This window comes from Jaculus jaculus, chromosome 1 (assembly GCF_020740685.1).
Source record: "Jaculus jaculus isolate mJacJac1 chromosome 1, mJacJac1.mat.Y.cur, whole genome shotgun sequence".
Taxonomy (NCBI): Eukaryota; Metazoa; Chordata; class Mammalia; order Rodentia; family Dipodidae; genus Jaculus; species Jaculus jaculus.
In genome coordinates this window covers 168,414,050-168,486,138 of record NC_059102.1, presented here as the reverse complement: position 1 = coordinate 168,486,138, position 72,089 = coordinate 168,414,050, and the positions used below count along the sequence as shown (strand labels likewise).

The following is a 72,089-nucleotide window of genomic DNA, read 5'->3' as shown; positions in this document are numbered from 1 at the left end:
ACACCTCACCAGGGCTCCAGCTGAAACCATATTGTAATTGGGGAAATGAGCAAGAGTGCTGCTGTCTTGGTGATCCTGGTACCAGTCCAAGGGTGAAGGAGATAGACACAGAGAACACTCAACTTCTACCAAACCAGAGATCCAGAGACATAGAGGCTCCCAAGACCCTATCACTGAAGTAGACCTAAAATGAACCCAACATGGCTCAGGGAAATTCACAGAAAAGGGGGCGGAAAGAGTGTTGGAGCCAAAGTTGGGACAGTATGCACAGAGACATTGCCCCTTCCCCATAACTGATGGCTTCCCCACAATGCATGACCCGCATTCCCAATGATGAGGGTCCCTTCAGAGAGGGGAGGACAGAAAGGAGGCTAACAATGGTACCCACGTGGCTGTTCACACACTGAGTATGTACATAACTAATAAAGAGAAAACTAAATTAAATTAAATTAAAATCCTTTACCCAGAATGTCTTGAAAAATATAGGGCTAAATGTGTCTTTTCTCATTAAATTTTTTTTTTTTTTGCTCACTTCCCTTTATAGTCTGTATGTGGCTAGGTTATTTTGGGTTTTCTGGGTTGTTGTTTGCTGTTCCTGTTGTTGTGATTTTGTTGAGATAGGGTCTCACTCTAGCCCAGGCTGACCTGGAATTACTCAGTAGTCCCAGGCTAGCCTTAAAGTCATGGTGATCCTCCTACTTCTGCCTCCCCAGTGCTGGGATTAAAGGTGTGCACCACCATGGCAGGCTTTTGGCCAGGGTTATTTGTTTTGGCAATATTTCATCTTTTCTCAGTTCCAGTTCCACACTTACAAAACACAAAAAATTATCTCCCAAAAGCCCTGTGAACAGTTATACCAGAGAGAATTATGTTTGCAGGTCCTGCAGTTAATCTGAATACACGCACTGTTTCTAAACACTATTGCAGTAACGTGGGGTGTATATGAGGGAAGGGAAAAAACAAGACTTGTTTCTCATTTTTAAGGGTGTCAGATTCCAGATTTCCAGAATCAATTTGTGTTGAAATCCATTTGGGTTGAATTTTGGGCACCTTTTAATGCTCTCAGCGGTGGGGTGGAAAAATTTGCCTTTAAAAAAAAAAAAATGAATGTGGATCTTGAGACAAGTTCCTTTTTGTAGAAATTTGGTGATCACCACATTTTTCCAAGCCATTCTTGAGTCATCTCTGTCCCATTCAGCTTAGTTGAAATGTCTTAGTGTCCTGCTCATGTATGTTACATGTCAGGGACAAGTGTACTTTGCCCCAGCAGCTATCGCCATTTTCTCTTACTACAGCACCCCAGAGGCCTATAAAGCCAGCCTCCCAGGCACAATGTTTCCTTGCTTTCACTGTGACTACAGAAGGAGCCCTCTGAGAAGACTGCAGAACCAAAGCTGTGTGCACTGATTCATATAAACTCAATCCCTCCTTCCAACCTGCAAGCATGTTCTCCTGCCCTTGCTCCCTGAGCAAGAGTGAGGGAAGGAGTGAAAAGTTTCTCCATGACTGCCTCTGCCACGGCAGCTGTGAGGCTGGAAATGAAGGAGGCTCTCTGCTAACCTTGGTTCCTGGGGAAAGTGGGGAAGGCTGAGTTATAGTGGTCTGCAGCACCTCATTTCTGAAAGAACAGGGTAAACCTTCATTAGTACTGAGAATAATAATATACCTTGAAATTGTAAGGAAATTATGTATATGTTGCACTTTTTTCTAGACTAATCTCTTTGCTTCGAAAGTTTTGAAATTAAAATACAAATATTAAAATTAGTATTAAACATCTATCATGCCACTTCTATAAATTTTTCAAATATTTTATTCATTTATTTTATTTGCAAACTGACAGAGAAAGAGGGAGAGAGAGAGAGAAATGGGTGTACTATGGCCTCTAGCCACTGAAAACAAACTCCAGATACATGCATCACTTTGTGCATCTGGCTCTATGTGGGTACTGGGGAATCACATCCGTGTTGCAAATGCCTTAAGCACTGAGCGATCTGTCCAGCCTGATTCTGTAAATTTTATAACAATATGTTCTTTCTTATAGCTCTGTAGCCTGTTAACGTCTCTTACAGTACACAGATATGTGTGTGTTTCTTCTTGTTTGACCCTCTGTTCTCATCTTTTGTCTATGATCCATTTTCTCTGTGATCCAGTCTATCCCCTGGAAAGACAATGAGTGATCTTTTCCAGAGCAAATTTCATGCCCATAAATTATGAATCTCAGGGCACTGCATACTCCAGAACAGCAGGGAGGGCAGCTTTCAGTCAGAGAAATACTTTATATTAGCCAAGCATTAGATGTCTCCATCTCAAACATTTTGAAAGCAGTTGAAGACAAACTTCCTGAAAATACATTGTTTGTATTTTCCAATAGTTTAACTATGTTTCCTTTTCTCTCCTACCCCCACGTTTGGGCAGCATGAATGCTGAAATGCCAAGACCTAGGACATGTGCACTGAGTGACCAGTAGATGTCGTTCTACAGTACCTTCAGGGTGAGTGCTGCTGGCAGAGCTGCAGCTGGCTTGGGAGAGTTAATCTTATCGTTAAGGGCAGCAATAACATAAGCCCCCATATCCACCCACTGAAATTCCTTGACACATCTTGGAACTCAGGGTCAGTGTGGACTCAAAGTGGGCACATATGACCAATTTTGAAGACCACATACATGCACAAACACCTTCCTCTATAAACCTCTATACCCACTTCATATGTACAAAGCACAAAGACTGATCTTGGACAGCATCCTAAACTGCTCAGTGTCTTCCGCTGTGTCTGCATGATGCAGACAGCTTAATGCAGAGCAGCACTCTCATGTGCAAAATGGATGAGTGAGAAATGTGCACCAAACTCTAAAGACAGCGCTGGCACAGCATAAGGAAACGTTTCTACCTTATATAGTTTACCCTCTTTCCCAGTTCATACAAAACTTGAGATTGGCCCTCAAGATCAATCAAATGACTTTCTGATATCAATCGTGCTAAATAAAGCAATAAGAAAAGGAATGTATTATACAAAATTCACATCTATGCTCTGTATCTCTATAATATTCTATATTATGTATATAAATTCACATATATATAGAATGCTAAATGATGTGCCATCTTTCTGTTTTATGTACACACACACACACACACACACACACACACACACACACGGTGCCACCATGTGTGACTGCAAGGGCACTGTCCATCTGGATAGAGTGAGACATAGGCAGGATATACTACTCAGTTTCATCTGAGGTTCAAGGACAATAGATAATGACAGTCATGACAAGGGCAGGATGAGACATGGGGGAAGAGTCTGCCCCTGAGATGCAGCGTGAATTAGAATTGAGAACTTTTTTTTTTTTCCTGAGAGGAATATGTTATTTTCAGTATTGTTTAGAATTGTCTACATGTGCATGTTAAAAGGCAGGTGACTAGCTTTAAAGTTTTGACGGACAATGCTTCTCCTTACTACCTGCATCTTGAGGGACTATTCCTATCAGCTGTTCTTGGCAGGCTGAGGAGATGACAATAGTTCCCAATTTGCAAGAATGAAACACCACCAAATGAAACAGAAATTACAAAAAGAAATAGCCAAAATATGATTTTCCACCTGCCTATAAAATAAATTTAAGAGACCATGGGATTAAGACTGAAGTAAGAGGACTTTGTTCAAAACAGAATGTCAAAAACTCTATTGGAGAATTCACCAGAAGAAAATTGATTCTATGTAGGACTTTCACCTCTTCCCACCATAGGGGAAACCCCACTCTGAGAGACCACCATGGGAGCATGTGTGGAGACTGATATGGATCATTCACAGTTTGTGGAAAATAGTGGCATTCTAAGATACTCTGAGGAAGAAAATGAAACTATGACCAGGGCTTTCTACCCTATGGCCCATGTAATTCTCCATTGCTTCACAACAAGTGGCCATAACTGGAGGGGTTTAAAGCAACATAGACAAGAGGTATGGGAGGCACTAGAGTCAGACACAACTAAGCAAGAGACTTGTGTTAGATGAGCTATACATCTACATGGGAGCTGAGTGAAAGGTGCTTTATCTGAATGAACTTAGAACTTGCTCTCAAAGAATACCAGGGTGTAGAAAAGGAGGCTGGAGATTTCTCTGATATACACCAGAGTCAGGGCATATTGAGAAGCCTGTACAACCAGTTGTAAGAATTATGGAACAGACGGGAACCTAGCCAAACTAGCACTGTGATGGACCCACAAAGGCCCTCAGTACTCACAAGCTTGGATAATAGTGACATCCACCTGGGAAAGAACCAATTAGGGAAGGCATTTTTGCCCACACCCCTACTACCCGCCTTTGATTCTAAGGATCAGACATCTGTCTTCTTATCAAGCTGAAGAGGAGCACTTGAGAAAATAAAATAGCTTTCTCCCCTATAAGGTTCTCATGTCCAGCAAGCTGAAGCAGGTACAATCCATTAGCTGATAGTAACTTGCCTTAGGTTTCAAATAGGAGTGAGGGAAAACTGCCCCACTGAGGTTATCTAGAAAGGACAGTTATGGAAGACAGTAAGGTTTTCTTTACGATTTGTGAGCCCACCTTACTCAAGCACCAGTAACAAAGATTCTGAAATCCCACATGAGACATAGTAACTCAGCTTTCAAAGTTTATGCTTTACCTACAGGTCTAATGATCCTTATTTTGCTTTTTGATGCAAGCATCAAATCTTATAATAGAACTGGATTAAAATCCTATGCAACTTCTGACTTGATACACATATGATATAATATTATTAACATTGGTTAAAAATTTTTAAAGTCTCTTTGTTATTGTTGCTGTTTTGCTTTTTGAGACAAGGCCTTGCAACTCACTGTAATGTAGCCAAGACTGATGTGAGCTCAAAATCCTCCCATCTCAGCTTCCTGAGGGCTGGAAGGACACCTATGAGTCCCATTCCTGACCAAAAAGTCACTTTACTGATATGAAATGTTATCTTTGTGTTTAAATGGTATTCACACAAAATTCCTTCATCCACCAAATTATAATCATATTAAATCTTGTCATTAACTATGTGGTTAAATATTGTAACAGTTATTTCACATTTATTTTCTTAAAATGTAAATTTAATGACTAAAATTCAGACTACATTTGTTTGTAAAATTTCCAGATCTTACAAAAGAGACAGACATCTATATACCAGAGACCTACAGAAAACCAGAGACAGGACTACAAAAATAATTCCCCATATCACATTAAAGTCAAAACACTAGACACGCAAAACAAATAAAGAGTATTAAAATCTGAAAGAAAGAAGGAGCTTGTCACTTATAAAGGAAAGTTCATCAGAATTGCTTCTGATTTTTAAATGGAAACTCTAAAAGCCAGATTATCCACTTGCCCAAGGTCACAGATGTTCCTGGAAGTAGACATGGAATTCCTGAGTAGCACCCAATGCTTCAAATAGAGCCACAGACTTAGTATGAGACTTCCATCACAGTGCCCTTTCCCATCCCCACCCCCAAGTAAGTTTCTAGTGATGAGCTGCTGAGCTGGTAAACCACAGACAGCTTGTTACTTAAAACTACCAATGCTAGGAAATAAGAATAGGAAAGATGAGAAAATTAATGTGGTATACAGAAAATTATCCCAAGATCTTGAGCCAAATAGACCCAGTTCCAGCACCAACCACTTTTGCAAATATGGGGTAATAATTATATTTGCAACCATTTATTAAATATATAATATATTCCAAGCCAAGTGCCTTTTGTTACTATTTCATTCAGTAAAAACCACTTGAACTTATTAGTCCTGAGTTTCAAATATATAAAATGGAATAACATCTAGGTTGCAGGATGTTTACAAAGATTAGAGTTATAATGATCTAGAACCTAGAATTCAGCATAGGGTAACTAAATGTTTATATTGATAATTACTAAACTAATATAAGCTCTCTATAATAAAGGAAAACAGAATAGTATTTGTCCAATATTCTAATAATAAAAAATGAAGATAATAAAGGCATGAGAGGTTTAGCTACAGTCTTGGGAGGTGTGGTATAGGCATGAAGCTTCAGGAAGGAGAGCGATGTGAATGCTTTTAGGACCATGAAGCAAATCCTATCTGAATGATTCATGTCTCAATTGTGTGCCTTCCAAAAATGTTTGCAACGTTTTCCCATCTGCATGCATGTTGTTCACCATGGATGCTTTGTGCCATGTATGCTAGCTTTTCATTGCTTCTTCTGAACCCCACATCTGGTTTTGCTCCTAAATGACAAGGCATGATCTATGGCTATACCACCCTGCATGGTACTGATCTCATGTAAAGCACAACATACCATTAGTCATACACTTCATTGTTTTTCACTCTTGGGTTGCCTAATCAAATTAAAACAGATAATGGCCCCTGCTTCATAAACAAGGCCTTTATCGGTTTTCTCCAGACCTGGAAAATCTCACATTCCACAGACATCCCATACAACCCCCAGGGCCTGGCTATTGTTAAATCAAACTCTCAAGTCTCAATTACAAAACAAAAGGGGGAATCCTTACCCTCACATGACCAACTAAAAAAGGCATTATTTACCCTAAATATTTTAAATTTTTCTAACAACTTATAATGTGTGATGGTTAAAAACCTATTGGGCTCCGGGGGTGGAATGTGGTAATTTAAATAAATGGCCCCCAATATATTCAATTGTTTATTTGCTTGTAGTCTACATTCTACAACCACCTGGCTGGAGTCAGTGTCATTGTGTGGATCTTAAGGTGTGATGGTGGGTTTCAGATTTCAATCTAAAGATATGCAAAGTGGGCCTAGCAGGAGTTCCTGAAGTGTGCTGTGGCTTTTGGCTTTAGGCTTGTACTTTTAATGTCTAACTGTCCTTACCCTAGATACAGTTTCATCTGTTAGGCGCTCTATATACTAGCATTCAAAGTTAGAACTTGTTTGGAGTGTCATGTAGATTTTCAATGGATTTGTGTTACTTCTAAAAAATATAATGATAGTCAACAGCATTGGGAAAGTGCATTTAAGAGATATTTGACATAATGATAATATTTCCTTGGATTTGATTCAGTTGTATTCAGAGATTTTGTCTTTGCAAAATAATCATCTTACTTTTCATGCAGCTAAAGCGGCTGATGACTTAATATCTGCTTTTAAGTCTGCCTTTCCTGGATGGAATTCTCTCACTTCTTGGATAGAAAGTTTTGCTGCTACAGGTGTTTGTTTGTCTTTTGCTCACTTCATGTCTGCTGCCCATACTCGTTAAATGCCTTTTGAGATCCATTATAGATATCTACGCAAAAGTACATGGGATACAGCTACAGACCCGACTTGAGTCATTAGCTTAAAGCCCCTACAGAGGCTGGTAGTCAAAGACAGGTAAGATTCCTTCAAGTTAGGTCAACCTAAGACATACATGCGTACCCATGTATGTACAGATACATGTTTCTTTGTGTGGATATGTGTGCACATGTTCAAGTGTGTGCCAGTACACATACATGTGTGTTTGCATGCACACAGAGGCAAGGCTACAACCTTGAGTGTTCCACCTTTTTAAATTTTTTATTGCCAGGCATGGTGGCATACACTTTCAATCCCAGCACTCAGGAGGAAGAGGTAGGAGGATCATCATGAGTTAGAGGCCACCCTGAGAATACATAGTGAATTCCAGGTTAGCCTGGGCTAGTGCAGGATCTTACCTTGATAACAAAACAATAAATATTTTGTTTATTTAAGAGAGAGAGAGAAAGAGGATGGTAAAGAGAGAGAGAGAGAGAGAGAGAGAGAGAGAGAGAGAGAGAGAACATGGGCACACCAGGGCCTCTAGCCACTGCAAATAAACTCCAGACACATGTGCTACCTTGTGAATCTGCCCTACATGGGTACTAGAAATTGAACCTAAGTTTTTAGGCTTCACAGGAAAGCATCTTAACTGCTAAATTAACTCCCCAGCCCACCATCTACCTTTTTGAGTAAGGGTCTGTCATTAGCCTGGAAATCACCAAGTAGGCTAGGGCATATGGGCAGTGAGCCACAGGGATCCACCTGCCTCTGCCTCCCCAGCTCTGAGGTCACAAGCACCAACTGTCACCTCTTTTGTAATGTGGATTCTGAGGATCACACTCAGGTCCTCATGCTTACAGAGAAAACATTTACTGACTTAGTCCCCTCTCCAGCCCTGGAAAAATCACAATTACTCCTAAAATGCAATAATAAATATAAGTTGTGCTATAAATGTTTTTCTCTGTTTGATATAAGTTGAAATTGGTCCCCACTTGATAAGTTTCTATTGCAAATTTGCCTAACTAGACTGTTGTCCATATTACTTTTCCCCAGGTACTTTTCAAAGAAACAAGTCATATGTCAAAATGTTTTATTTATTTATATGGTCATATTTATATGGTCATGCCAAGTTTTCTAGTCTACTTATCCTTCAAGGAAATAAAAGAGATAAATTGTAGAGTACTTTTTCTTAGAGTAGATCTACTGGCTCCTCATAGGTTTTGTTCCTATTTAATATAGAAAATGATAGCATATTTTATACTATTTACAATTCAATATGTATATCCAAATAATCTCTTTTGTGTATTTAAAACATGTTCTAGAATTGTCCCTCACGTTTGTTTTGACAATCCAAATCCTGTGTGGCCTGATGATTTCAAGTTTGGGGGCCATTTTGCTTTTGGCTTCTGACTCCTCCCATTTTGACTGAGGAGCTTCCACCACCACTTTGAAGACTTGGTACCCACTTGGAGGAGACCTGTGTGTGATTAGAGTGGGGTCTCAAAGAGGGGGAGGAGCATGCTGTATATATGCTTACTTGGAGCTTAGTTATAGAGCCACTCTGTCTTCAAGAGGAAAGCAAGCAAGAGAAGCACTCAACTTTCCCTTTTGTCATCCCATATCCTGTCCCTGTCATTCAAGAGTAACAGTGGAGTGTCTACCTTGTTCTGTGTGTGAAGGGATTGGTTGCAGCAGGAGGCAAGAGCATAAGGCGATACAGTGGGTATATCTGCACAGTTCTTGTCTGGCATTACAGCACACATTGTAAAGAAGCATGGAGAGATAGATTAGCAAGGAGAGCACTGCATTAATTCACATGATGTGATATTAACTTGAAAAAGGATGTTGACAGTAGAAGCAATAAGAAGTAATTGGGTTCGACATGTACTATGAAAATGTGAAAGCTTTTTTTTTTTTTACTTTCCTTTTGGGGGCTTTGAAGAAGACATTGTATTTTTTTTTATTTTAAGAATAATCCATTTGTCAGGCAGTGAGTGAGAAGACCAATTTCAAATGATATGGGACCATGAGTAGATGCCACAGATTTTTAGACATTTTGATTTGTGGCTTCTTGACATCTAATGGCTCATGAACAAGGACCCTAGTGGTTACTTTGCTTGGAGTTTCTAGGCCAGACCTAAACTTTCCACAGATGATGTGTTCTTACAAAGGAAGAGTGGGGCACTTTCATGGAAGATGAATTTTGCTGAGGAATCACTTCTGTATGGACATGGCCCATGCATGGACACAAATTGCGTCAACCTACAGGAAGACCCTACTCTTTACTGTTTTTGCCTTGCCCCATTAGCTTCTTTCCTGGATGCTTGTGTTGGATGCCATCATTCTATCCCTTTATTTGTTAAGTCATTGGTCTGCCTCAACCTCCTCTCTCTCAACACCACAATTTAGTAATACTCACCTCCTCCCTCCCTGTGTGCATCTTTTCTCTAGGCCTATAGTTGCTACAGTAAAATAATCCAACACTTCTGAGCCTCTGTCCATTCTTCAAAGTCAGTGTAACTCTCTTGGGTGGACAGAAGGCTTATATAGGAATATGGATACATGGCACCCCTGCATCATTAAGTCTCAAAAATGTCCCAACAGCATTTTTTATTGAGTGGTTGGACACAATATAGTAGCCACATTTTCACTGGACAACAGAACTGACCATTTCTTTCTGTTTTGAACAGTTTGCCTTCGCTGGATCCCTCTCAATTATCCGTGGCAAAATATCAACAAAACCCTTTGTAAGTACAAATACCATCAAACTGAAGCTGACTAGAATGGTCAGAACCTCAAAGTTAATCCTTCTAATTCAAAAATCTCCATTTATACTGGATGAAAATGAAGCTCAGAATGGGTTATGGAGCCCATGCTTTTTTGACTGCCCATTGTCAAGACCAACAGTGTTTTCTTTCTGTACCTGGGTCACTTGATAAGCCACTTATGTGATCAATGCATTCATATTCCACATTTAATAAGAGGAACACTGAAGCCCAGAGGAGAAAGGAGCTTTCTTGTTGAAATACACACATGGGTCAGTCCACGCTGCCTGTTACCAAGTCCAGAACTCTGACTCCCATCTAATGCTGTGGACTCTTCAAAACCGTGTCCCCAGCTCCTGGGCCCATGCTATAGTTTCAGTCATAAGAAACACATGTCTCTCATACAACCCGTGTTCTCATACATGGCTAGCCAGTCACTGTGTCTTCTGGACTTAAGAGGTGGCTTTTCTGTCAGTTACTTCTGTGGTATGAGGCAGGGAATGGGAAAGGTTGCTACTGACAGAAGCAAAGGCTTTAACTACTTCCTCCACCTGCGTCTGCAAGGTTAGGGCCTGGTCATTGTTCTGGCGGGAACGGGTACCGCAAGCACCACAGGCACTGAGTGCACACATCTCCACTTCTTGCCCCGTCACTGATGAAAGTGAAGGCTCACACTTGTCGTGTGCTGCTTATCAGCATCTGTGACCACATGTGATCACTTTCTAGGGTATCCAGCTTCTATAAGTTACCTCCATCTGTTCTCTAAGGCAAAGCCATAGATTAGGTTTCCCAAACAATATCAAATATCATATTCTAGGGGCTCTTCAGGCAACAGTTCTAAACTTACGGGAAAGTCAATGGAAATGTAGGCAGAGGACTACACAGCCCCTCTCAGTCTGTGCCACTGAGTCAAGGCCCAGCTCCCCTCCCCTGAGGTCATGTATTCTCTTATTCAGCACACATTTCCTAATGTGTCAAATGCGAGAAGTAAAACAAATATGAATTCGATACAATCTGTGCCCAGTAGGAGAACCGGGGTTACAGTGGAATCAAACCCAAAGAGGCACCACCTACGGCACAATGGACAGGGGAGAACAGAACTGGGCACTGCGTCTGTGGCCATGAGCAGTCTGACCTGCAGTGCACTCGGCTCTGCTGCTGCTGTGGCCGGCCTCTTCCTCCTCATTTATAGTTTGGTGGGCCTGGAGCCTGCTTCTCAAGGCTGTACTTCAGGGAACTCTGTATCGTCATCGTCTGATCTGAAGTCCCATGATTCAGTAGTTGAAGATAAGGACTGTCTCCTGGCTTATTTCAGTATAGCAGTAAGTACTTTCAGACTGACTATCATGCCCTTCTGTTTCCCCTTTGCAAAATTTCTGCTTACTTTTGGGAATCTCTGGTTTCATTTTTTGGGGGCTAGCTATCTAGACAGAAGAAAAAAAAAGTTACGATTATTTGAGGCCTGTTAGCAGATTACATAATGTGGGGAATGTGTTGCACACAGCAATAAAAGAAAAGAGAATGAAAGGCACAAAAAGAAATGAAGACAATGCAGAGTCTATGCCCTCAGTGATCTTTCTGTGTGTGCATGTGTGTATATAAGCGTATGTGTGTATGTAAGTGCATGTGTGTATATAAGTGTGTGTGTATACAAGTGTATGTGTGTATCTAAGTGTATGTAAGTGCATGTGTGTATATAAGTGTGTGTGTGTATTTAAGTGTATGTGTGTATATAAGTGCATGTGTGTATATAAGTGTATGTGTGTATATAAGTGTATGTGTGTATATAAGTGTATGTGAGTATTTAAGTGCATGTATGTATATAAGTGTATGTGTGTATATAAGTGTATGTGAGTATTTAAGTGCATGTGTGTATATAAGTGCATGTGTGTATATAAGTGTATGTGTGTATATAAGTGTATGTAAGTGCATGTGTGTGTGGAGGCCAGGAGGCAACTTTGGGGTTATTCTTTGGATGCCAGTCATCTTTTTATTTTGAGAAAGGGTTTCTTTTCTTTCTTTCTTTTTTTTTTTTTTTGTTAGAACAACTCAGCAAAATAAAATTCCGATTTATTGTTGGACATTGTTTCATACATACATCAAACAAGCCAAAAAATTAAATAGCAACTTCATAGACAAAAAAGGAAAAAAAGAAACCTTTTATCTTTGGCCTTTGTAACCATCTCATAGAAACCAACTACTTGTAGTACAGCTAGGTGCATACACAAAAAGAGTTACTGAAATGCTCGGAATAAGATTGGGGGTTTTTTGGCTTTTTTTTAACAAGTTTTTTTTTTTTTTTTTTTTTCTCCTTTGAGCTTATAATGAACATGTTCACACCACAAGTAAAGTCAGAAGTAGTTCAGAGAACGTTCTGAAGGTTGGTCTGGTCATCTGTTATCATTAAAAATGGCTGCTCCCTAACAATATGCACAAAAACATAAAATGTAAATAAAAATACAAATAAGTTTTCCTTTTGAAGTACTTTTAAGAAAAAGCCCAGGGCCTTGGGGGTTTTGGCTTTCTCCTGCCCTGCTGCAAATTCTCGCTGTGGTTTTGGTGGTGAAGAGCGTGTGTCATCTGCAGGGGGCGCTGCGCGCGGTTGCCGGGCGACCTGCCTCTACTCGAAGGGGACCGCGTTTAGATTCTGAGTCGGGAAGTGGAGGGGGAACAGGTCACGGGGGTCTTTTGTCAGCAACTTTTCCTTCTTTGCTGTCTAGCCATCCTCATCGGTCTTCTGCTTCTTGGTATCAACATCATCATCCTCATCATCTTCAGCTGCCCGCTTGCCCGTAGCTGCCTCGGCCTCCTCATCTCCATCCTCTTCCTCACCGTTTCCTTCTTCCTTTTCCTCCTCTTCCTCCCCACCTTCTTCTTCATCTACCTCATTGTCAGCCTCCTGTTCCCCATTTTCTCGTTAGCATTCCCACCGGCAGGGGCTTCTCTTCCATTCTCCACCTCCTCCACAACTTCCTCCTTTTCCTTCAAACCCTCGGTGGTGATCTCGGAGCTGGTGCCCGCAGCCGCGTCTGACGTGGTGGGGCGCCGGTGAGCCGGTGCGGCGGGCCAAAGAGAAAGCGAGAGGGAAGGCCGGCGGCAGAGGTGTCCGAGACGGAGCCCGGGAACAATGCAAAGATGGCTTTTCCGAGCAGCCTGTCGAGACAGGGTTTCTTATTGGACTGAAGCTCTCCAAAGAGGCCTGACTGGCTGCCCAGCAAGCTCCAGGGATCCTCCTGCGTTTGCCTCCACAGCGCTGAAATTAGAACTGTACCAGCTGAGAAATGGCTCAGCAGTTAAAGGCATTTGCTTGCAAAGCCTACCAGCCCAAGTTTAATTCCCCAGTACCTATGTAAAACCAGATTACAACGTGGGATATATGATAAATGTCTGGAGTTCATTTGAAGAGGCAAGAGGTCCTGGCGTGCCCATTCTTTCTCTTTCTCTCTCCTCCCCTACTTCTGCTCGCAAACGAATAAATGAAAACAAAAATTTAAAGAAATCTTGCTACCATTAGTTCCAGGGGTTGAACTCAGATCCTTGTTTTTGTGAAGCAAGGACTTTACTGACTGAGCTATCTGCCCTGGCCCCAGTGGTCTTTCTCATATAACAGGTATTTCAAAAGCAATCTGTTTAATTCTCAAAGCATCCCTTTGTTTGCCAGCATGGTTTTCCTACAGGCACAGTACAATTATTAGAACAAGTGTTAATACATATCAAAACAAGCCAAATACCTTATATAATGCCTGAGAGTTAATAGAAATTCTAAGTTTTGGTTCCTTTATATTTCATAAATGATAATATGAATAATCTGAGATAAATATTGGGTCCAAGTGCCAACAATGCAAAAGTTAAGAAACCTGGATAGGCATGGTGGCTGCAAATTGGGAAGTGTTTCAGATAAAATTTGTTTGCATTATGTTTGGTTATGTGAAAGTGTTTATCTTCATGATTTAGTATTTAAAATCATAACAAATGCAAGAATACAGAGAAATATCCCCAAAAGCACATGATGTTCATTATATTTGTTAGAGTACAAGTATAGTATTGGTATGTGTAATATATTTATATTATTATATATTTTGTTGTGTTAGGATAGCTATAAGAACTTGGCCTTTTATATACGATCTAATATATTTGTGTTTACTATGTGCCTATAACCAAGTTGACAAGAGAATAAGTCTTTCATATAATAATGTCCTTTTCCAGGGAAACAGAGGGCTGGAGAGTTCTAGAATTTTGGTTCTACGACTCAGTGATTGAGATTCTGTGATTCAACTAAGTAGAATAACTGCTGAGGACTCATTGCTGAGGGCTCCATGTGACACTGGTGGAGAAGAACACCATGATTACAGCTGCAAACATTTACTCCTCCATTCTAACAGAACTCTGCCATTGAATGATGGAGTCTCCATCTCAGAATAAACGAGGGACTGGTGACATCACTATAGATCCAGGTGAAACCGTTTTGACTGCGTTTCCCTACAAACCTCACACCTCTCTGCTGGATGTCCTGACAGGGGAGCCAAAAGTTTTAGGGGTGAGTCTGACCAAGCACTGTCATCGTGGAGGGGAGAAAAGGGCCTAATGTCTCCATGTTTGTCTGCAGAAATGCCATTGTGGAGCTGGGTGTGGCGGCACATGCCTTTAATCCCAGTACTTGGGAGGCAGAGGTAGGAGGATCACTGTGAGTTTGAGGACACCCTGAGACTACATAGTGAATTCCAAGTCAGCCTGAGCTAGAGTAGGACCCTGCCTCGAAAACTCATCAAAAGAAGGAATGCCATTGTGTAATGATGTTCAAGGAGGGAGTTGATCTCCTTTCCTATTCCACTCCCCCCTTTCATCTGCAATTAAAAAAAAAAAATCTTGAATTACAGGCAGTATATCTAAACCATTTGCTTCTATAAACAATTGGATCCTTAGCTTAGATTTAAAAGAGCAATAGAATGTCTGGTAGAAATGTACATAGTTTGCCTTGGGTCTTAAAAATGTATCTGAGGTGAAGAATTGTTTAACTTTGAGGAGAGGAAACAGTCTGGATAGAGGGGAAAGTGTGTTTAAGCACAGAGGTTTGCCCAAAGGCCTGGGGCATGAGTCCCCTCATGTGTATTTTCTCTTTACAGGCTGTACACATCCTGCTTGCTCTGGTAATTGTGGGACTTGGACTCATATTACTATTTAATTACATCAGTTTCTCCCAAAACTTTCCCCTTGTGATCCTCATAGGATACCCATTCTGGGGAGCACTCATAGTAAGTACCATCTTTTAGGAACTTTTCAGAAATGTCTATAAGGACTGATGTGAATTGCTTTAAGTTTCATGACAATAAATTTCTAAGTATGCGTACCCTTGAAGAGACCAAAAAAGCAGTCTATTTCACGGCAAAAGAAATGACTCCCTGATCCTTGTCTCCCATTTGCTTCTTGGCATGCATATGGTACTTAAAAGTTTCAAGGCTGGAGAGATGACTTAGCAGTTAAAGTGCTAGCCTGCAAAGCCTAAGAATCCAAGTACAATTCCCCAGAAACCATGTAAGCCAGATGCCTATGGTGGTACATGTGTCTGGGGTTTGTTTGCAGTGGCTAGAGGCCATGGTGCACCCATCCTCTCCTTCTCTCTTCTCTCTCTCTTTATCTCACTTTTTCTCTCTCACTTCTCTCTAATAAGTAAATAAATAATGTAAAAACTTTAAGTTTCCAAAGGCTGTGTGTGCAAAGCATCTCATATTCCTAATATGGGAGGTTCTACTTTTCCTCTTGCAATCAAGGAAGCTGAGTTTGAGCACAAGCAATAGTTTAAACATATGTAGCTAGCACTCATAGAATCAGATGCTCAAAGCTTAAAGAGAATTTCAAGATTATTATAGCTCAACCCCTTTTTTGTTCCACAGAGAAGTTAATGAATGTCACTCATAGGATATCATGGGGCCTTCAGTATTGTTCAGCACAATGCTTTTTCCACCTAATCCCTACTATCTGGGCTTCTAATCTTGTTCTGTATATTTGAGGATAGAGTCATTAGAGCATCTCAAGCTAGAATATGCACTAAACAAAAGGGAAAGGATATTGGTTTTTTGTTTTTTTTTGTTGTTGTTGTTGTTGTTTTTGAGGTAGGGCTTTGTCCTAGCCCAGGTTGATCTGGAACTTATGCTGTAGTCTCAGGCTGGCTTCAAGCTCACAGTGATCCTCTTACTTTAGCCTCCTGAGTGCTGGGATTAAAGTTGTGCACCACTATGCCTGACAGTTTTGTCATTTTTATTTGATATTAATAGTTTCAGACACTAGAATCTTTCTTAAGACATTTTATGGATGCCTTAGTGAATAACTGAATCAGTGAATTAATGACAAAATTGATGAAGAATAAATGAGGCCATAATCCTTGACTATCAAAATGAGCACATTTTGATGAATATAAACATTCCATGACTTTTCTATAATTTACATTTGAAAACCTGGCAATGTTTTAATTTTCCCAGAACAAGTAATATGCTGCTGAATATGATTTTCAGACTATACAGGCTCTAACTATAGACAATCAAACAGAGGTACCCCTCACTTATATTTTACATCAGAATTTTCCCAGTGTGATTCTGTGTGACCCACATGTATATACTTTAATAAGGTTCTGGCCAGCTGCTTTCAAAATTCCATGCTCATGGAAAAGATATTTACTGAACACATATACATCTTCTTGCTAGGTTCTGTGAGCCATCTTGAGAGAGGTGGTAAATTTGTCTACACTACTGATAAGGGTTGTGGGAACTATGTGAAGGTTTAGTTGGGAAGCCACTTGGCCTGAGGATCAAGGAATTGCTTTGCACACAGGTTCTCACTAGCTAAAGGAAGGAAAACATTCCCCAGTGGTGGCTAAGCACGATATTAAAGATGTGACTGGGAAAGAACAACCTAAATAAGTCCACAATTGTGACATAAAATGAGGCCACAAGTGGAAACAGGAACCAGGTTATGGGCATGGAAGAATATGGAACTATAACATAAGAAGAAAACTTAGCCACTGATGATTTTTAAAGAGAGTAGTGACATTTTAATACTCATCCTCATTGAAATATCATGTTTATTGAATAAGAACTGAATTTTAAGACAATAGCCATTCTGGGAGAATCAGTTGGGAAGACGTTACAGTTGAACTACAGTGAAAATGGCAGTGGAAACAAGAGAGAGGACAGCTTTGATAGAGACTAGGAGACAGAACTTGACAGGACTTGACTGTCTTATGGGAGAGTGAAGTACAGGAAGACACCAACATTAACTTTCAGATCTCTGTACTCCTGTGCAAGATTCATAGACTACAAGATCCAAATGTCCCCAAGGGTCAATGCCAATTACCACTGAGGATGTTTATACCCCCAGAATGTAAAATTAAGGGCTTATCCCCCTTCTTCCCTAATACTTATGTTGAAAGACTCAATTGTCTGGGAGATTTAAAGTCAGTTTGAAATTCCAAAGTATATTGTTGAAAAGTGGTCCAACATACCCCCTGTTAACTTTTGTCTCTTGTCTTGTTAACAGTTCTTTCTTGCAGGATTCTTCACAATCACCAATGCTAAATCAATAAAAGTTCTGGTAAGTCACTTCTTTGACCTGTCTGCAATTTAAAATCTACTTGTTTAATATCACTTTTGTGATATAAAATGTATCTCTCAACAGACATGGTGGTACACACCTTTTAATCAGGAGGCAGAGGTATGAGGATAACTGTGAGTTTGAGGCCAGTGTGTGACCACAGAATGAGTTCTAGGTTAGCCTAGGATAGAGTGAGACCCTACCTCAAGAAAAGATATCTCTCAGTAAAATCTTTATACATCAAATTTGGAGTTCATTCCTATTTGTCAGTAAGACTATTAGCCCAACATCCTTACATTGACTCCATTTCTTTGGTCAAGTAAGCTGATAGGCACTTACTGGAAACTGTTCTAACCTAAATTGTTCTTCATTGGGAGTAGTCTTGTTCCTTCTCCCCTGAGAGATAGTTCAAAGGTCTTGAGGCATTTCTGCTTGTCATAAATGAATAGAGGTTACCATTTCCATCTTGAGGAAAGATACCAAGAATATTTCTAAGCACACTTATAAACAAGGAGGCACAGGAAAGCCTCCTACAATAACAACAAAAGTTATCTGACCAAAAATGTCCATAGCCTCAAAGTTGAGAAACTTATCTTTGACTAAGACCCATCCCAAGGACCCAGTGACTCACCCTAAACTTGCAGTTCACCTCTAATGCCAGAACAAGCTTTTCTTGGGGGTTTAGAGGAAAGGTCTGGGCATTGATGCGGCATGATTCTTGGATTAATTGAAAACTACCACTCATAGATGTGTCAGCTTGAATGGAAAACTACCTACTTCTAAGGGTCACTTTTAGGATTAAGACATTACTTACAAAAACATGATGATGTTTAGGTGTTCATATTCTTATGTAGTCATTCTGATATTATTTAAAGTCCTGGAGGTGCAGGCCTCATTTCAAAAATCATTTGATCTCTGTCCATCTCTCCATGTAAATTTCCTCTAGGGATAGTTACAAAGTACAATGAGTGTACCTATCTGCTCCTCTGGAAATAAATTCTGACAATGCATATGAAGTCTCAAATGAGAGCTGAGAAATACACAAGGATTAGGTAAAGAAAAAACTACCAGTCCCTGTGGAGAGCTCTACAGATGTAGGCAGCAGGATATGGGGTCAAGAACGCTGAGCTGGTTGTCACAAGGCCTGGCTTTTCAACAGAGCCCTTCCATATACTAAGGGATTTCTCATAGTCACATAATTCTTGTTGCTGATTTTTTAGGTAAGCCCAATAGACTGGCTTTTTATAAAAAAAAAAAAATATGAGAGTGTGAGAGTGAGAGTGAATGAGAGAGAGAGAAAATTTGCACACCAGAGCCCCCAGCCACTGTTATTGAACTCCAAATGCATGCACCACCTTGTGTGCATGTGAAAACTTTGTGCATGCATCACCTTGTGCATCTGGCTTATGTAAGATCTGAAGAGTCAAGCATGAGTCTTTAAGATTCACCTTAACTGCTAAGCCATCTCTCCAGCCTGTCACATAACTCAAATCATTCATCAGTAAAACAGAGGTAACAAGTGTCCTGCCTTACATCATATAAGAGGCTGCAAATCTAGAAACTTTAATCTCTTAAATGTCCTGTGGGGGCAAAAAAGGCCTTGGAAAGAACAAAGGATTTAATATGAAAAGAGAGATGGCATATCTGCTGCCTTTTTTTCTCCTTTTTATTTTTTATAATTAACAACTTCCATGATTTTAAACAATATCCCATAGTAATTCCCTCCCTCCCCCCACTTTCCCCTTTGAAACTCCACACTCCATCATATCCCCTCCCCCTATCAATCAGTACCTCTTTTATTTTGATGTCATCATCTTTTCCTCCTATTATGCTGGTCTTGTGTTGGTAGTGTCAGGTGCTGTGAGGTCATGGATATCCAGGCCATTTTAGGAGCATGTTGTAAGGAGTCCTACCCTTCCTTTGAGTCTTACATTCTTCCTGCCACCTCCTCTGTAATGGACCCTGAGCCTTGGAAGGTGTGATAGAGATATTGCAGTGCTGAGCACTCCTCTGTCACTTCTTCCCAGCACCATGATGCCTTCTGAGTCATCCCAAGGTCACTGCCATCTGAAAAGAGAAAGTTTGCTAGTGAAAAAGTGAGAGTAGCATTAATATATGGATATGAACATTAAGAGAAGTGCTTACTGGGCAGTTTAATGAGCATAATATGTACATTTACTCAGATAGCAGCAGATGTTACAATCCTGAGGCTCATGACTACCCCTCTTGTAGGTTTTCAGTATCAAGGATGTATTCCCTCTCATGGAGTGGGCCTTCAGTCAAATTAGAGGGCAGTTGGTTTCCCCCATAACAAATGTGCCACTATTGTACCCATTGGCTCATTTGGCCTGGCTGGCCAAATGTAAGGCTTGCAGTGTCTACTGTGGAGTATCTTCACTGGTGGTTTCTCTCTCTCCCATTGAACTGTATGCAGCATGGCTTTTTCCAGCTTTCTGTCAGCTGGTCTACATGGTGGAAGTTTTCAGCTCAGTCTGCTATCTTTTGTATTTATTATTTTGCCAAAAGAATGCATGTTTTCAATAATTATCTCAGTTTTGGATAAACATACAGCCATAAATATATCTGTAAGTCTTGCTTCATTAGGCCTCACGCTGTGGCAGGAAGGACATTTGTAAATAATCATTGCACTTCCCACCTCCACAGACACAATACAACCAAGAAAGGTACGTACTGGATGGACACATGTTTATTCTTTTGGAAGAGCAAGGTCAATACTGAGAGTGGATATTGAAGAAAAGAATAGTCTGTCCTCTGTCCTTGAAGATCTCAGACACACATATTTTCTCTTCAAACATCATGGGAATGAATAAAAACAAATAAATGTAGCAATCAATGTTTTGTGCTTTCCATGTTGGAATACTCAAATTAACAACAACAACAAAAAAAAAACCAATCCCACTCCCATTTTTTGTACACTCTTTAAACATGTTAATTATTTTGTATGTCACTGTTTAAATTTTTCTAGGGAATATATGTCATCTCTTGGGCTTGATATTTTTATGTTTCTGGAGTATAGGTGCATTGACTAGCATACATTTGCTACACACTAAATTTTTAGGGAGAAGAGGAATAAGTGAATACCACTTTAAAGTCATTTTTAAAGGTAGAAATTGAGATTCTGAGAGATTCTGAGATTTCAAATAAAGTCTTGATTTACAAGTTGAGATTGTTTCTAACACACAAGAATGCTTCTATAATGTGAAAGATGTTTTACTGAAATAAGATTAATATTAACCATATAATATCCTTGGCCCATTCTAGAATTTTATTTGCCTTCTGTTTTTGATGAATCAGATTTCAATTGACAGAAACTTTCACTCATAACTGACCAGATGGAGCAACTCATTCCTGTGAAGCTACTAGAAAGATAGAAGTTCTAAGAAGTTCTTAGAAGCTGGTTTTAGATGGTATCAAAATTTATTTGTTTTATCATGTTTTGAAACTATTTTCCAGGGACAAGGCGTTACAACAATTAATATCCTCAGTGCCCTGGCCGCCATAGCTGGGATTGCTTTAATCATTATCAGCTTTGCACAACAACATGACTTCTGCAAGCAGCCATCCCTTGATGGAGCATGTGGTATGGGTAGATCTCTTCTCCTTGTAAGTGGTCTAATTTTGTATGAGGAATCTATATAATTGTACCCAAACTGCATCTGTGACACAATGGGGAGTTGATTTTTATTCTAATAACTGAAGTTATGTCAACATCCCAACTTAAGTAATAATGGTCAAAATAGTTCAACAGCTATATTTTCTGGATTTCTGATCCTTGTTTTGTCACATATAAACTTATGACCTTGGCCTAGCATTGTATTCTGTCTGCATTTCAATTTTTCACTTGTGAAAAAGTAAGTTAAGAATAGCTACCTCATTGTTGCACCTGATAAAGTGTAAACAGTTAATAATTGGAGCTATTAAAATTACTGAAATCAATTGCATTAAATTTGACTTTTAAATTGTTAAAAAAGGAACAAAGTGATCAAGTGATTTGCTCAGTTGACATAAATACATACCACTTCACCAAAACACAATGGGAGAAAGTGTTTAAGAAGTAAGGTATTTAAATAATAATTTTATATAATCATAGCAAATTTTCAATACAGGAAATAAAATCTGTCATACTAGGAAATATCATTAGAGATATAAGTATTTATCTTAGAAGTAATAGTGGCATTATATTTAGTCATGTCAAAGATTTCAATAAGACTTTCCCTGTAGTCCCTAAGCAAGCTCTGGAGACTTTTTTCTAGGTCCACCAGCTATACTGTGAAGACATGCACTAGAATTTCAAGATTTGAAGTGGTTAAGATGGGGACAAAGTAGACTCATGGGAAATTACCTTTCTTGATAATGAGAAGAAGGGAGAAGAGCTGTCACATATCAAGTATTTTATTTAACCCCACAATCACCTACTGGATAAGGCTAGAAGGCCTTCTCATGTGTTCTAAGTTCCAGAATTAAGCTCAAGTTATTAGTAAATTCAGAAAACAATGTAAGGGATAAAAATCCTGTCCTATATGAGCAGGACTAGTTCTTCACTATTCAGTGATAGAAACCAGTAAATTGAATACAGCAGAAGCATTACACATTTTGCTTCTACCAACAAATGATTATAACTAAGCTATCAGGTATATTGTAAGGAAACGGAGATTCAGACAAAGCTAGTCACATGCCCAAGGATAAATGTGATCTAGAGCCCAAGTGTACCCAGACTCTTCTATCTCCAGCACTTATCAGTTAAGTTTTGGACACTACACTACACCACTCTGCCTCTTAATCTTAACATTACCTTAAAGCAGAGTGTGCAAAATGGTAATCTGTCAAACATATTGTAGATATGTATATATGTATATCTTGTAGAATACAGAACTTTAAAACCTTACTTCAAAAAAACATGAATATGTATATGTAGTAACAATTCACGAACTGAACAAAATGGATACTTACCATGAATACTGTTGCTCTTGTTTCTTGCTAGATGATATCTTGGCCATACCAACATTGTAGTCTGTTTCCCCTGCATAACCAGCAAGACAAGAAAATTACACAATATTTAATGACTAAAGAACAACAGAAATATGAGTTATCCCAAACATGGGAGAGAATGGAAAGTATTCTTGGTTTCTGTCTTGATACTGACTTAATCCCAAATATGATTTATTTCTTCTCCATATTCACAGGGAATTCTGTCAGTCTTACTGATTATCACCATAGCAGAGCTCAGCATCTCTGTGACAATTGCATCCTTTAGGTGCAAATACTGGACAAGTTCAGATGAGGTATGTTCAAAGTTCTTAATGAATAAGAACTGATTCTTATGGGAACACAGACCAGTATGTTCAGATACTGAAGTGAAACTTCTCAATTTAATAAGATCAGAGGTGGCCAAGTTTAAGATTAAAGCTCACTCCACCTTTTAAGGTAATTAGACATTTCTTTTTTGTCCTGTGTGTATAGTTCTCTATCTCCCTGAACAATATAGGAAATACCAAATTTAGTGAGATCCCAAATTATAAGGTGGGAAACTTATATATTTATTGATTGATTACTATGTTAGCCACTCTTATAATCACTAAACAACAGCTCAAACATATTAATATAAAAATAATACCTTTATTTTGCATAGAAAATGACTAAATCACAGAGAAGTGAAATAACATCTCCATTGTCACCACAGTATTCTGATTTTGTGGTACAACTTCATAGATTGTTTTCCAAGTTACAATACCAGTCCAATCTCTCTGTGTGGCAGGTTTGTTCTTTAAATTAACTTTAAACAATCAAATGAACATACTTTAAATGTGCCATACAATGAGTTTAAAAAGTGTGCACACACTTGCTTGGTTATGATTATAGTTAAGATATAGTGCATTGCCATAATCCCAAAATATTTTAATTGTAATTCCCTTAATGATTCATGATGCCAGGCATACTTCATTTGCTCACTTATCATGCAAATATCTCTGTTGTACAAGAGTTTCATACAGTCCCTTAATTAGTTTATAATTATGTTGTTCATATTTTTGTTCAATTATTGTATTGTTATATGTTCAGGCTTGCAGTTCCAGGAGGCCCTGGCATGCCAAACCTTCCACCCCCACCCCCATCTTTCTCTCTCTCTTGACAATGTTTAATTAGGGATGTCAACTTGATTGGATTTGAAAAGAACCCAGATTGGCATGTCTCTGAGTATGTCTACACGGGCATTTCCTGACAGGAGAGTGGGTGAGACATTGAGACATGCTCTGAATGCAGACAGCACTATTGCATAGACTTAAGAAAAGGGAGAAAGCCCAGCTAGTGAACATTTTTAGCTTTTTAAGTTAATCATTGATCCATTTTGAGTTAAATTTTTATATTGAGTAGGGATTCAGTTCATTTTTTTGCATGTGAAAATCCAGTTTCCCCAGCACTGGTTGTCACAAAAGACTACCTTTTCTTAGAGAATGATTTTGGCATCCTTGCTAAAAATCAATTAACCATATATGTGATGGTTTATTTCTGGGACTTCCTATTCCAAGGGTCTATAAATCTTCCCTTTGGTCAGCACCATACTATTTTAATTACCATAGTTTTATGGTTTCAATATTAGAAATTATTATTTTAAATATTTTATTTATTTGCAAGCTGAGAAAGGGAGAGAAAGACAGAGAGAAGATAGGCACACCAGGACCTCCTGTCACTGCAAACAAACTCCAGACATATGCACCATTTTTTTCATAAGATGATGAGGTCATCTGTACATAGAAATATTTTTTCTTTCACTCTCTAACTTGGATAAGTTTTATTTCCTTTTTATGTCCAGTATCTCCAGCTAGGACATTCAGTACGATATATTAATAATGAAAGTAGGTGTTGTTGCCTTATTCCTGACCCTAGGTGGAGAGACTTCATAGTCTGTCAACTTTGGTATGATACTAGCAGTGTTTTTTTCATGAGCAATCTTTGTCATGTTGATGTCATTCTCCTTAATTGCTACTTTCCTGAGAATATATTTTTTTAATTAGAGGAGGCTGTTAGATTTTCTCAAATGCCTTTTCTTCTTCAAGTGAGATGATCATGCATATTTTTCTTATAGTAATGTGACATATTTATTGATTTTCTCAGGTCAAGCAAATCTTGTATATGGGGTATAAATTTCACTTAGTAATATGAAGAATAATCCATTTGATATGCTATTGGACTCAACTTACTATGATTTTATATTTTGCTGCTAACATGCAGGTGGGATATTGATCTCTAATTTACTATCCTTATGATGCCTTTATCTGATTTAATATCAGGATAATGGCCTCCTTATAGAATATAGTGGTCAGCTTTTCTTCCATTTCCATTTTTTGGAAGAGTTTAGTAATAATTCACCTTGAGTGTATAAATCTTAAACATATTTTATTAATTGTATCCCTAATTATTCTATACTTTTATTGTAGATGATATTTAATGTTTTGTTTTCAAAATTCAATTAGTTTTCCTAATTGATATAATGTGACCTTATTAAACTTGTTAGTGCTTGCAGTATTGTCATAAATATCCTAGAATTTTCTAGATAGATAGCTGTTGCAGTTTTCTTCATGTTGCTTGGACAGGACACATTACCAAAAGCAGCTCCTAGGAAGAAAGGATTTATTTTGGCTTAAAGTCTCTAGGGAAGCTTCATGATGACAGGGGAAAGCATGATAGAGCGGAGGCTGGACATCACATCCTTGCCACAACAGGTAGAAAAGAGCAGCAGAAAGGTGAGCTGAACTAGCTCTGGAAAACAAGAAACTTATAAACATCAAGGTTTGTTCCCAGTGAAACATCCTAATTCTGGTACCAATTTTCTGTTGTAATTATCTTCATGTTGCTGGAAAACAAACAACACCTAACAAAATGCAGCTTGTGGGAGAAAAGGGTTTATTTTAGGCTTATCATTTCAAGGGGAAGGTTCATCATAGTGCAGTTGGCTCACAAGTTCACACATCCACAGCGGAGAAAGAACATCAAGTACAATCTAGCTCTACACACACAGTAGGCTAGATTCGTCAACCCCAAGGTCTAACCCAGAAATGCTCCTCTAGCAATACTCTACCTCCAAAGACTCTACTAAGTGGGTACTAAATAGGAATCTTAATCACAAGCACCTGAGGCTATGGGGAAAATATATATGTTCAAACCACAACAACCATTTTATCTGAGAAGATACTTTAAATTCCAAACATTATATCTTTTTTTTTTTTCTGGTTATAACATATAGTATAGGGTCTCTAATACATTTAAAGAAAGGCTGAATGTGACCATCCTTATTTTGTTTCTGATCTTTGGTTTAAAAATTAAATATTTAGGGCTGGAGAGATGGCTTAGCAGTTAAACTGCTTGCTTGCAAAGCCAAGGGACCCAGGTTTGATTCCTCAAGATGCACATAAGCCAGCTGCACAAGGTGGCACATGCATCTGGAGTTCATTTTCAGTGACTGGAGGCCCTGGCATGCCCATTCTCTGTCTCTCTGTCTCTCTCTTTTTCTCAAATAAATAAAATGTTAAATATGTTTTTAAAATTAAATATTGTTCCCTTAAATATGGCCTAGCCTATAGATTTTGAGGGGACAATAGGTGTGTGCTTAAGTGTGTGTGGTATGCATGTGGGTGTGTGTCTATCCTTATGTGTATGAGTGTAAGTGTGGATGCACATGCATATGTGTGAGCCCAACATCAGAAGTCATCCACAATAATTCTCCACCTTATTTTTCTCAATGAAGCTGGAGCTAAGTGATTTAGCTGGAGAAGCTAGCCAGAAAACTCCCACGAGCCTCTGTCTTGCTTTCCCAGTGCTGGGGTTACAAGTACACACTGCAGTGCCAGGCTTTTACATGGATGGTAGGGATCCAAACCCAGGTCCTCATTGCTTATGTGGCAAGAGAAGATTGCTTAATACAATGTAAAGCCCTTTATAAAAATTATAATAAATTATTCATACCAAATTACTATTCAGCTTAATTCTGTGAGTAGGGTACTATTCTACTATGGCATAGCAAAGTACTACAATACATAGTGTAAAGTACTACAAGAGATTCAAAGACAGTATAACATTAACTCTAACCTCAAGAAGAAATGGAAAGAAAACTTAATTTCCTGAGAAATTTCTCTATGTAAACTGTTGTGCTGAAAAACACTATTTCATGTGATCTGAAGTTATAAACACTCTGGATTGTTATAAGAAACCATAGGTTCAAAAGGAAAGCACCTACACTTCTTTTGAAATATGAAATCTTAATGTCACATGTTTATATCCCTAGGATACTTCTCTGCTTAACATCTCAGAACCAGTTGTAAAATAAGAATTAAAAACCTGGTTAGGTATACTGTGACCATCACTTGCAGTTACTTTGAAGCTGTTCCTGACACCTAATAGTCACATTGTCTTCTTGGATATTGAGGACATTTAAAATCTTGGTAGCTTGAATAAATTAGAAAATTATAATTTGCCTCAAAAATTCTCTTTTAATAAATTGTAAGCATTAACTCCAGTGAAACAAAAGTTGGTGGATGAATGAGCATACAGAAATCCCTCAAACTACCACCCTTCCTTATATAAACAGTTCTCTAGTGGATTTAATATATGGGCATGGATAAGAATAGACTATGAGGATTGCAGATTCTTAGTCTACTCGTGCCATTAACCAACTGGGAACCTTTCAATCATTTCACTATTGAATTCCAACCAATTCACCAAATAGAAAAAGTAATCTGTTCTGACTATGAATGATCTGAGAATGGGCCTGAACTATAAAAACCAGCAGGACAGACTACAGAGATAATTCTCTTTAAACACAAAAGAATACTTTGAGGAAAGAATAGGAAGCACTGACTAGAGGCTCTATTGGATACTAGATCTCTTTTGAATGTGAAGGCAAACCCAGACTCTCTAGCCAATCATACTTTCTAGCAGTATCTAGCTGCACAGTACCTACACCTTAAACCTTCATGACCTTTGTTTCTACTTCCTGAATTTTAACTCATGTCTTACTTCAACTTATCTCTTTTGTCTAAGGAAGTCCCATTTATCTATCAGAAAGTTAAATATCTTTCATGTGAGTCATTTTCTGGCCTTAGAATCAAACTGTGTTCTATGACCCCATAAAGCACTTAGTATCTATTTCTATAATGGGCACTTTGCTGAATGGCCCCTACTGTCATCTACTTATGTTGGCCTGCCTATAATTGTTAGCAGTTTAAGACAGAAATTTACATCTGATTATCTTTGATCACCAATATTCAATTCATCAAGATGATCAATAAATCATTATCAATTAGTCATCCACATATGAATAATGACTAGATGATTCAAACTGTCTAAAAAATTTTGCAATATCGAATATAGGAGGAATATTTGAGGAAATATTGACAAAATTTCCTTATTCAATATCTAGGATATCAGCCTGCTGATCCAAATTACTACCAAAGAATGCATGGTAAAGGTGGGACTGGTATTTGTTTTCTGACTTCTCATCTATTTCCTACTTACAGTCTTAAACTAGAGTGAAAAGAATTTGAGAATTTAGAAAGTGACATCAAAGATTTTCCTGTCTGTCATATTAATGTTCTTCTGCTCCCTTGATATTACAGGTTGTGTTTTTCTTGCCTTCGGGTGCTACTCAAAATGGTGAACAACTTGCCTCAGGAGAAAATGCTCAACTGCAATTTGAGCTTCAAGAAAAATCTTCCAGAGGTGACACAACTTCAAACCTACAAGCTGTTTACTTTGGAGGTTATACTTTCTTCAAGTTAAGAGTTTTAAGAAGTCATTTAGCACCTCCAAACAGCTCACAGATATGTAATCAAGGTAGAGAGAATTACCAAACACTTTCTGTGCCTGTCCCAGATGAACAAGAACAGTCTATCCCTCCACCTTTCCAATCTCCAGAGGAAGAAACTGAACCAAAGCCTTTACCTCCTACATTAGAGCCAAGGCCTTCAAATAGTCATTATAACCAGGAAGATTCCATAACCAACCAAGTGAATGATGAAGACCTACAGTCTGTTATACCTGTCTCCTCCCATCATAGCCAGAGAAGTTCTAAAACTAGCCAACGGACTGATGAGGACCTACAATCCGCCATACTTCATACCTCTGAAATGCAAGCCCAAATGCCTCAGGATGAAGCTTTATCACCACTAGTTCTTCCAACCCCTTCCATGCAAAGCCTCCAAGTTTTGTTACCTGAAGACTTGACATCCCCAAAAGTGACACATCCCCTGTCAACAAAAGCCTTGCAATCTGAACCCCCACCATTCCATCTTATACAGTCTTATGATATTATATCTGGAGACTTGCCCTCTCAAGACATACTGTCCCAAGATAGTTCATCTCAGGACACACTATCCCAAGACAGTCCACCTCAGGACACACCATTCCAAGACAGTCCAGCTCAGGACACACCATTCCAAGATAGTCCATCTCAGGACACACCACACCAAGACAGTCCATCTCAGGACACACCATACAAAGACAGTCCATCTCAGGACACACCATACAAAGACAGTCCATCCCAGGACACACCATACCAAGACAGTCCATCTCAGGACACACCATACCAAGACAGTCCATCCCAGGACACACCATTCCAAGACAGTCCATCCCAGGACACACCATTCCAAGACAGTCCATCCCAGGACACACCATACCAAGACAGTCCATCCCAGGACACACCATACCAAGACAGTCCATCCCAGGACACAACATTCCAAGATAGTTTATCCCAGGACACACCATACCAAGACATACTAACTCAAGACATAGCATCCCTAGAGACTCCTTCCCAAAACATACCAACCCCAAACAATTCACCCCAAAATGTGCCATCTGAAGATTTTCAACCACAAAGTGATCAACCTCAAAGCTGGCAACCTCCAGAAATAACATACAAAGACATTCGAACAGAAGTCATGGAGCTGACTCAAGAATGGAAATCCAATAAGGAACACGATAGCAGGAGATCCTCAAGAAGATTTTCCATGGGTTTTCAAATGAAAAATTGGCAACCCCCTCCAAAAATATATTCCTTTGAATTACAAAGCAAAGCTGAGAAATCCCCAAGAAGATATTCCTTAGACCTAAAGGACAAAAGTGGGCAGTCTCCAAGACGGAAATCCCTAGATCAGCAAATCAAATCCTGGATATTCCCAAAGAAGCGCTCCATAAATAAGGAAGAAAAATATACTCAGACCTCAGAGCAATCCCTAGCTCAGCAGTCCAAAGAAGAGGAACTTCCACAGCAACAATCCCAAGATGTGCAACATGAAGACCAACAAGCTAAAGACAGAGAGGATGTCGGGCAGCAGGCTGATAAAGAGAAGCTCCTGAAGGAACAAATCCAAGATCAACAAGCTGGAGACCATCAGGCTCCAGAGGAGAAAGCCCCCAAAAGACCAACCCCATACTGGCAAGATGAAAGACAACAAGCACAGGTGAGGAAAGTGCCAAGGCAGTTCTGCCAGGATTGGGACTCCCAAAGCCAGGCGTCCCAAGACTCTCAAATCCCACAAAAGACATGTTTACAGCAGGCAACTCTGAGCTGGCAATCCCAAGACTGGAAAAGCCAAGGCTGGAGAAACAAGAATTGGAAACCACAAGAATGGCAGTTTGAAATGCAGTCTTCCTTCCGAGACTGGGGATACCAAGAACTAGAGAAAGAAGCCCTAAGGCAGAAAGCTCTATACCAAGAAACCCAGAATACCACAGCCCAAACAAAGAAGGTCACACAATTAGAAAACTTCCTATTTCAAATAGGTCATTGTGAAAGTAAGGACCAAGAAGACAATATGTATGAAGATGGTACTCAAACAACAGACAATCTACCAGAGGGCACAGAAGGTACATGCCAGCAGCCATGTGATCAGCAATTAGCATATGTGAAGCCAGATGATCAACCTTCTAGCCAAAGTTTAGTGCCATACACAGATGTAATCTCCTTGTCCAATGTAGGCTCAGAACAAGAGGTACCGCAAGAAAATTCAAGTTGCTCAATTTCAGAGAAAGAGCTAAACATAACTTCTTCCTCGTGTTACCAGAGAGATCAGCAGCCATCTGAAGAATCTGACTAATATGCAATAAGAACCCCAAATCCACAGACCCAAATAATGGAACCAAAGGAAGAGAGAACAATTTATTCTTCCTTTGCCTGTGTACTCAATTGCTGTCACTACCTAATTCACTCGCCAGAGATGAGGGACATGCAGAACCCTCAAAGAACTCATTCTTTGTTAGAATAAAACAACCACAAAAAACAACACAAAGATTAACACTATATCAGAACTTTCTGGGGGTGAAAGAATAAATCTCATGCAAACTTGCAACTTTTGTGTCATCAAATTCAGTGTTTCAATTTGTGAATAATTCATTTTATATAACTTAATACTTAATAGACTTACTTGCCTATGGTGCACATGTTTTTCTCCCCACAATTGTGTTGAAAATAGATGCACTAGGCTTGTTTTTTAATGGAACAATGTGGGTAAGCTAGATGGGAGGAGACATATCTAGGAACAAGAAAGGAATCAGGGAAGGAAGGCAATGCTCACTTAGAAAAGATGGCACAATGTATTATATTGACTAAAGCCCTTGTTGTTTTCTGGATTCCCACAGTCATTGCTTTGTTTCTCAACCTTTGGGAGGTAATTTCATCTTCTGTGGTCAAAGTAACTTGTATTGTTAGAAACTCAGTTACCTTCCACCTTCCAGGCCTAATTGCAGCTTTTTTTTTTTTTCAAATTTCTAATCTCTTTGATAATTTTGATATAAATTACCCTTTTTTCTGTAATTTTTAAAAGTTTAGTGTTTTTCATCTAGTGTTTTCTCTACTTTGGAATTATGTCCTTTTTTTTTTTTTTTGACCTCCTTGCTACCTTTTTCCCCCAAGCACTCCACCAGTTTTCAAAACTTTCTCAACACATTGTTTCATATTCTGAGTCACACCAGTCAGATCTTGAAGGGACTCCACTGGAGGTGCCAAGCCCCCTCACTCTCCAACGTGGGTGCACAGCGGTCACACTGGGACCACCCTCTATTGTCCTCAATATCCAAGAGCTTTCCTCCCTCATCCATACATGAATATAGGAAATTCACTGATCTTAATATCCCTGAGAATGACTTTTAAAAGATTTTATTTCTATTTGAGATAGAGAGAGGAGGTGGGGAGAATGGGCACACCAGGGCCTACAGCTGTTGCAAACAAACTCCAGACACATGTGCCACCTTGTGCACCTGGCTTATGTGGGTACCTGGGTCCTTTGGCTTTGCAGGCATGTGCCTTAGCCACTAAGCCACCTCTCCAGCCCTTTTTAAAAATATATTTTATTTTTGTCTATTTGAGAAACAGAGAGGCAGATAAATAGAAGGGAAGGGAGAGAAGGGAGAATGACTTTTATGAGTGACTTTTTAACATAAAAAATTAAGTGAGTACCTTATTTTTCATACTTCAATATTTGTTTAGAAGTGTCATAAAGTTTTTTGCATTTTGAGGTAATTAAAGACTCATTCAATATTCTATCATTTCAACTACAAAGATAGTCCAGTATGCCCTTTCCACCCAGTTTTTCCCCAGTGGTGACATTTTATGTAGCTATAGTACAACCTCAAAATTGGAAAAATCACACTCTAACATTGTAGTTAATGAGACTACAGATTTTATTTGAGTTTTACACTTTGTCATCCTGTATCTGTGTCATTCTATGCAGTTCTCTTATGCATATATTCCTGTATCCATTATCACAATGAAGATATGGGTCTGTTTTATTACACAAAAACTCCTTCATGCCATTTCATTGCATTAAAACTTAATCACAGCCTTATCTCTGTTCCCTAGTAGCCACAAACCTATTATCCATTCCAATTGCTAAGCCACTTCAAGTACTTAACCTCTTGAGATTGCCTTTTTTCCACTAAGCACAAGACTCTTGAACACTGTCTACTTTATGTTTAGTAATAGTTCATTCTTTTTAATTGCAGAGGACTTTCACTATGGGGAGGTGCCAAAATCAATTTAATCATTCATTTAATTCATTCATGTATTGAAGGGCATTTTGGTTTGCTTCTTGATTTTTCCATTTAAACAAAGCTACTAGAAACATTTATTTTATCTTTTTTGTATGAACATTAAGGTTTTATTTTTTTGGAGTAAATGCCCATGAGATATTTTCTAGTTCCATAGTAGATGTATGCATAGTAATTTTAAAAGACTGACACACTTTTTTAAGAGTAGATTTACTATTTTTCCATTCCACCAGGTATGTATCATAGAACCAGTTTCTGTATATCTTCACCATCAATTAATATCCCACTTCAGGAAAATAAGTTCTAGTAACTTTGTAGCAATATCTCTTTGTGGCTTTAAGTAATGACTTATCATACTGCTACCATAATCACATTGCTGGCAGAAATCACCTGCCCAAGAGCAGCTTGTGAGGAAAAAAAGGTTTATTTTGGCTTACAGACTCAAGGGGAAGCTCCACGATGGAAGGGAAAATGATGGCATGAGCAGCAGGTGGAAATCACCCCCTCGCCAACATCAGGTAGGCAACAGCAATAGGAGTTTGTCACACATTAACATGGGAAAACTGGCTATAACTCCCATAAGCCCACCTCCAACAATACAGTGACTACAGGAGGCATTAGTTCCCAAATCTCCATCAGCTGGGAATTTAGGATTCAGAACACCTAAGTTTATGGGGGACACCGAATCAAACCACGAGAACAACCTTTCATGTTTCCAGTTGCCTCTGGAGAAACAGAATATTGGGAATAAAATTTGAATATCATGCATGTCTAAAAGGGTTTTTAATTATACTCTCTCAATTATTTGGTGGTTTTTCTTTATAAAATTCCACATAAGGAGCAATTTTTGGTCTATATATTTAAGGTCTCCTTGTCTTCTTTCCAGTATTCCTGTTGAAAATCCAGAGCCATTATTATTCTTGGCTCTCTCTAATGACTTGATAGCTTTTCTTCATGGGCTTGTCTGGAGCATGCAGTGTAGTGGAATCATTGTCTCCTGGAGGAAACATCTCTCTTTTTGGGCTTCTAGGCCATCAGAGCTAATATCATAGGAACACAAAGCCAAGATTTTGCTAGAGTAATAAAAAACCACTTTCATTTCTTGATTCCTGTACCTGTGAATCATGATGATCCAAAAAACCACAGCATATTCTATAGCTTCTGAATGCATCTCAACAATACATTCTAGAACTGGAGAAATAACCACAAGATGGGATTTGTGACTCACTAGGACCTTATGAGATAAAATTATGCCCAATCTCCTTGGATCACCTGACCTCCATAAGTCTTTGGTCTTACTAATGGAGCATAGAGATATTAGTATCTATGTGAAACCACAGTCTTATAGTCTCAAAAATGTTTATTTCCTTTACCCCAATTCATTTACTCTAGTAACCTTACCAGTCCATTTGAGGAGGAATGGGTGAAGGGTGAACTGTGGGTAGTATACTGGAATGTTTCTCCATGGGAACCTAGTTTCTCCTACATTCAAGTAGTTCTGGATCTATAAACTGGGTCAGATCTGGGGCTGACCTCAGATTTTTTATGATTCAGGTTAGAGTTTTGTTCACCTGACCTAGAACTTTGCTGCTATTCCACCTGAACTAAGAATTAAGAAGGATTCTTACCTATTTCACATCTAGGAACACCATGATCAGCAATCCAATGCCACATGTTCTGTGTGCCACACCATTCTGATCATTGCTTTGACTCTGATCTTCACTGTGACAACTGCATTATTTTTGATTCCTCATCTCCCTTCCACGACCTCAAGAATTACTCCCAGTGAATTTAGGTTTTTAAATTCAGTGACTATAGTTCCTATAAGGTTTAGGAATGACCAAGACCATGGACACCACTCTGAGGAAAAGACAGAAGTTTTTATTCAGGGAAAACACTAGCTGCCATGACTGACTCTCAGGAGCAGAGCACAGTCAGCTTTGAGATTACAGATAGTGGGCTATATAGAGTTCTTCAGTTAGGGGAAGGTGAGGAAGGAAAATAGCTAGGGTGTGAGACCTGAACAGTGACCAAGTGGGAAATTAGGAGGCAGGAAACCTAGACCTGGGGCATGTTTAGGCAAGGAAGGGATAACGGAAATTCCCTGAGGAATGTGGATGACCGACTTCCTTATGTCTCTGTCTGCCATCCTGCTGGGACTCCATTTTGTCCTGACCTAACAGTTCCTACTGTCAGTTTTGGATTACATATAATATTCACAAAGTTTTCCAAAGATTCCAAGGTTCCCTGCACAAACATCACCACAGGAGTAACTTTAGGACCTCCAACACTGAGTAAATAGGTCATAAATCTTCCTAAGTCTTTGAAACCCTTCCTCAACATTAAACCAAGAAAGATCTAGCATTTCCAATTCAATCACATGAGCCACATTTTGGTCCATGTTTCAACTGGACAAAAAGTTCTTTTTAACTCCCTAAGCTATAACATTAAAGGCAGAGTTCCTGTTTCATGAGCCCTTATCAACACATTCATCTAGATTCAACATTATGTTTCTTCCACAATTAACCTTTACCCTTAATATTTATTTTGCACATGTTCTCTAGGTTTCTCTCTGTGTAAATTAGAAAAAGCCAATACCTCTTTTGGAGTGCAACATGCTTCCTGACCGACAATCAAACAATCTCAGTGTTAGAGGCAACTTGAAAACAGGTACAGGTACAGCAAAGAGGAAAGTCATGAAAAGACTCAGATTGTCTGATAAGGTACTTCCCTCTGAAGGGGCCATCATGGTTTCTTCAGGGAACAAGATTAATAACCACAGATAGAATGGAGAGTTTGTTACCACTAAGGACAGAGAAGCCACATCTCCTGAAAAGAAGACTCATTAGGATTTAGAGTTTATTGTTCCAATATTTACAACATATTTCTACATTTGCCCATTCTAACTTTCCACCTCCCATTTGTCTCTATAAATGTACCCACTTTAACAGCAGGCACCATAAAAGACAGATTTTTACCTTATATGGGAATATAGCCAGTTTCTGTCTGGGCTTCTGAATTTGGTTTTCAGGAGCCACAGCCATGTAGGACAGAAGAGGATCCTTCAGGACACACTCAGCATACTGTGCCCGACTGGAGAACCTGAATCCCTGACCTCCTCCCTTTCTCTCCCCACTTTGTCCAGAAAAAAGTGGGAGCCCTCAGCCAATCTTATTCCAGCATCACTGCATTGTCACCCAGGCCCCTGGCCTATTGGAAGTGCTTAGCTCAGTCTCTAGTGGAGACACTCTCCATGCCTCAGATTGCTAGATCCCACCATGAGCTATCAGTGCTCTCTTAGCAACTGAAAATAGACTTGTTGGCAACTTTAAGCTTGACAAGCTTGGAGAGCTAATTAAGAATCTCTAGAAATAATTTATAAGACTTCCCCTTAAAATTTCATTCCTGGGCTGGAGAGATGGCTTAGCGATTAAGCACTTGCCTGTGAAGCCTAAGGACTACGGTTCGAGGCTCGGTTCCCCAGGTCCCACGTTAGCCAGATGCACAAGGGGGCGCACGCGTCTGGAGTTCGTTTGCAGAGGCTGGAAGCCCTGGCGCGCCCATTCTCTCTCTCTCCCTCTATCTGTCTTTCTCTCTGTGTCTGTTGCTCTCAAAATAAATAAATTAAAAAAAAAAATTTCATTCCTGTAGAGCTTTGCTAGACCAAAACCTGGGCCAATGATTTCCAGAAGAACAAGACAATATTATAAGGATTATAGACAGCTGATGGGTAGATTGTATAGATAGAGAAAAGAGAGAGGATAGACAGACAGATGCTGGTGTATATATTACCCAAATTATCTCCCTTCTATTGACTGAAGTATTCCACCTCAAATTTTTTTTGTGGAATCCCTAACTCCTAATGGTATAACATTTTGGAAAAGGAGATCTTGCAAGTAGTAGATTTAGATAAAGGTGTGAAAGTAGGAGCCTCATTACAGGAATAGTACCCTGGCACATGACCGTAATCCCAGAACTAAAATAAGAACTAAAAATAAGAAAAAAAAGAATAAATAACACTTAGAGGATTTGGGGGCCACCAAACAGGTGACACCAACCACTATCATACTCTCCACGTGATGGATATAGGTCATTGTGAAGGGAGACTTTGCAACAAAGAAGATGAAATACTGAAAAACAAGATAGTAACCTGAATACTTGGGAGGCAGAGTCAGTAGGATTACCATGAGTTGGAGGCCACTCTGAGACTAAATAGTGAACTCTAGGTCAGCCTGGGCTAGAGGGAAATACTACCTTGGAAAATAATTTTTTAAAAAGGCAGTTAAGTTTCATATGTAGTATGATGAGAAAGAAATAACATAGTGTCGCCTTCTTACAACAACCTAGAAAGGGGGCTGAGGGAGAGGCCTAGTCCTATTGACTGGATCAGAGAACTTGGTCTAATCACATGAACCATCATAACACCCCTGGAAGAGTTAAGAAGAAGCATAAAGTAAAGGCTTAGGGGCTGGAAAGATGGCTTAGCAGTTAAGGTGCTTGCCTGTGAAGCCTATGAACTCATGCTTGAATCTCCAGGTCCCATATAAGCTAGATGCACAATGGTGCAAATGCACAATCTAGCACAGGTGCACAAGGGCTGTGTGCATCTGCAGTGGGTTTTCAGCGGCTGAAGGCCCTGACATGCCCTTTCTTTCTTTCTTTCTCCCTATCACTTCCTCTTTTATTTTTCTCTCCTCCTCTCTCAAATAAATTTTTTAAAGGCTTGGTTTGGAAAGGTTTAAGGATACAAAAATATTGCACATTCATTAATAAGTCACTTTAAGATTAGAGTAATTCCTATACAGTGTAGTTTTGGAAAAATAGAAAATATTGTATCTTTTTCCAATAGTTGAGAAACTGAAATAACTTTATTGTTTTTCTGAATATAACAGGGAATAAGTTGTATTCCAAAGAATTACTTGGTTGAATACAGATTCCATTTTCCACAGGAAGTAATTCTTGAGTGGGCATTAGGTGCACAGGCTAGCCCATAAAAACTAGAAGGTAATCTGTATACATTATGAACACACCAGAACACGTTTACAAAGTTATACTCTTACCACAGTGGAAACTGCATGAGAAGTAGCTGCATGAGAAACATGTCAAAATGTTGTAGTTTTCTATTTCTTTTTTTTTTTTACCCTCTACAAAAAGTATTTATTTCCCATATTTTTAGATGAGTTATAATTTCTCTAAAATAGTCAGATAGAAACATGGTATAAAAGCCTAAAGAGACCTCTAATTCAAAGTGGCTTCAGGAAGCAGGCAACTCAAGATCTATGACCTCTTCAGTTGAAAATACAACTCTAGCCACAAACTTTAGTGGTTTGGTTTGCATTTCAGCACAGTGCATTTCTGTTTGTGGCATTTCCCTTGGTGCTATTTCTCTTTTTATATTCCCAAAACAGCTAAAAACACTGATGTTACTCTTACGAATGATTCAACTTAAAGGAATTAGATAGGTTAAATGAGATTGGCTAGTTAGAACTTTTGAGAAGGAATCATCATTGCTATTTCTCATGGAAACTTGGAATGGCACCTTATATGTGACAATATTATGACCAATTATCTATTAGTACATTTTATTAAAATAGTGAACTAATTAATGTATGTGTTTGAGAAGCCTAAAGAATGAATTAAAGGTTTTATTTTGATAAAGCATGAGAAACTATTTTTTTAGAGCTAACGATGTTGTATGTATAGCAGTGAGAGGTATTAGTATGCCCACTGTCTCTCTCTGCTTGTGATAAATAAAAATATTTTTAAAGTACTTTAAAAAAACCATAACTGTAAATGTTTGTTTGAATACAACAAATTTTCTTCTTACTATAAAACTAAAGGGTAGTAATTATATCATATTCCAGTTTACTTTTTTTTTTTTTTTTTTTCGAGGCAGGGTCTCAGTTTAAGCTCAGGCTAACCTGGAATTCACTGTGTAGTTTCAGGGTGGTCTCGAACTCACAGCAATCCTCCTATCTCTGCCTCCCAAGTCCTGGGATTAAAGGCATGAACAACCACACCTGGCATAGTTTACATTTTTAAATAGATATTTTTTTAATTAATTAATTTTTTAACATTTATTTTAGTATGTGCCCTCCCCCAGTCCCCATTTCCCTGAGTGCCCCCCTCAGTGGAGTTATTGGTATTAACTGTGGAGTAATTAGGGCCTTTGTCTGTGTGGGGAGCAGTGCCTCATGTTGTTTTTGCCTTCCTTGTGGCTCTTACAATCTTCCTTCCCCCTCTTCCACAACAGTTCCTGAGCCTGGGCAGGGGTGTTATTGGTTGGTATAGACTTCTCTGTAGCTTCTATATTTCTGTTATGATGAGTTTCAATTCACCAGTATTTGCTGCTATTTTCCAGGATGTGGATGTCGGGCTAGCATTGGTAGCAGTATTGCTGTTGCTGCTTCCTCCACAATTTATTCTGGACCCTGGTAAATGTGGTAGAAGTGGCACATCTCACAGTGAACATTCAGCTGTCTTTTCTTGTACTGATGGATCTTGGATCTTCCCGGTGTTCTCTGCCATCTGTAAGATAAAATAGATTCTCTGACACGGGTGAGAGCAGCTTTGATTAAAGGGGACATGCCTAGGAGCCTGACATTTTGATGTAGTTACCCATTCAACTAGTACAGGGAGCACTGGGGGCTTCTCTCTGGGTATTGTGCTTATCCTGACCACAGGGTGCTGACTTGGCTCCCAGTAGCATTAATAAGTTCTGTCCCATCCAGAAGGCCTCATGTCCAATCAGAGGGCAGCTGGTTACCCACAAAGGTTGTGTGCCATGACTGCACAAGTGTGCTCTTCTTCTCTAGCTGATGGATTTCATGGCTTGCAGGGACTCCTGCTTATTCATGCTGTTGGTGACCATTGTCACCCAGTAGCTTCCACAGCACTTTCCAGTGCCATGGGGGTTTGCCAGGAGAGGACTGGCTTTCCTCTCAGTTCCCATGTTGTCTCTAGGAGTTCTGAGATAGCAGCCTGTAGTGTCCTCAGCAATAGAGTCTTGCCTTTAGTTCTGTCTGGTAACCAAGTGCTTGGCAAAGACCTGCCCCCTATTAAGAAAGGTGAGTGGACCAGACTGTAATGCCCAGTAAAAAGTGGAGAAAGCTTAATTCTTAAACCAGGGGCTCTGGATTGTGGATCACAGGGCCAGAGCTGGATTAACACCACAGTGGACAATTGGCATGATTCCCAAAAATATTCTATCTACAATATAAGATTTTTTAAAATTGAGATTAGCTACATGCCATCTATAAATGAGGACACTTAGGAAAAGACACATAGAAAAATTAAGTAAAAACTTCTAGACCAAAAGTGTATTATTTTTAATGTTCTTACAAATAAACTCACAGATATACATTAAACTGATAAAGAGTCAACCTAGGTGAATTTTTGAAATAAATCAAGATAAAACATTTGCCCACAATGATTAGAATGGTAATAATATGAGAAATAATACTTACTGATATTATATTTATTATTACTAAAGTTTATTTAACATAGCTATAGACCAAATACTTTGTAGTTCACTCAAAATAATCTTAATAAAATAATCATTATTATATATGAGAAATGCCATGTTGCCTTAAATAAGTAGGTTAGTATGAATATGTGGATTAATAGATGATTCAACCTAACTGCTATTGCTGGTAAATAAAAGGTTGGAATTAATTAACTAGGTTTTCGTGTTCCAGAGATTGAGTCTTACAGTACATCATGAGAAGCAGCTCAGATAAATTAAAACCTAATAAGTAATTTCTCCTTCACTAGCCTAAATGTTATGAGGTTGCTGTTATACACAGAGGCGGGGAGTAGAGAGAGTGAGAAATGTCTACAGCAAGCTACAGCACCAGTGATGAAGGTGACGTGGTGCACATGCATACTGTCTTATCAGACTAGCATGGTGAGGTATATTGGAATAAAATTTGCTTAAACCAAGGAAAACAAATCAAACACCAAATGATTTTCATTATGGATGATCATCATTAAGATTCTATGTTCATGGAAAGGTGAATTTGAGAAGAGTGTATTCAGAAAATTAACTGTAGTGGATAGAAGGTCTTTTAAATCATCCTAACCGGGAAGTGGTAGAAAGATGATCCCAATAGAAAATGAAATTAAAGATAATCTAAGGTCAACAATAACTAACAGAGCATGACCAAAAAAAAGACACAAATTATTCTTTTTATACTTTATCCCCTATACTTACCACTGGAGTGCAGATCATCCCATGAAAACATGGAATCTATCTGAATTATCTACACAATTTTCTTAGGCCAACAGGGCAGTAGCAAATGAGTCATAAAGCTTTGAAAAGCATTTGCGAAATGGGTGACTAAAGCCATCCTCACCCATCTAACTCTAGGGACTCGACCAGTTGGCCACAAATGCAGGAGAAAACCTAATGGGGTGAGTAAGGCAGGAATATACCAGAGGCATCAGCCAGGACACGCTGATAAAAAAAAATCATCCTTTGAAGATGCTATGTTTAGGAGCTGCTGTTACATAGGTAAAGCTATCAAAATCATATGGCAGGAAAAAATAACAGTGATATAAATGCTATGTATGCTTGAAAAAAATAGTTAACATGTTCTAACACCTGTTTTGCTTGACCTGTCTTAAAATGGAAAACTTGGGCATTAAAGGTTTTTATAGGCATCTAGCCCAATCTGGCTAATGTACAGATGATGAAGTGGGGGACAAGACTTGCCCACGGTGTGTTCTTAACCAGCCCAAGATCCTAGTCAAGTTCTCTGATCTATTCCATATACATGGGAACTTTCTGAGCCTCAGGATTTTGACCAGTCCTGAGATTCTAGGACTCTGTGACACTATGGTTCTATAATTCTAAGCCAAAGCACAACAGTGACAGTGCTCCAGACAGCCCTGGTACAGGAAATGAACATGGTATAGACTGGAGTACCAACTCCATCATTTTCTTCCACTCAAAAAGACCAACTATACCATCATGAATTCAAATGCTAGGCATAGTCCTGTGTTTCTTATATTTCCTCCAGAGGTCGCTGTTCCAGATTATCAAGCAACAGAATTTACAGCCACAACCTATGGGTCTGAAAGCCCAGTACAGAAATTTCTTGCTACAAAAATGAAGGTCATAGGGGTAAGACTTGCTGTGTAATCCTACTGAGTGGGGAGAGGGGAAGGATAAAGAAAATGAGCTTGTTGAAAATGTTTTGAGATAGGAGCCAACTTCAGATTTTATTTCCACTCAGTTCAGGAAGTGTGTACAGTACTTCTGTATCAATACTGTACCAGAATCTGTGAACAGGAAAACACAGATGAAGTCAAGTTCCTGGAGTCTTGAAGCCACAGCCTGAAAAATGATTCTCTCTGAGACTTTTCTAGTTAGTCAATTTCAGAGAGAAGAAAGAAAAAGGAAAACCAAGTAGTATTCAGTGGGCCAGATTCTCTATCTTGGCTTATTGCAACATACAGTTGCATATCTTCCCAACCAAAAACAAGGGTTAAGTTTTATTTAAAAAACATTATGCATATATGCTTATATTAATATAAATATAGAGACTTTGAGAATGTTCTCAATACTATAAACACTCATCCATCCATCCATCCAAAAACTCATTCAGCCCATAAATACTAATTTTCTTTTATTTACTGATCCTTTTAGGGAAATGTGGGAGCTCAGGCTTGGTTGAGGTTGTAATGTTGCCCATACCTTTGAAAAAAATTATTCCTTCATTTCTTAGCCTCTAAAAATCAAAAACAGAAAGGAATCTTTTTTTCAGAGGAAAAAAATACATAAATAGAGAAAGATCACTGTAGGACATGGGGAAGAGGAGCGCAATTCTAAGCTAGGTTAGCAGCTACCAAAATAATTAGAGACCATACCTGAGCTAAATAATTGAACAAACAGATATGAAACTAAGTGCAAGAAACTGTGTTAGCTATTATGAGAGTTACAGAAATGAATACAACCTAGCTTTTCTCATTGTAGAGGATGAATTTTTAGTTTAGCTGTCATAATAATAAAAATTCTCAAAATTACATTTCAGTGGAACATCCAATAAAAAACATAAATGATGGAAATGATAGTGGGAGATTTAGAGATAGAACAATTACTTCCAGGAGCAGTTCCTTCCACCTAAAATAGATGAAACTACTTCATAATAAATTGGGTACCTAATCTGGACTCAGAAATGGTAGAACTTCAACCAGTGGAGATGAAAGAAGAGGGAGGCAGATTAGATGGAGAGAGCATGGTAAACCAATGTACATGGTAGTGAATGTGGGGAATGGCAAAGGAGAGCTGGGAGAGGCCAGTCTAAGCTTTAAGTATTTAAAAGGAATAAAACATTACAAAGATCAACCATGTGGATAAATAAGCCATAGTATATCTACACAATAGTATTATTCTGTGGTTTAAAAAATGAGCTATCAAGCGAAGAAGAGATTAGAGGAATGTTACATGCATATTGTTATTGCATTATTAGTAGAAAGAAGCAAATTTTGGAAGTCTACATATAATTTATATTTTATAACTTTAGCTATAGGATGTTCTAGAAATAACAATTTATGGAGACAAGTGGTTGCCAGAGAATCTAAGGGATAGAGGGAAGGAGGAATAGGTAGACATGAAAGAATTTTAAGGATAGTTAAACTGTTCTGTAGAACACCACAGGACTATATCTGTAGACACATATCATCCTGTTTCTGAAACTCACAGAATGTACAACACAGAGTAAAGCTTAATGTAAATGTTGGTAAAGTGCTAGTGCTTTTTACCAGTTGTAATAAATGTACTGTAATGATGTGAAATATTGATGTGGAGAGGCTAAGTTAGAGGAGAGGCATGTATGAACCCATGCTGGGGAAGAAGACAAGGCCCATAGGAACTCACTATGGGCATAGAGGAGCTCACTATTTTATTTAGCTTTATGGAGAACATAAAAATTATCTCTTAAAAGTCTATGCATTTCAATAAAATGCTAAGTATAGTAAATGCTACGTATATTTACCACAGTCAAAACTATAAAAAGTATTTTGAACTACTTCAACAAAAATAACTAAGCAAATAACTTGGAGGTCTTGTTCCAGGAATGAGATACCCTTCCTACAGTTTTGTGATGCCTATGATTAGTTTTAAACCTATAAAATTATTTGAACTATTAAGGAACTTTATAAAATATATACTAAGTCCCCAGGCTCTATCCCAGAACTACTAAGCCACAATTTTGAAAGGCTAACAAACTAGAAATATGTATTTGTAAAACATTTCTCTGAGTAACCTTTTATTACCACAAGATCTAGGAGCTGATTTTCAAATAATAATAACAGTAATGGGATTATAGATTCTTCTTTGGTGTCTTAGTTTAACTCGGACTCAACATTGGAATCGAGAAGCAGAAAATGAATGTGAAAAGCACAGTTAGGAAAGAACTTAAATAAGAGATGAATGAATATAGATTTCTCACGTGACCAAATTTCTCAGACTGCCATTTCAAGAGCAGCATTTGCCCCTGTAATATTTAGGGCACTGAGATATCAAGGAGAACGCGTCCCCTGTGTGAGCTCATTGGCAAGAAAGGAGAGAAGAGACTTTCTTCTCATTATCCAAGTGATTGTTTGAAACTCAACTGTAGATGGAGAAATATACAAATGAAGGAATATCTCTACTTATACACTAAAATATGAAAGAAACATAAAAGTTTTGAAATAAGTACCCCTACGTTGGCCACAATAGCAAAAATTGGGCTCAAAATTGAAGGTGTGTTATTTTGCATGTAGAGGCAATGGGAGAGTTGTCTACTTTTATGTTCTTGCAAATGAGGGGCACGAGAAGAATAGAAGATGACCTTAAGATTTTTAGCCCAAGAAGATGATGTCAACAGTAGAGACAGAAAAGACAAAGATGAGGCTTATAAGGAAAAAAGTTCATTTTAGGGCATGTTGATTTATAAGGTGTTCATAAGACATTCAAGGGAAGACTTTTGTCAAAATGTGACTCTTAAAACTAAAAAAAAAAATTAAAAAACAGAAAAAACTCACCTACTAAAAGTTGGCATTCCAGTGTGTTAGTTTGATTCACGTGTACCCCATAAACTTATATGTTCTAATGCTAGGGCCACAGCTGGTGCAATTTGGGAATTGGGGCCTCCTGGAGGCAGCGTATTGTTGAGGGAAGGCTTTTCAGTGTGATAGTCACCTTCCCCTTGCCAGTGATTGCCACTTTCCTGCTGCTATTGTCCACCTGGTGTTGGGCAGCTTCTTTGCATGCCACATTTTCTCCTGCTATCATGGAGTTTCCCTTTGACTTTGTAGCAAAAATAAACCCTTTCCTCCAATAAGCTGCTTTTGGCTGGGTGCTTTCAGCCAGCAATGAGAAGGTAACTGCAACAGAACTAGCACTACTGAGAAATGAGGTCATTACTGCTAGAAACCTGACTCTGTGGCTTTGGGCCCTTTGGAGTTGATTTGGGAGAGGAATGTGGGAGAATTTGAAACTTTGGCCTAAGAGATAACTTGCAGTGCTACAAGTACAGTTTTGTGGATTATTCTGGTCCAAGTAGAATGCAGTAAGATCTATGGGCTATGAGGTTTGGCTTATGGGGGTGAGAAAGAGCTGTGTCCATACTGGTCTAGAAGCAGTGTGTGTGACAGGTTGCTGCGCTCTGCCTGCCTGTGTCCTGAGAGCTTGTTCAGGACTGTGTTGAGTAGGAATAGACTGGTATGAGCAGAAGGATATGGCAAAGAAAGAAATGAAAGCTTTGGACCAAAACTACTGTCTGTTCAGCTGCAGTTGTTTGAGAGATTATAACTGTTGACATTGAGCCAGCTGACCTGCACTGGGACAGCAGAAAGAACGGGGACTCTTGAAAGTAAGGGGCCTGAATGCTGAAGAAGTTTTCCTGCTCTTCAAAGTCAGCTTTATTTCCCCCTAAATTAATAAATTGGCAGACCACCTGGTACTATGGAGTACAACAAGTGCAGGAAAGAGAGGGTCAGTGAATTTCCCACACAATTGGGGTTTGTTTTGTTTTGTTTTTCTGGAAATGGCCATGGGCAGTGTGAAGCAGGCTTACTGGATTAACTGCATGGGAGCCCAGTGAAGCCATGATGATGAACAATCAGTTGTGGTGGAGACCCAATGGAGATGCCAGGACTATGGGAGATGGCTGCCAAGGAGAACTGCCAGCACTAGATGGAGTATAGCTTGCAGTATGAGCAGCCCAGCTGGAGGGGCAGAATTGAAACTCCAGAGACTCATCATTGGTTAGGATTATTGGACTTGGAGATTTGTCATTGTTAAAGTTGTTGGATTTAGAGCTACAGAGTTTGATGTTTGACCTGTTTATTTTAAATCTTATATTGGTTCAATCTTACACATCTTACACAGTGTAAATGTTCATTCTGTGCCATTAAGTGGGGTTTTGTGTTTTGTTTTTGCTTTTTTGTATTATGTCTCAATTAAGAGACCTAGGACTAAGGAAATGTTTGAACAGCATTGAGATTGACTTTTAAAATTGGACTGAATGCATTGCATTTTACATCATGGCTGGCTATCAGTTTATGGAGGTCAGAGGCAGAATATAATGACTTGATACAGTTGTTCCCCATAAACTTATGTGTTCTGAATACTAGGTCCCTAGCTTGTGGGAATTTGGGTATTGCAGTTCCTGGAGGCAGTGTATTGTCGGGGGTAGGCTTAGGGTATGTATAGCCAGTTTCCCCTGCTGTTGTTGGCCATCTGATGCTGGCCAGGAGGTGATGTTCAGCTTCTGCTCACACCATGGTTTCCCCTTCATCATAGAGCTTCCCCTCAAGTCCATAAGCCAAAATAAACCCTTTCCTCTTATAAACTGCTTTTGGTTGGGTACTTTCTGCCAGCAATGAGAAGCTTACTGCAACAGCCAGCCAATAAATCACTCAGGCTGAGAAGGCATACTGAGAAGGAAAAAAAGAAGAAGAAGAAGAGGTCATAAACACCTCTGTATACTTGCTTTTTCTTTTGCAATCCTCAACCATCTTTCCTAGCGCTTGTCAACCTCATGCTTTAGTGTGGCATGCATAATGTATGTACATATAAGCATCGTGCCAGGAAAATGAAACACAAGGGGAACGCTGGGCCCATGGATGCAATCGTGCTTCTGCAGGCTCAGAGGACGCATTTCCAGTAGAGTTTTCTCCCTGTCCACTTCTGCCTGAGTAAGTTCTTATGTGTCCCTTTGCCCAGGATAGTTCCATAATTTAAAATTCAGTCTTCTTCAACATTCACAGTTATGCTGGGGGACTTATTTAGACAAATTTCTTGGCCTCCTCTGGAGGTTCTGTTCAGAAAGTACAGAAGAGGCCTGACAGTTTCCATTTCTAGCAACCAGAAGGACTGGATTATCAGGAACCTGTTTAGATGGCTTCCCTGTAGCCAATGGTCAGACAGGGTAACTAAGAAAATGCCTAGGAACATCAGAAAGGGACCTCTACTATCTTCCCCTTACTGTGAAAGAGGATGAACTCTTGAATCCTGTCAACTAAACTGACTTAAATAGAACATGTTCCTTCTTCTCAGCAATGTTTCCTTCGATTTGCAGACAATCCAGATCTTGTTGGGAATTATGAACTTTTCCTTTGGAATTGTTTTCCTTTTCACCTTGGAAAACCCATACCCGAGGTTTCCCTTCATATTTGTTTCAGGATATCCATTCTGGGGATCCATTTTGGTAAGTATGACCCAGCAAGTTCAGTTGAATCCATGACAATCAGGCGGGTGTCCATGAATTAATAGTTATCAAATCTGACTCCATGTATGATTCTACACAAAGTACAAGAACAAAATTAACCTTGCTGCAATTACTTCTACCCCATTAACTCACCAGATTTACCTGTACCCCTGTCTTTGGGTTTTGACATTTCTTTGGAAATATTCCTTTGGGTCTTGTACTTGTTTGTTCATTAGCTCACCCCAAATTAATTGTATTTATAAACCATCTCCACAGATTAAAGCAGTAAGAAGCCAGAGATTAGTGCAATCAGGATCTTTTAATGGGGTTTCCAGTCCAGCAAGAAAGAAAACATGTCAATAGATGGTTTCAAGACAGTATGATAAATAACATCATAGAGTATGATAAATACTTCTGTATGCAGGGACAAATGAACAGTTTAGAGAAGTATAAAGGCTCCTGAGATGTCTTCTGAGTCTCACAGAGACATCTGTTTAATAACACCAAATAATACTTGGTAAACATCAATTTAGCACTGCTTGGTGCCAGAAAATAGTCAGGGTGTAGGGATTCCATAGAAAGGCAGTCCCTGGTCTCAAGGTCTCAGTTGAATAAAGAATCAATTACCATAGAGGTGACAAGTGCTGATGTAAAATACAGAAACTGACTCAGAAAAGAGACACTGTCCAGAGACATTTCCAGCTTAACAATTGTGAAGGATGAGTGGCTATTTAACCAAGTGAAGACGTGGAAATAGGGGATATTGATGTATAAGGCTAGGGATTCTTATTGCCTGCAAAGAGAGCAACAGGATTAAAAGGCTGCAGGTTTAGGAGAGCATTTGCTACTCTGTGAACTGGAAAAGTATAGCTAGCCAAGAAGGGTAGGCTAGAAATTTAAACGTGGGTGGGATATGGGGACTCTTATCAGACAATGATGCTACCACATTTGAACAAGCTCCATGAAAATTTCTTGGATTTTGTTTCAAAATTACCATCATATTAGGTGCAATTCCATTCTGTGTTCTCATCTGCGAGAATACCCTGGCCTGTAATGGCATGGGATCTGATTTCAGTGGGTGTAAACTGATGACAGTGTGAGTCATGACATCAAAGCTGAGTCCTCAATCATGATGAAAGGAACATAGATGGGAAAACTAAAGCCCAGAAAGTTGACAGTTTCTCATATTCAAATCCATAGCTCAGGCTAAAGCAAATTTCCAATCCAGGCTTTTGCCCACTGCTCAGGTATAGACAGCCCTGTGAGGCAGCCCACCCTTCTCACTTTCCTGAGGTTTGAGCTCAAAAGGAAGACAAAGAAATGTGCAGAGGCCTGTCCTGACCTCGGTGGAACACGGTCATCATGAAGATATTTATTCTTTTTGACAGTTCATTAATTCTGGAGCCTTCCTAATTGCATTGAAAAGAAAACTCACAGAAACTCTGGTGAGTCCTATTTTTATCTTATTTTTAAAAAATGTGACTTTGAAATAAATTCATTCTAACTATGGAAAAGAATTTGTGAAATTCATTTTTTAATGAAGCCAGCATAATTCCACAAAGTCTCAAGATCTAAATAGGTCATGATCTATCAGAGCACCAAATGTAGCAGAGCATGGCTACCTGAATGTGTGTCCTTGATCCCACATGCACCTCCCTCCCTGTGATTGAGAGGTAGAAAAGTTACAAAAAGGTTACTGAATTCCCCAATGTGTGGTGGAGGACCTGAAGTGCAAAACTGAGTGCCCCTCACTCTATTTTATCCACAATACAGGGTGTGCCTGAGTCATTATGTTATGTCTGATTCTATTTCAGATGAAACTAAGCCAACTGATGAATTTCCTTAGTGCCCTGGCAGCAACTGGTGGAATCATTCTCCTCGTATTTAGTTTCCTTTTAGATCGAAACTACATTTGTGGCTATTCTCAAAAAAGTAATCCATGTAATGCTGTAACCATTTTATTCCTTGTAAGTATACTGTGTTTTGAAATGCTAATGGTTTAATCCAAAAGATGTATTAGCACCCAATCAGCACCATCCAGATAATGTGGTGCACACATGTTTATATTACACTATTCAAAAGATTCAGTTCATAATAGTTTAGACATTACACCATTGTTCTGTTGTGAAAATTAATAATAATTACATAGCTTCCACATAGAAGATAGAAAATATATACACAAATGAATACAGAAAAAATAAAATGACATGCTAAAAGCAAAACAGAGGCATGGTGGTATGCTCACAGGTCCTAGTACTAGATGTACATTGTGATAATTAATGTTCAATGGTTTTTATTTGATTTTAATATTTAGATTGGATTTGCAATAGAGTATGGTAGATTATAAAGAGACATTTCTGATCTTCCCAAAATACTACTAAAATTAGGCAAAATAATATAAATGTCATCCAAAATGTGATTCCACATGAAAAGGAAAACATACCCAATGACAGGTTGGAAAGATAGCTTAGTGGTTAAGGCATTTGCCTGCAAAGCCAAAGGACCCAGGTTCAATTCCCCAGCACCCATGTTAGCCAGATGCACAAGAAGGCACATGTGTCTGGAGTTCGTTTACAGTGTCTGGATGCTGTGGTATGCCCATTCTGATTCTCTCTCTCTCTTTTTCTCTGTCAAATAAATAAATAAACAAAATATTTTAAAAATATATTTTTTTAAATGCCCAATGAGGAGGGTCACTGAGGAGGGGGGAGGACAGGGAGGAGACTAACAATGGTACCCACATGGTTGAATATACACTATGCACATAACTAAAAAGATACATAAATAAAATAAAATATTACTTTTATGAATAAAAAATAGTCAGGAAGGTATAGAAACTGACTAAAGGGCAATCAGACATAAGTGAGTGGTACAGCACATGCTCAGTTGAGTGAAGCAACAAGCTCAACCCCCAGCACCACCCCCCAAAAGATTAATGAAGAAGATAAGAAAGAGGGAGTCCTAACAGAAGATATTTCATATAGTTGTTAGATATGCTAGGACCACAGAAATAAGAAGAAGGAAGCAGAAAATAGGGAGACTGGTTCTGGTAAAGGTGAATTAGGTTTTTGTTTTGTTTTATTTTTTGTTTTTTGGAGGTACACTCTCGCTCTAGCCCAGCCTGACCTGGAATTCACTATGTAATCGTAGGCTGGCTTTGAACTCACGGCGATCCTCCTACCTCTACCTCCCAAGTGCTGGGATTAAAAGTGTGTGCCACCACACCCAGCAAGAATTAGGTCTTTTGAATCAATCTTGCTCTTAAAAACAAATGTAATGCTACCTTTAAGAAAACAATGAAACAAAAATCTTATCTGGGTGTGGTAGCACACACTTGGGAGGCAGAGGTATAAGAATCACCATGAGTTCGAGGCCACCCTGAGACTACATAGTGAGTTCCAGGTCAGCCTGAGCTAGAGTGAGATCCTACCTCGAAAAACCAAAACAAAACAAAACAAAACTTAAAAGCATTAAAACACTGCAAAGTTTGCTTGAACTGCTAAATTAGTTTTAAATAAAACTTGAAATTTACAAAAGGTTTGAAAAAAAAAATCAAAGCTCCCTAGTCCTCAAGGCCATTTGTCAATGCATGCCCCCTCTGAATTCTGATTATGAGAGCAAGCAGATTTAAAGAGGAAGCAGAGCCAAGGTAAGAAGACTTACAAAAGACCTTGTCCACAGTGGACTGGATACTTACTAGTCTTCTGTATGCTTCAGGTAAGGGTGGTAAGACTCAGAGTCCTGCTCCAAAATAACAGGACAGTCTCAACAAAATGAATACAGAAAAATTACTTGAGAAATTGTAGCAACAAACCAAACCCCTGATTGCTTTCCACTCTCCACCCCTCTCTCTGAAAAGTTTTTCATTTCTCTCACCCAAGAAATACATATGTAGTATCCTAACACGCCTATAGCAAGATGAGAGGCAGAAACAGAAGCTTGAGGCCAACAAGTCTGGCAAACACAGCAATGAACAACAAGAGACCTTGCCTTAAACAAAGCAGAAGGCAAGGACTGACTTCCAAGGTCATTGTCCTCTGACCTCAATGTGCTGCCATAACACACACATGCCAATGCACACAGGTACACACACACACACACACACACACATACACATGTTTAGCTTGTGGATGAGGCATATGTGCTCTTGGTTGCCACAGTCATTTTAAGTCTTTGGCAGAAGAAAAAAACAATTGAAGGTGGTGCTTCCAGCCTGTTTCTATGTCTCTTTTTCTGATTGTTCCTCTTTTTCTGGGCTAGTAGTTTTCTCTTTTATTTCCTTTTCTATTTTTGCTTCTATCATTTTCCTATCTCTTGACCTTCTTCTTTCTCTGACCTTCAACAGACCACTTTTCTGATATAAATTTCTTTGTATTTGATTCATCTATGAAATTATTTCCTAGATATAATTAGAAAATAATTGTATGGTTTCCTCAAAGGAAATAATATGCTATCCCAAGCACAGCTGACATACATTCCATGGTTTTACATTAATTTGACTCCAGAGCATCAGATGTACTCAAGAGATGAGAGATTTTATTACCTGGGTATGGCTACCTCATTAAATCAGAAAAACCATCACTATCCTAATATCATGACTCTTCCATTGTTTTTATTTTGTTACAGGGCATTTTGGTTATGCTGATTGTCTTCAGCATTATTGAGTTATTCATTTCTCTGCCCTACTCAATTTTGGGATGTCACTCTGAAGACTATGAGGAATGCTGTTGAATAGCACTATGCAAATAAAGGTGCATTATAATATTACTTTGAGATCTATGATGCTTGCTTGTAAAGAAAAGCTAAAACACACAGAAGAATTAAGGCTTATCAAAAGGGGCAAGGAGGGCCAGAGTATATTTTGGCTAATGAAGGACATCCTGCTTCTTGGTAATGCCACCCCTCCCCCAACAGAATGATAACCTTGGTGTTATCTTTATTATTCCTTGTGGCACTGCCTCTCTATTAGCACAGATAGAAACCAAAAACCAGGGTCAGGAGTTACCAAGTCATCTGCTTCACTGATTCATGTCAGCCTTCTGATGAGTTCTCTAGGAGACTCCACATAAGGGCTCTAGTTCTATAGGGCAGGACAATGTGTTGAGAGGAAGAACGGTTTGGCCCACAGATTTTACATGAAAGTTAAATGATTGTCAGTGTTATGAACCTACCAACCAGAAAAAAATGATTCTAAAACTAATGAGGGCAAATATTGATAGAGCCAATGTTTCAGGCATCATGCTAAATATTATACCTGTTTCTTATTTAATATCACAAAAATCCTAAGAGATGGGGCAGAGGAGATGGTTCAGCCTACAGTAAAGTGCTTATCTCACAAGCATAAGGACCCAAGTTCAATCTATAGTACCCATGTAAATGCCAGGCACATGCCTATAATCTCAGAGATGGGGGGGCCTCAGCCATCTCTCCAGCCTGTTATTAAACTTTTGACATGGGCAGTGTTTGACATGTAGATGGGTTTGTAGTTTGAATGTTAAATGTCCCCCATAGGCTCATGTGCTTAAACACTCAGTCCCCAGCTGGTGGCATTGTTTGAAAAGGTTAGGGTACCTTGAGGAGATGGGTCCTTATAGAGGCGGTGTATCCCAGGGACGGGATTTGTGGTTTCACAGCAGGCCCGACTTCCTGTTCATTCTCTATTTCCTGACTGTGCCTGCAGTGTGAACATCTGGCCTCCCCCCCCCCCCCCGCCATGCAGTCTCCATCAGGATAGAAAGCATCCCCTCGAACTGTTAGTCTAGCCTTTCCTCATAGTGCCTGTTCTTGCAGATGGCCACAGCAATGAATAAAGTAACAAACACAATAGCATTCACTTAATGCTACCTTCCTGTTAAAGGCGCATTCTTTCAGAATTATAAAGATGTTAAATACCTGAATTTTCCTTACCATTAATTTATAAGTACAACATCAGGATTTTCTAACTGGTAACCAAACTTTATTTTTAGTTAGATGTTTAGCCCAATTCCAGAGAGGCCCCAGATCTCCTTGACTAACTCTCTGAGACAAATATCCTCCAAAGACAGGTAATTCTGGGTATTGGAGCCATGCTGAATGGTGGGTAACATGTCAGCATGTAGCCTCCTAACTCTGGACAGCCTGCTATTGTTCATCTCCATGGCAGAAAGAGCCCAGCAGACCCTTTATGTCTTGTAGCCCTACAGGAAACAGAGAAACCAGAACACCCAACTCTGCCCCCAAAGAAGACCTGAGCAAGGAAAGGACACAAATGATTATCATGTAGAATACCACCCCTAATAGAGACAATGTGTTTCAAAGAGATTGGGGGACAAAATAAAAGAAAACTGTGTATGGAGCAAACACTGACAATAAACATTGGTATACTTTTGTGTAGTCTATAAGAAAGAGCATCTTTTCAAAATTAGCAGTTGTATAACATGAGAATACTTCAAAGAAAAAATGTTAAATGTGTAATCTCAATAAAATGTCCTCAAACATTAAACAAAGACTAAGTGGTCGCTCAAAGATGACACTATGGATAAATCCCAATTGCAGTGGGCATCTTAACACATTCCAGCATTGAGAAGACAATCAGTCTAAGTCAACAATGACAAAGTGGGAGTTTATTCATGTAAAATGAATTCAAATGTATAAAGACCAGCTTGTGCAACAAGAAATTTGGCTTCTCTGGGCCCAACATTTATAAACCCTGACCTTGCTCCCATACACAGTGGATTGAAGGCACATACCTCTAACCCACCCATCATCCTGCATACAAACCACAGGCCTCAGGATCATCTCCAAACCAGATCTGGAAAGCTCCAATTTGGAAGCCATATGTTAGAAAATCAATCCTCAATGCAATAGTGTTAAGAGGTAGGATTTCAGGAATGCATATGTTGTAATGGCCCTGCATCATGAATAGGCAATATTGTCATCATGAAAATAGCTAGTAATTGCAAAAGTGGGCTCCTCACAGATGTGTTCATTCCCCATCACTGCTCATAGAACATGCATTCTCTCTTGCCTGTCTGCCTTCCTAACTGGACTTGGACTTCCTACCCTCCTAAACTGTAGTAAATAAATCTTTGTTCTTTATGCATTATCCAGCCTCAGATATTCTGTATGAAAGCACAAAACAGACTAAGACAGTATGTAATTACGATCCCTGTAACCAACCATTCACTCAGTCCTTTCAACAGATATACCCAGACCCACAAGTAGAATCTTAAATGGACGGTAGATATACCATTCCCTTTTCCCTCCTTACTGTAGCATTCCTCACAGATGAATGGATGACCTTTGAGTATTCTGGATGACAGGGAGTTCTCTTTTCAAACAGCTACTTGTTCAACTTGTTCATTTTAAATGTATGTAACTTACTTACACTACCTCAAAATCAGCCTCCCCAGAACTACTTCAACTCAGTAGTTATATTATGGTTCCCAACTCTTCTTACAGTACTAGGGAACTGGCACTTCACACATTCTAGGCAAGTGCTCTGCCTAGAGTTGTAGCTTCGGCCTATCCAAACTATCTTGAATAAAAGGGATGGAGGGAAAATAAAAAGACAAGAAGAAGAGGGACAAATTAACTTTAAATTAGGTAATGTAGCTACAATATTTTGACCTCTTAGAATAAATGAACAAATAGTTGCTTACCTACAGTTGTGTCTCTAATGAGAGAAAGCAACAGGTAATGTAATTAAAATACCAATGTTTGAACACAAAGGTTGCACATGTAGGTGGAGGTTATCTTTCAGCAATTATTTCTTTGATTCTACTCCCAAATGTTTAGACTCTTGATACGTCCAACTACCTCCATTTGTCCACTTGATCTAGAGCTGAACTTGGCCATGCAGTTCAAGGCAATAATGAAAAAAGAGGGACAACACAAAATGAGATGGAAGAAAAAAATGTGGGTTCATAGGCAAATGTGCTGTCTCAATTTATAGCACCAAAATTAGGGCTAAACCTTGCCTCAAGCTTCTGGGTGCATGTTCTATGGATGAAAATTACATTTAGGCCATTTCTGCTAAATTTAACATAGATTTACATGGTCTCCTAGAAGCCTGAGCATCAGCAAATGAGGGCATTACGTGGAAACCAGCAAGAACACCACTCCCAATTACACCTAAATAATTCTTGAGTCCCTGCATGGGTGCCTTCCCTCCCCCAGTGCACACACACACACACACGCTCCCAAAAGTGAAGCAAGAAGGTAAAAATCAGTCTCTCAGCCCATCTAACCCTTAGGGACACACTATCCACACCTGCTTACAGGATGGGGGCTGCCAAAGTTCTTTTAACTGAGGTTGCATGAAGCATACCAGGCAATCCCCCAGGAGTATTTTTCAAGAAGTGAAACCTGGTAAGGCAGAGACTCTTTTGTATTTTTCTGGCTTGGTAAGTTCATGTCAAAAGTAGCTAGAATACATCTCAAGGTAGCAGAAGCTACTGATTTCCGGTCAGCTGGTACCTACCAGAGATCCCAACCCCAGGCCTGGTCTACCTCACTGCCATTCAAGTTCTTGAAACACCAGATGCAACCCTGATCTCAGCAGCAAGCACAGAAGTCAGTTTTGAGCCTGAAGCCTTGGAGATTCAAGTAAGAAATCAGTTTGTTCCACTTAACTGGCTAAAAGAAGTGTGGATGAGGAATGGGGTGGTTTTAGAGACTAGGACTGTTCCAGTCCAGGCGTCTCTGGAAAAACTGTCTAATAGTATTATAATTTGAACTGTAGCAATTTCAAGGCTTCGAGTGCCTTAAAATAGAGGCAGAGGGAGAGAAAAAAGAGAGGAGGGAGAGAGAGGGATAAAATTACTTCATATTAGGTATACAGCAACCCAATTTCAACCCTTTAGATTACATGAACAAGTTACTTATATATAGCTCTGTGTCTCTAATGAAATAAAGCAGCTGAAAATGCAATTAAATTACCAATTTATTAACTGCATTAACTGCTCTCCTTCTCAAAAATAACTCTGGGCTATCAGCTATGAACAATTCTCTGAAAATGGAGATCAAGGTTTCTAACCTGTTTAGTTCAAGCTGGAGCTCTGCCATACACAAGCCATATAACTACAGGTGAGTTAGTTACCAAACCTTTACATGACTCAGCTTTCTCATCCATACAATGGAAGCAATAGCAAAACCCACTGTAGTACGAATGGTTGTCTGAGGCCAAATAAAATAACCCTAGCCATTTGAAAGTAATTCCATTCCTATTGCTTTAACTACCTTTGTCTCCAAACATGTACTGTTCAGTTTACATACCTAGTCAAGTCTCATTAGATAACATTTTCTACACACACACACACACACACACACACACACACACAATCGTGAAATCCTTGTTTGTGTTCATAACCCAAGACAAGAGTAAAATACTCTTGTGGAGATGAAGGGTGGATGGATTGACTTAAACCAGGTTCTGCTGGCTTTTGGAAACAGTACAATGTGAGAGAGTGGAGGAACAGCTTCCCTGCTTCCCTTAAAATGCTTTGATCTCACTGGTTGTCAGGTGCTGTGACATCTATTATCTTTCCAGTGGGCAGCATCTTGAGCACATATAGACCTGCCCAAGAAAAAGCAGCTGAATTTGATGTTCTGTTTACTTATTGAGCTCATAACATTACAGGGGGAAAGTTCCCTGTACAATGCTGCATGGCTCCCTTAAGGAATTTCCATTCCCCAGGAGTTACACTAAAAAGCTAAGTAACTGGCAAGAAGCAACAAATGCAAAGAGCTATGGACTTTGAGGAAGTTCTTGCCATCAGGTGAGAAGGACAAGGCCTAGGGCAAAAGCCTGGAGAGACTGACAGTGACTAGAGAAGGAGGAATCTCTCAAGGGTTCAGAGAAGGCAGGAGACATGGCCGGGCTGGGTACATAAGCTTTGGAAGCCACACAGAGTTGGAGTGTCAAGACCTAGAGGAGCCAGATGGACAGTTTCTCAAGAAAGAAGGATGGGCCAATGAGAGAGAAAAAAAGAGAATGACTTGGCAGCACCCTGGGAAATCTAACCTAGTAGCTTTGTAGAGACTGTATTAGAAATGAAAATGGTTGAAGGGAAAAAACACAAGATTTTTGTGTTGAACTGGGAAAGGAAACGAGGAGCAAATCCACAAAGTGACAACAGATGAGGGGTAAGGTCTGTGTGGGAGGTGTGAGGCACAGGTTGAGGCATAATTTGGCCATTGACTGAAATGAATGAGCTGGAATGAAATCCATCCAGGCAACAGGTGAAATCAAAGCAGCCTGAGGCATAAAGCCTAGTAGAACATGAAAGTTTTTCTTTAATGGCCAGAAAAAATGACTGCAAAGTATCGAGCAGTGAGTGAGTGGTGAGGAACTTGGTAAGAGAGGGTGGAATGCGAAGATTTGGAGAAGCTGGGGTAAAAATGGAAATGGGGCAGTGTCAGGGGACAATGCTTGATTTAAGAATGGGATTTGGTGGGAAAGTGTGGGGGTGGGGAGGGAGGGAATTACCATGGGATATATTTTATAATCATGGAAAATGTTAATAAAAATTTATAAAAAAAAAAAAAAAGAATGGGATTTGGGGGCTGGGGACCATGGTAGAATATCTTATCCATAAAAAAGATACAATAAAGGGCTGGAGGGATGTCTTAGCAGTTAAGGCACTTGCCTGCAAAGCCAAAGAACCCAGGTTTGATTCCCCAGGACCCACATAAGCCAGATGCACAAGAGGGTGCATGTGTCTGTAGTCCGTTTGCAGTGACTAGAGGCCCTGGAATGGTCATTCTCTCTTTCTTTCTCTCTCTCCCTCTAGCGCAAATAAATCAATATATTTTATAAAGATCCCATAAAAGCAATTATTTTTTGAATATTTAGCACTTTCTCAATTTTAACATATTTCATGTTCTCAATATAATAGTAGGGAGAAAGATAGCTAGTACTTTAATTTTTGTTAGTTTTTATTTATTTTTGGTCTTTTGCTTATGTGTGTGGGAGTATGTGATATGGTATGGTATGTGTGATATAGTGTAACACCCCCATGCTTATCCATGGAAGAGAGGCGCTTACCTGTGGTTGCCAGAATTGAGCATCAGGTGTCCCCCTGTGTTGTCTTCCTGCTCATTTTTGTTTTAGCTGGAGTCTACTGATTCCTGAGCTTGCTGAGCTCCAATGAATCTTGGGTCTTTGCTCTCCTGTGGGACTGGGATTACAGGCACACAAGGTCACACCCATCTGTTCACATGGGATTTGGAGTTGAAGGATGGTGGTTTCAGGGCCCCTTGAGCTCTTATGCTTACATAGGAAGCACACTGAACCACTAAGTTATCTCTCTAGCCCTAGAATCTTAATTATATAGAGAGATCAGAAACATAGTAAGAGCTAGAACTGACTCTTTCTAATGCCACAGAAAGGCCAGATGTGGGGAAGAATGTGCTTCTTGGAAGGGCAAGCATGCTGTTGGGAATGGATTGGAGCATGCAGAGAGGAAGTAAGGATATCTACCCTTAGTATGCACAGTAGGTTGAAATGGATAAAAAAAATGCAAAGCTATTTTGCATAGCAAAGGAGGAAGTTGAGGTCAGGGGGCTTCAAACTTCTCTTTAGATGGAGTTACTGAACCTAAAAGTAATTATTCAAACTAAAACCCATTAAAGTGGTAAGATCTTCAGGGATTAGACATGGAAATTATGGTGCCTTCAGAACTCAAAAAAAGATTTGCAGACATTTCTGTGAGTGTTAAAATGAGCTGTTATGTGATAAATTAGTCCTGATATTAGTACTGATCTTAGTACCAAGAAAAATTAAATCCTGTGTTATTACATGTTGAGCAATGTGTTTAGTAGTCTCTACTAAGCTACCAGCTAGTCTTTGAGCATAGCTGTATACTACTAAGTCATTGTGCATTGTTTTGTAATGGTGAGGGAATCTACAGTATCCCTAGGCATATGGGAGCTACTTCTAGCTTTATGGATTTCCATAGAATAATTTTTTTCAATGCACAGTCAGATTACATGGGCCTGGTGTGTGTGTGTGTGTGTGTGTGTATGTGTGTGTGTGTGTATAAAAATGAAAAAATGAAGTGTCATAGAAAATGCATTTTTATAAAATAATATTTTATAGTTATATTTGGTTAAGACTTTTTAGAAATGTAGGTGCTACAGACATTCTTCCATTTCATTATGAAAATAATGTATCTTTCTCTCCAAATGCAGGGCTGCCATTATCCACTACAGATGCAGCCCCTACAGCCTTACCAACACAGTCCCAGCCTTCATCAAACGGCTACTGATTCAGAAGCACTTAAAATAATAGTAGTTAATTATTCCCTTCAGTCTGAACAGTTACTGCCCTTTGCACTTGATTTTATTTTTTATATCTTAGTTAGCATACAGTTTTATGAATCTTCATGGAATTTCTAAATACAAATTTTTTTTGTTGATTTCCCCTGTGCCTCACCGGTCAACTCTCCCACTCCTTTATTCCTTGTGTCCTCCCTCTCTGTGTATATGTCACATATGCCCTTTCACCTTCCCCATGCCCTTAAGTGTCATGTCTTATTCTTTGCTCTTGGCACTATTCTATTGATTAAACTGCTGTTACTCTGGTGGGCTTCCTTGTATGAGTGACTTGGTGCTCCTCTTACTGCTTTCAATATGTTTTCTTTATTTTGTTTGGTCTGTGTAACTTAGGAGTTCAATTGTAGTATGACAAGAGGTTCTCTTCTGGTCTTGTCCGTTTTGGTCTTCTAAGTGCCTACTGTATCTGTTTTAGCATCTCTTTCCCTAACTTGGGGGAAAAAAATCATGATTTTGTTGAGTATACTTACTATGCTTTTAGATTCTTCTCCTTCTTCTATACTCAGAATTTTTAGGTCTGATCTCTTTATAGTGTCCCAAATATCTTAATATTCTCACTCATACCTTCTTATTGATGTATCTTTCTCCTTGTTGGAATGTTCCAAATCCTCTACCTTGTCTTCAAGATCACATATTCTGTCCTCTCCTTGATCCATTGTATTCATGAGACTTTGTACAATTTATTTGACTTACTGTGTTTTTCATTCCCAGTATTTCAAATTGATATTCTCCAGTATTTCTATTTCCTTACTAAGTACCTTGTATCAGTCTCTTTGTTTTATTTTTTTGATTTCATGTTTTTTCTTGGGATTCCTTCAGGAGTTTGTTTTCTTCTTTGATTCCTTTGATTTCTTTAAACATAATTATAATCATTCTTTTGGATTCACCTTCTGGAATTTTATCTAATTAACTAGAGGCCATTAATTATCTATCTGGCATTTCATCTAATTCACTGAAAGTCATTTCTATTTGATTTTTAATTTTTGAAGGAGTTATGTTGCCTTAAATTTTTGCATTTCTTATATCATCACATTGGAAATTTCACATCTCATGTTATTTCATTGCTAATATTTTCTGTTTGTCAGGTATATTAGATGTGTAGGTCAGAATTTATATCTTCAGAGTAGAAACTCAAGGTACCACTTGAGGCCTATATTACTCCTAGAGTAACAGTAGGAGTGGCCCAAGCTGGTAGATATGCCTGCTATGTGAGTGGCCTGTGTTACATTGTGAAGCCAGTTGTCTTTGGTGCACTATGAGCTTGTCTCAGCTGATAAAATCAGTTGGCAGTTCAGATTAGTTGGTCTGGAATCTGTGAGGGGGAGGGGTGGCTGAGATCTCTTGGTTTCCTTAGATCTGCAGTGGTGTTTCTGGTGCTTGTATAAGGAAGAGAGAAAGTTGTGGAACTCTGTCTGAAGGTGTTCTGAGGCTGCTCAGCTGGTTCTCGGTCACCATTCTAACACTGTACATTTTCCCTATATTTGGCCCCATTTATATGCACACATATAGATACTACAAGCTAAGATCTACATATTAGAAAGAATATGAGGGCTGAAGAAATGGCTTAGGAACTGGTAAAGGTATTTGCCTGTGAAGCCAAAGGGCCCAGGTTCAATTAATTCCCCAGGACCCATGTAAGCCAGATGCACAAGGGGTACATGCATCTGGAGTTTGTTTGCAGTGGCTAGAGGCCCTGGCATGCCAATCTCTGTCTGTCTCTGTTCTCTCTCTCTTTGAAACTAAATAAATAAAATTTTTAAAAAGAATATGAGATTAACCCATTTCCTGCAAATATCATAATTTTACTTTTTCTTTACAGAATAAAACTCCATTGTGTGTGTGTGTGTGTGTGTGTGTATTCCATTGTATATATACTCCATTTTGTGTGTGTGTGTGTGTGTGTGTGTGTGTGTGTGTGTGTAGTCATATCTTCATCAATTGATGCACATCTAGGCTGCTAGCTATTGTGAACAGAGCAACAATAATATGGGTAGGCAAGTATCTCAGGAGTAGTGTGTGGAGTTTTTAGGATATATTCCCAGGTGTGGTATAGATAGGCCATATGGCAATTCTATTTCCATATTTTACATCTGTATTTAGTAATTTGCAAGGAAGGAGAGACATGAGGAGAGAATGTGTGTGCCAGGTCCTTTTGGTAGTACAAGCACACTCTAGATGTGCATTTGACTTTATTTGGGTATTGTGGAATTGAACTTGGGCAGGCAGATTTCCAAGAAAGTGCCTTTAACTGCTAAGCCAAGTCCCCAGACCTCTACTTCTATTTTTATTGATAACTTTTATGTATGTACATAATGCATTTTGGACATAATCCCCTCCTATCACTCTCTTGCCCCCTTCCCCATATCCCTTCCACTGAATCTTGTCCTTCCTCCAACCAGTCCCTCTTCTATTTTTTGTATTTTTAAAATATTCCTTCCTTCATCACCCATAATGCCATGTCAATGGGCTTAGTATCATGAAGTAAGACAGCTGCTATGAGGACATAATGAAATGGCTGTCTCATGTCTGGATACAATTCTCTAAAGCATTCCTTTCCAACCTCTGACTCTTACATTCTTTCTGCCATGCCTTCCACAATGTTCCTTTAGCCTTGGCAACTGTGAGAGGTGAGAGGATGTTTCATTTAGTGCTGAATACTTACCTGTCACTTCTCAGTGATTTCCATAATGGCTATACTACTTTAAACTCCCACCAGCAGTGCATAAGGGTTCCACTCTCATATTTTGTTACTTTTACTAAAATTAGTCCCCTCAAGTGTAGTGATGTGACTTCCAGTTAATTCGATACTTGCCAAAAGGCCTTAACTTCTCTGAATCACCCTTTCCATATGTATACAAAGGAGACACAATGCCTACTTAGAAAGGAAAGTATGGGAGAACCAAAAATGTCCTATCAGATATATCCCTGGTACACAGTATGTGTTCAAGAAATTAACCATAGCCATCTGGTCTAGCTTGTGGCTGAACAAAAATAGCATCAGTATCAGAGCCATGGCAACTGCTTCAACTTTGCATCTCAGACTACAGATAAGGCCTTCCTCCAAGCTTCTCATCTCAATATGAACAGACAGGTTTCAGAGGAGGATTTTTTTGGGGGGGGGGTGGGAGGAGTAGCTCCAGAATGCTACCTGAACTGATGACCAAAATTCTTTTGCAATTTTTTTTTGTTGGATCTATGAATATATTCCTTTTGGTTGGTGGTCTTTTGGACTTCTTTGTGGCAAAAAGTAGATTCTCTAGGGCCACATGAAATCTAGTAATTTAGAGCGGGGAAAAACATCAAGTGAGAAACCTCCTATCGTAGCCTCTTGCTTCCCTTCTAGCTCATACCCTAGACAAATCATCTGAACTGCCTGACAATCATCTGAGCCATACATATTTGGGAGTGACATAGAGGTTTATAAAGGAGAGAGACTGGCTCCCTGCTCTCCACAAGAGACAAAGTAGCCAAGAATATGGACACCTCATTTGGCATGTTTGAGGCCTCATTTCAAATCTTTAACAATTATGTAATGTTGAATAAGTTATCTACTATTTTTTAAAAATTTTGTTTGGTTTATTTTTATTTATTTATTTGAAAGCGACAGACAGAGAAAGAGGGAGAGGGAGAGAGAGAGAGAGAGAGAGAATGGGCGCGCCAGGGCTTCCAGCCACTGCAGATGAATTCCAGATGCATGCACCCCCTTGTGCATCTGGCTAACGTGGGTCCTGGGGAATCGAGCCTCAAACCAGGGTCCTTAGGCTTCACAGGCAAGCACTTAACCACTAAGCCATCTCTCTAGCCCAAGTTATCTACTTTTTTGAGTCAGTGTTTCCTCTTCTGTAAAACAGAAGCAGTCATTCATCCCTTGTCTACTGTATGAGGCTCAGAAAAGATATCTTAGGTATCTTGAAACTATAAATTAGGTACATATGTGAAAGATTCAAATGTCTGTCCTATAGCAGACCTGCAGTTACCCAGATCAACATAGACAGCATTAAATCTCCAGAGCTCTGTACATAAATTACAGTCAATAAAAATGAGATCCAAAATGGATTTTCAGGGCCCAACACCTCAGAGAATATAGAAGACTTTACTCAGAATGTCATGATCTTGCATGTAATATTAGTATCTTTTTGATGTAACATGTTTAGTGTCACAGAATTAGAGGGAAAGAGACACATCAGCCTCTCCTGATTTAAAGACGGTCCTCACTATATTCTGACATAATACCTCTGTCCCATCACAGTGTTCAGGGACAGACAAATGAACAACAGAGCATATAAACAACAGAATATGTGCTTCTCAATACTAAATCATAAGAAAAACACCCCAAAATGAGAGAAGGCAGGACCAATAGGTGGGTAAGGATATAGCTCAGTGGTAGAGTATTTGAATAGCATGCACAAGCCTTTATGCTCAAGCCCCAGCATTGAAGAGGAAATGCATATGGACATACTTGCAGTGTTTTCTTAAAAGGTAAAGCATGTCCAAACAAGGTTTGTGGGAATCCTGGCCCATATGTCCTTGCCTAAGACAGCCCCAACTCCTTCTGCAGAGCATGGGCCTTTCCTCAGAACTGTGTTTACCAGGGAAAAGCTATGTCTACCCTCAATGACACCATGAAAGGAATCCCGAGAGAAGCTCTTGATAATGATGTACAAACAGCCAAACACTTTGTCATTTCTCTCCTCATGTTTTATTTTTAGGAGGTTTTGAGAAGAAAATGATAACACCCAGAAATTCAGTGAATGAAACTTTTCCAGCAGGCCCTCTTGCCATGCAACCTGTCCAAAAAGTAAACCTCAAGAGAATGTCTTCAGTGGTGGGCCCCACGCAAAGCTTCTTCATGAGGGAATCAAAGGCTCTGGGGGTAAGACAGTTACCCTCCACTCCACAAACTGCAGGTTCTCCAGCCTGCAGAAGCTGATTCTGAAGGCCATGTACAGGATTCCACCCAATGTGAAGGAGTGTGGTCCATGCTGCTACAATGGGCCAGATCAAGGGTGTCCCTGAAAGTGATCACCTGGACAACTGAAGGGTTACCTGTTGTCATCTCTAAATACTTCTTGGTTTTATGGTTAAGGACTTTCCATCTTAGTCTACTGCTCCTTAGAAATTCTCTTATGTAAATAAGGATAAGAGATTAGAACCAAAAACAGAGAGAAACCTTGGCACCTCTACCACTTCCTTAGGGCATTTTGCACAGAGCCAAGTCAGGTCTCAGACTTTGACTCCTGCCAGTGACAGCTTCCGCTGACCTTCTTCTCTCCCCAGGCTGTCCAGATCATGAATGGTCTCTTCCACATTGCCCTGGGGGGGCTGCTGATGATTCCCACGGGGGTCTATGTACCCATCTGTGTGAGTGTGTGGTACCCACTCTGGGGAGGCATTATGGTGAGTTAAAAATAATACACATTTATAAGATGTCAAAGGAATAACATGCCAAAAATATCTCGATTGTCTGTGTGTTAAGGAAAGTATACAGGTTGGGAACAGGTTATTAGGTTAACATACCTCTGTGGGAGAGGGGGAGAGGAGCTGACTATATCACACATTAGCCCTATGGTTGTCAGTGGTCACGTGTCCTGTGATGTCAGAGAACATGCTCTGTATGGATCTCTCAGGAAAACTTGTTCAAGCAGACCCTCTCTAGAGTCACTTTGGGTGGGGGAGGGTAAACACTAGATATTTGGTGCTTTGAAAAGCAAGAAGAAACAGGAATGCCACAAGTCCCTCCGTCTCCCTACAATCCTGTTAGTTACAATGGCACGTAGTGAAACCAGTGCCATCCTCCAAGATCTCCTGTGCTGATGAGCATGGCGGCACTCTTGGGCTCCTTCCTGAACATGTCCAAACTTGTAATGCTGTCTTGTCTGTGTGTGACATGAAGCAGTAGCTTTTGTTTATCCAGGATAATTTTCATGACTACCACTATAAAGATGAGTCTGGGCTTGAAATTTCAGAACAAAGATAGGTTGGTCACAAGCCTTTCATCCATTTTACAGGTTGAACCTTTGGAAAGGAAGATGAAATATAATTACCATCACTTCCTGTATCAACTAACATTGCAATAAAGTATCCATCTCATTCAACCAAGTCCTTCTATACTGACCCACTTTTCACTGGCACCAGAGACATTCAAATCACTGTGACCCCAAAGGAGATGTTCACAATATTTTTTAATGATAATAAAAGATTTTAATTCATACTGATATTCTACTACCTATACGTCCCAGACATCAGTCCTGCTTATATCCTGAAGGCATCAACTGGGGATAATTACAACCTGTGCCAATAAGGAGTGAATCTTTTTATTTTTTAAACTTTTTATTGACAATTTTCATAAATAGAGATAATATACTATGATGTTATTTTTATTCTTTCATTTTGGTATTTTCAAGGTAGGGTTTCACTCTAGCCCAGGTTGTCCTAGAACTTACTCTGTAGTCCCAGGCTGGCCTCAAACTCATAGCAATCCTATTACTTCTGCCTCCAGAGTGCTGAGATTAAAGGTGCATACCACCATGCTTGGCTACCATGATGTTATTTCTGATGCTTTTTTTTTTTTTTTAATTTCATCTTAATAGTACAGACCCAGGGGTTTCTAGTTGACAAGGAAATGTGAGTTTTGCCTCCTTGTTCTTGTTATGTTCCTAGTTAATGGTCCCAAAAGATTGAATAACATGAATGGAATACAAGTGAACCTGAATTAGAAAGAAATAACCAATAAAAAAGAATTAATCTGATAAAATGTCATGCATAATTAGGTGAAAATGAAGTAGTTCTTGATGTTAAAAAGCCATTTCCTTCTCTCCTCTGTCCCTTCCCCTCCTCCTGTATTCCCTTCCCACCAACCTTTATTCTTGTAGTTCATTATTTCTGGATCACTCCTCGCAGCAGCAGAAAAAACCTTCAGGAAGAGTCTGGCAAGTAACCGTATGTTCTTTCCCCCACAACAGAGAAATATCTATTTCTCATTTGAAAACAGGATCCTCAGAAAGCTTTGTAATCATGGACTGTAGACCCTAAAAAGCAAAGGATCCTTTATAGTATTGGTTGTGATTTTAAATGAGATCTATTCAAAGTCTTTCCATGGAAAGAGAATTAAAGGCAGAGCTATGCAGACTGTCCTTATAGTCTTGTTAATATTAAGCATTATATGAAAATAACAGACCTCCTGGCATTTTTTAAAAATGTTATTTCTCCAAGGTCATTATCTGACTGATATGACTGATTCAAATTCTAACTCAGTGTGAACTTTCACTTTAACCTTGAGCAAGTCCAGAGGTACCTCTGAGTTTTCACCTTTAAATGAAGTACTGGTCCTGACTATCACAGGAAATCAACATGAGGGTTAGATGAAGTATTATGTGTGGCAGTGTTCTGGAAAATATAAGGACTTATAGTGTGTCTTGTTCACAGTGATTCATTCACACACAGAAAAAGGCTTCCATAGAACTTCTGATTCTGGGCAGATAAAGAGGAGCTTGCCAGCAAAATTCCCTTAGAGAAAATCTAACAATACTTCCACATACCCAGCTGAGTCACTTTTAGTTAGTAAGGAACTGAGTATATTAAGATTGTTATTCTCTAGACATGGTCTGACAAAGCCAGTTTGGGAGAAAATTGTTCATATAGATCAAATTGTCTATTCTTCAAATAAAACCAGAACTGCAGACTAGCCATCTGTAGGTCATAAAGACAGGAGTGAAATGTGTGTTTCATAAAATATCATCAATAATGTCATACCATTATGGTACTTCTCACAATGCCTATCTGATCCAAGCTTTTATCAAACGGGCAATGTAAAACATTCACACCCACACTCTCCAACCTATGCTGCCCAAAGACATCAGCCCTAACTATGTTGTGAAAGATGGTTGACTAGGGCTAATGGAAACCTTGCCAATAAAGAAAGGTGGTATTCTCATTGTGGCTGATCCTTTTATTTCTATTTAATGGTTAGAAGAATCTAACCTATTCCTTTCCAGTCTACACAAGCAATACCACTCTGCTTATGACTGCCTTTTTGTGCAGAGATAATCTGGATGCCATTAACCCACACTTAACAAGTGCTTATCACATGCCTAGAAGGACAGTGGCAGTGAGGGAGGTGCAAAGACACAAGGTAGTAATAAGGATCAATCTAGAATATTGGCTTGATAAACCAAATGAATGGTGGTAGGAAACTTGGACAAGGAGAAGGATAGGGAACAGCTGGTTTTATTTTATAGTGACTAATGGTCTAAGAGCCACAGAAAGCACTTTGGTCTGATTTAGGTATGGCATCTTTATGAGTCAGGGGAATAGCAGCAGGAATCCCATCCTAGCTTATAATTTCCAAATAGAAGTCAAACCTAATTAATAAATGTTTGTCTCTTTTCAGGTCAAAATGAAAGTGCTAATGAACTCATTGAGCCTCTTTGCTGCCATTTCTGGAATAATTCTCTTGATCATGGACATACTTAACATTACAATTTCTCACTTTTTAAAACTAGAAGGTCTGAATCTTATAAAAACTCCTGTGCCATATATCAACATATATAACTGTGGACTAGCTAATCCCTCTGGAGATACTGATCCATCTACACAATACTGTTATAACATACAATCTGTGTTCTTGGTAAGCATGAAATGACATTTCTGCCCAATAAAGAAATATTGTACTTTTACTATGAGATTCCACTCTGGGTCTAGACAGTCTGTGCTTGCTAGTTTTGTCTGTGTGTCTTTGGGTCAAAATTTTGTCCATACTATGCCTCAATTTAATCAAATACAAAGTGGAGATAGGAATACTTCTTATCATTAAAGATTTTGGTTTTGAGTAATAAATTAGTTAATATATGCCAAGCACTTATTTAGGACACTGTCTGGAATATGTAAAATATTCCATGTGTTTATTATTTTTTGAGCAGATTCCTAGGTTGTTTTGAGGAATAAATTAGTTAATGCATACAAAGCACTTATAATAATGTTCGTACATGGAAAACATTATGCTTTGTGTGTGTGTGTGTGTGTGTGTGTGTGTGTGTGTGTGTGTGTGTGTGTGTGTATGTGAAGGGTGTTTCTATGTATCACTGGATGACCTGTTATTTGTATGTAGCCCAGGTCAGTTAGCTCAAATTCATGACAATCCTCTTGTCTCAACCTCCTGAGTGCTGGGATGATAGGCATTTCCCACAAAACCCAGAGCTTCATGTGTTTAACATTATTTTTTTTCATTCTTTGAATTCTTTATTTTATTCATTTTATTTTCATTGTTGTTTTCAAGGTAGGGTCTCACTATAGCCCAGAATGACCAGGAATTAACCATGTAGCCCCAGGCTGGCCTTGAACTCATAGAAATCCTCCTACCTCTGCCTTCAGAGTGCTGGGATTAAAGGCATGCACCACCACACCCAGCTCATTCTATGAATTCTTAGTGCCTAGCAGTGCCACTGATATGAAACAAATACTAAGTACATTTTGTAGACTCCCAAAAACAATTACAAGAGCAGAAGACTATACTAGATGATGGGCCAGGAGGTATATCAGGTGCTTTATATTCATGACCTCATTAACTTCCTCAACTGTTCTCAAAAATATTAATTTTTCCTTCTCATATTATAAGGAAGAGATGGAAACCTGAATGATTATGAAAATCTCAAGGTCACATAGATAATATGACAATATAAAATAACAGTCCACCACCAACTCTAAAACCTGAGCCACATTCTACCCTATCACCCCCAATTCTTGATGGGGTATTCTTTTTTTTTTGTTTGTTTGTTTGACTTTTTATTGTTTAGTTGTTTTTTTTTTTATATTAGTTTTCTATTCGGAAGTACAGGCAGTTTGGTACCATTATTAGGTTCATCCGTGACCTACCCCCTCCACATTGGCCCCTCCTTGTTGAGGTATATGGGTCATGCATTATGGAGTTAGCCCACAATATTATTATTATTTGTCATTATTAAGATAAACATGGAAGATATTACTAAGATATTATGAAGATACTTTCCCTACCAGATTTTTAAGTGTAGAGTTTAAAGGGGAAAAATGCATCCCCCAAGGGTTGTAAAGTTTTTTGGTAATATAGCCATATATTATAAAACTGATAGAACTTACTATGAGACTCACTCACTTGTTCTTCCCTACAAAAGACTGACTCTTCAGTGTTTATTCCTGCCATATTTCCTTATTCCTCAAGTTATGTTAAATATCAGGTTGTAAGGATAATGTCTTTTTAAAAAAAGTTCACTTCTTTACATATTTTCAAGACAAAATATGAAAGAGGAAAGGAATGGGCATGCCAGGGCCTTCTGCCACTGCTAGCAAACTCCAGATACATGTGTCACTTTGTGTACCTGGCTTTATTTTACATATGCGTACTGGGGGTTCAAACATGGGCCATCAGCCTTTGCAAGCAAGCTCCTTTAACTGTTGAGCCATCTCTCTAGCCCTGATACTTTCTTTTGTAGTCATTAAGTAACTGATGTTTTAATCATTTTATTTTATTATTTACAATGTACCCATGACATCCTCCCTGCCATTATGACCTTTACACTTCCATTCTACTACTGTTTTCCAGGGCATTTTCTCAGTGATGCTGATCTTTGCCTTCTTCCAGAACCTTGTGACAGCTGGCATTGTGGAGAATGAATGGAAAAAAATGTGTTCCAGACCCAAAGATGTAAGTTGGAGTTACTTGTCCATAACATCCTTCTGTAAAAATTCTATCTACAAAGGAATATGTACATAAAATGAGATCTGGTAAGGCTTTGCGGTAACTAGGAGCTTCATGGAAAATGGTCTCATCATATTTCTAGAAAGCAGAAAACACAAAGAGTGAGAAAAATGCCTTGCGATCGGATATAGGTTAAGTCTACAGTCAAGGTTATGTCTCTGTATGTGTACACATGTGTTTTCTTACTACCCATCCTTCCGCCTGACTGCAGACTTCCATCTTCACTTCAGGATGCCATCTTAATGTGTAACAGGATGGTTGAAGGCTGAAGCTTTATTAAATTCATTGGTTCCTTGATGTTTCTGTGCGCCCTTCTCCCTCTGACTCTTTTCACCTAACTCCTCTTCCAAAGCAATAGCATTTCAAAAAGGCTCCAAGGATGAGAAATACAAAAATCCCAAACTGAATCTATTAACAAGAGTTCCAAAACTTTTAGACTTAGAATAAAACTTAGAATTCACTACTAATTCCTTTATTTTAAGATGACAGGGGGATTGAAGTAAGGGTAGGGAAGAATGAAAATTACTTTTACTATAATCACTAAAGGAAAGTCAGACATAGCATCAAAATTCCTACATTTCAAAGTGTTATTTTACCATGTGGTTTGATTATTCCAGGCAAAGTGGTAAGTGCCTGACAACTTGAGGATTTCCCCAGACTTGAGTTTTAATAGGTAATTGGTAAGATTTGAGCATCCAAGAAGTCCATCTTGGTACCTGGTTTTGTACAGCCACTGGCCTCAAGTGGCCTAAGAACAAGATGATATTTGATAAATATTTGTACATTGTTGAGAAAGATGTCAATGGTAAAGGTAAAAAGCACCGGTTTCTTTTCTAGAATGTGGTTCTTCTGTCAGCAGAAGACAAGAAGGAACAGACTATTAAAATCAAAGAAGAAATAATTGAGCTAACTGAAGTATCTTCCCAACCAAAGAATGAAGAAGATATTGAAATCATTCCAGTGCAAGAAGAAGAGGAAAGAGAACTAAACTTTCCAGAACATGAAGAAAATATTGAAATTATTCCAATACAAGAAGAAGAAGAAGAAGAAGAAAGAGAAATGAACTTTCCAGAGCCTCCTCAAGATCAGGAATCCTCAACCATAGAAACTGAGAGCTCTCCTTAGACTCTTCTGCTTTATGTTTCCTTTTTAAGCATTGATGTTCAGAGCTTCCAGGACACATAGTTATCCCATCTCCTGCAGTCCCCTGTGCTCATTCTCCATATTCCCAGCTGTTCACTACATGCAGTGGTGAAAACTCCCCTTAAAAAATCTGGAAATATAGCAACTACAGTAGAGTATGTTGTCCAGTTTCTTTACAAATTCTGTTATGAGGCAAAAGTACTGGAGAACTTGATTCCCACACATCTTTTACTTGGGTAAGAATTATAGCAGCAATAGTAATAGTAATGATTTTATTTTATTTTCTGCCATAAGTAATAGGTAGACTGTAACTGAGAGAGAGGACACACAATTGCTCCATGCCATCTCTAAACTACCTTTAACTCCTTCCACATCTACATTTGGTGAATATGTCTTTTGTACTGTTGTCTTAATGAAAATAATGGTGATGAGAAGCATTAAGAGACCAGTTTCATGAATCTTCTCAGAGGGCCACCACTGTGGCATGTTCTTAAAGATTCTTTAACCCATTTGCCCAAAGAGAATAACCAAAATAAAGTGTATTTGAAAATGC

The 72,089-nt window shown here is 39.0% G+C and overlaps 3 protein-coding genes across 3 annotated transcripts; all 3 read left to right on the top strand.

Moving 5' to 3' along the window:
* The first annotated feature begins 14,414 nt into the window (after positions 1-14,414).
* Ms4a14 (membrane spanning 4-domains A14) lies at positions 14,415-30,758 on the top strand. The gene is made up of 6 exons (XM_045141791.1): positions 14,415-14,552; positions 15,139-15,267; positions 17,546-17,599; positions 21,074-21,223; positions 22,804-22,902; positions 28,228-30,758. Exons 1-6 carry the CDS (start codon positions 14,415-14,417, stop codon positions 30,703-30,705), a joined length of 3,048 nt encoding a protein of 1,015 aa, XP_044997726.1. The 3' UTR covers positions 30,706-30,758.
* Positions 30,759-41,624: 10,866 nt separating this feature from the next.
* Positions 41,625-52,080, top strand: Ms4a5 (membrane spanning 4-domains A5). The gene is made up of 5 exons (XM_004667692.1): positions 41,625-41,777; positions 47,221-47,349; positions 48,738-48,794; positions 49,164-49,316; positions 51,976-52,080. The coding sequence occupies exons 1-5, from the start codon at positions 41,625-41,627 to the stop codon at positions 52,078-52,080; spliced, it is 597 nt and encodes a 198-aa protein (XP_004667749.1).
* A 3,785-nt stretch (positions 52,081-55,865) lies between these two features.
* Ms4a1 (membrane spanning 4-domains A1) lies at positions 55,866-71,650 on the top strand. Its single transcript, XM_045142417.1, has 7 exons — positions 55,866-55,935; positions 64,374-64,537; positions 64,942-65,061; positions 66,537-66,593; positions 68,054-68,290; positions 70,238-70,339; positions 71,231-71,650. The coding sequence occupies exons 2-7, from the start codon at positions 64,391-64,393 to the stop codon at positions 71,516-71,518; spliced, it is 951 nt and encodes a 316-aa protein (XP_044998352.1). The 5' UTR covers positions 55,866-55,935; positions 64,374-64,390; the 3' UTR covers positions 71,519-71,650.
* The last annotated feature ends 439 nt before the right edge of the window (positions 71,651-72,089 follow it).

What these genes read in the sequence shown, in the direction of transcription:
- Ms4a14 (XM_045141791.1), top strand. Translation starts at nt 14,415, where the DNA reads ATGGAGTCTCCATCTCAGAATAAACGAGGGACTGGTGACATCACTATA. An exon ending in CTAAATCAATAAAAGTTCTG is followed by an intron (nt 17,600 to 21,073) that starts GTAAGTCACTTC and finishes ACTATTTTCCAG; the next exon opens with GGACAAGGCGTTACAACAAT. An exon ending in TGGGTAGATCTCTTCTCCTT is followed by an intron (nt 21,224 to 22,803) that starts GTAAGTGGTCTA and finishes CCATATTCACAG; the next exon opens with GGAATTCTGTCAGTCTTACT.
- Ms4a1 (XM_045142417.1), top strand. Translation starts at nt 64,391, where the DNA reads ATGATAACACCCAGAAATTCAGTGAATGAAACTTTTCCAGCAGGCCCT. An exon ending in AAACCTTCAGGAAGAGTCTG is followed by an intron (nt 66,594 to 68,053) that starts GCAAGTAACCGT and finishes GTCTCTTTTCAG; the next exon opens with GTCAAAATGAAAGTGCTAAT. An exon ending in ACATACAATCTGTGTTCTTG is followed by an intron (nt 68,291 to 70,237) that starts GTAAGCATGAAA and finishes ACTGTTTTCCAG; the next exon opens with GGCATTTTCTCAGTGATGCT.
- Ms4a5 (XM_004667692.1), top strand. Translation starts at nt 41,625, where the DNA reads ATGAATTCAAATGCTAGGCATAGTCCTGTGTTTCTTATATTTCCTCCA. An exon ending in CAAAAATGAAGGTCATAGGG is followed by an intron (nt 41,778 to 47,220) that starts GTAAGACTTGCT and finishes TTCGATTTGCAG; the next exon opens with ACAATCCAGATCTTGTTGGG. An exon ending in GAAAACTCACAGAAACTCTG is followed by an intron (nt 48,795 to 49,163) that starts GTGAGTCCTATT and finishes ATTCTATTTCAG; the next exon opens with ATGAAACTAAGCCAACTGAT.